This window comes from Leptodactylus fuscus, chromosome 1 (genome assembly GCF_031893055.1).
Source record: "Leptodactylus fuscus isolate aLepFus1 chromosome 1, aLepFus1.hap2, whole genome shotgun sequence".
Classification (NCBI taxonomy): Eukaryota; Metazoa; Chordata; class Amphibia; order Anura; family Leptodactylidae; genus Leptodactylus; species Leptodactylus fuscus.
Window position 1 is genome coordinate 34456412 of NC_134265.1, and position 72089 is coordinate 34528500.

A 72089-nucleotide genomic window follows, 5' to 3' on the forward strand; every position below is an offset into this window, starting at 1 on the left:
ACTGGCACTATGATGGGGCACTGTGGCTGGCACTATGATGGGGCACTGTGACTGGCACTATGATGGGGCACTGTGGCTGGCACTATGATGGGGCACTGTGACTGGCACTATGATGGGGCACTGTGGCTGGTACTATGATGGGGCACTGTGGCTGGTACTATGATGGGGCACTGTGACTGGCACTATGATGGGGCACTGTGGCTGGTACTATGATGGGGTACTGTGGCTGGCACTATGATGGGGCACTGTGGCTGGTGCTATGATGGGGCACTGTGGCTGGTACTATGATGGGGCACTGTGGCTGGTACTATGATGGGGTACTGTGGCTGGTACTATGATGGGGCACTGTGACTGGCACTATGATGGGGCACTGTGGCTGGTGCTATGATGGGGCACTGTGGCTGGTACTATGATGGGGCACTGTGGCTGGTACTATGATGGGGCACTGTGGCTGGTACTATGATGGGGCACTGTGGCTGGTACTATGATGGGGCACTGTGACTGGCACTATGATGGTACCATCTATACCATCTGTGTTTGTCACGACCCTCCGGTACGGCCTGTTCTCTCCCGGCTCTCCGGTGTATTACACGGCGGAGCCGCCTGTGATGAAGCCGGGGCGGATATTCCAGGACATCCAGGGCCGGGATGGAGCAGGGGAGGAGGGGATGACAGGAGCGCGGGAGGCCGGGCCGGAGAGGAGGGATATGACAGGGAGGAGAGGCCGGCCCGGGGGAGGAGTCAGGCCGCAGGCTCCTGCTTCGTTTCCTCCGGTCACATCTCAGTGTCCAGGCTCCAGCAGCCGCTCCACGTCCCGGGTGTCCCCGCCGCCGCTTCTCCTCCCAGCCGGCGACCATGGCGCTCAAAGCCCGAGCTCTGTACGACTTCCGAGCCGAGAACCCGGGCGAGGTGTCCCTGCGGGAGTCGGAGGTGCTGAGCCTGTGCAGCGAGCAGGACATCGAGGGCTGGCTGGAGGGAGTCAACAGCCGCGGGGAGCGGGGGCTCTTCCCTGCCTCCTATGTGGAGGTGGTCCGGGCAGAAACTGCCGGTCCTCCTCCTCCTCCGCCGCCGCCTCCACCTCCATCAGACACCCGCTACGCTAACCTGCCCCCCGGAGGGTACGAGCCGGCACCGGCGCCCCCTAGCTACCCGAGCTTCAACTACTCCGGAGTGTCCGCCCGGCCCGCCGCCCTCCCGTACCAGCACAGCCAGCCTAGCGACGACGACTGGGATGACGAGTGGGACGACAGCAGCTCCACAGCCGCGGATGAGGCCCCGACCCCCGGGTACTACGGAGGCAGTTTCCATGACTATGACAACAGCAGGTACCGGATGTCTACCCCTGGCTCCTACTCCACTACCACCTCGACCACCACCACCTCATCCCAGGCGGCCAAGGGCACCGCCACCGTCAGCCGTAACCTCAACCGCTTCTCCGCCTTCGTGAAGAGCGGCGGCGAGGCGTTCGTGCTCGGGGAGGCGGCAGGTTTTGTGCGGGATGGCGACAAGCTGTGTGTGGTGCAAGGTCCGCATGGGCCGGAGTGGCAAGAGAACCCGTACCCCTTCCGCTGCACCATAGACGAGCCCACCAAACAAACCAAGTTCAAGGGCATGAAGAGCTACATCTCCTACCGCCTGATGCCGAGCCACACCGGCCAACATGTCCACCGCCGCTACAAGCACTTTGACTGGCTCTACGCCCGACTGTTGGAGAAGTTTCCGGTCATCTCCGTTCCTCGCATCCCTGAGAAACAAGCCACCGGCCGCTTCGAGGAGGACTTCATTTCCAAACGGCGGAAAGGTCTGGTGTGGTGGATGGACCACATGTGTAGCCACCCGGTGCTATCCCGCTGTGACGCTTTCCAGCACTTCTTGACCTGCTCGGACGAGAAAGCCTGGAAACAAGGCAAGAGAAAGTGTGAAAAAGATGAGATGGTTGGGGCCAACTTCTTCTTAACCCTCAGCACCATGCCTGGGGCCACCATTTTGGAACCACAAGAAGTGGACGCCAAGCTGGACGCCTTCAAGTCATTTGCCAAAAGGATGGATGAAGGAGTCCTCTTGCTCAACCAGACAGCTGGAGAGTTTGCCCGCAAGCAAGCCTCGGGTTTCAAAAAGGAGTACCAGAAGGTTGGAATGGCCTTCAAGGGATTGGGTCAGGCCTTTGAGATTGACCAGCAGGCCTTTTCCGCTGGCCTGAATCGGGCAATGTCTTTTACAGCAGATGCCTATGACACCATCGGGGAAATGTTTGCAGAACAACCTCGCCAGGACCTGGACCCCATCATGGACTTGCTAGCCGTGTATCAGGGGCACCTGGCCAACTTCCCTGACATCATCCACGTCCAGAGAGGTAAACCCCCGACTGTAACGTTACACCACTTGTCTCTTACAGGTCTAGTACTTCAGGTGGCATGAGAAGACAATGGTGTCATCTGAGACGTGCAACTTTCCACTGTGAAAGCCAGTGGAGATGTTGTGCAAGGTTTCTGTGTGAGTGTGATGGTTTTGTAAGTGTCCGATTGCACAGAGGTTGAGGTTTGCTCCAGTTTCTCTCCGTAGTCTTCTCTGTTCTAGTCTAGGGGCGGTTCTGCACGCTGGTCCTTACCACATGTTACATGATGTAGCTGTGAGAGCTGCACCCAACTTCACATAAAGTCACACAGCAGGCGTTGACTGGAGTCCTCGCGGGGACCTGCACACAACAGTCTCACTCCATGACCTATACAGGCAAAAAAAGGTCTTAACTAGTAGCAGGGTCTTAAGAGGGGTCCTCTGTAAACAATACTTATCCCACAGGTACATAAGTGTCTGAGGGGGGTCTGGACATGGGGAGTCTCTGGGGATAAGTGTACAGTGGTCCTTCCGTACCGATCTCATGATCCCTGGGTGTCCAAACGCTGGAGATAGTGGAGTACTGATCACTGGTGGGATGCATGGAGATAGCCAAGTATGGGGCACCTTCACTACTGATGTCATGATAGCGGGGGAGATTATGCTGCTCAATCAGTGATTTTTGGGGGGGTTCGAACACTGGGTAGTCCAGGGAGTTCCTCTGTGGAACTAATGGAGATGACAGAGGTCACAAGTGCAATGCTCCGTCATTACCAATCTTGTGCTTGCTGGGGGTCCAAATATTGGGATAGCCAGTGTTTTGTTGGGTTTAGTGATAGTGGTGCCTAGTGGTCATCTCCCCACTGATCAGACACTTGTCCCTCGCTCTATGCCATATTAGCTGCATGTCCTATAGTATTCTGGTTGGAGTCACATCGAGTAGGTCTTGGCTGTCCGACCCCTATCTTAACATATCTGATATTTCTATATGATATTCCACACGTTTGTGGTGGGAATACCCCAATATGGTTGGCATCACATGACCATGTTGCAGTGTGGTGTAGGCTTTGTTTTAGATGACTTCTACCTCCTCTTACCTGACTTCATGTCCAGTCTGGTGGTTTGTAGGACACTTCTTTGACTTTCTGTTCCTTGTTGCATAGGTCCTCAGTATGAAGTCTCTGATATATCCTTCTGTATCATGCTGCTAAGTTTCCATGTTCCTAGATCTAATCCTGTTTCTTGGAAACCATCTTTCTCAGATACCTGACTGAAGTTGTCTGGCTATATGTCTTCTCCTTCTGCACCAGTATGTTTCAGTTTGCTGGGTGATGACCTCTGTGGGATCTGGGATGGTGGATGTGATTGATGGTGTAGTTTGTAGATCCTGGTTGGGTGCTGTCATGGCTCTTCCACGTGTGTTGTCTTGTCATATGCTTGTCTTGGCTTAGCTCTGTCTTGTCTGTGACCATGGTGGGCTGGTTGGTTTTACACCTGGCACTTATGTGGTAGAGCTGGCACCAAACTTGTTAGGTGCTTCCATTCACACCCTGTAGTAGATGGTGTCCTAGTCTATATCCTCATGATGTTTGTGGCACATACAAAAATATGCACCTTAGGAATAAATCAGTGGGACACCCTGGCAGCTTTTTTAGTTATTGGCGTGCCACCAAAGGAGGCCATTGCCATGGCTGGTTATGTGGCAGGGTGACCATATGATACTTTACAAGAGAGGGAGCAGGCCGTATAAAGGAGTTGTATGGCATGCTTCACCTTTCATCACCTGTTCTCGTGATTTGTGGGGTGTCCGCCTGCCCTGACCCCCACCTGATGATAGGGGATAAGTTATCATACAGAATTGTCCCCGATCCAGCGCCATTTTTCCTGTTCTTACCAGAATGAATGTCCCACTTGTTTTCAGGTGTTCGTTGTGGCCAGTCATTGGGTTCAGTAGTCACATGCAATTTATGGAAATCACAGTGGTCGCGAACTAAGAAACAGGACTTCATTACTTCTGGTGTAGTGGAGGATTTAACCCCTTCCCGCCGATGGCATTTTTTGATTTTCGTTTTTGACTCCCCTCCTTCTAAACCCCATAACTTTTTTATTTCTCCGCTCCCAGAGTCATATGAGGTCTTAATTTTTGCGGGACAATGTTTTCTTCATGATGCCACCATTAATTATTCTATATAATGTACTGGGAAGCAGGAAAAAAATTCAGAATGGGGTGGATTTGAAGAAAAAATGCATTTCTGCGACTTTCTTACGGGCTTTGGTTTTACGGCGTTCACTGTGCAGCCAAAATGACATGTCCCCTATATTCTGTGTTTCGGTACGGTTCCAGGGATACCAAATTTATATGGTTTTATTTACATTTTGACCCCTAAAAAAAATTCCAAAACGGTGTTAAAAAAATTTTTTTCTAAAAGTCGCCATATTCCGACGGCCGTAACTTTTTTATACATAGGTGTACGGGGATGTATAGGGCGTCTTTTTTTGCGGGGCCGGGTGTACTTTTTAGTTCTACCATTTTCGGGAAATGTTATTGCTTTGATCACTTTTTATTCAAATTTTTATCAGAATTAAAACAGTGAAAAAACGGCGGTTTGGCACTTTTGACTATTTTTCCTGCTACGGCGTTTAGCGAACAGGAAAAATATTTGTATAGATTTGTAGAGCGGGCGATTTCGGACGCGGGGATACCTAACATGTATATGTTTCACAGTTTTTAACTACTTTTATATCTGTTCTAGGGAAAGGGGGGTGATTTGAACTTTTAATACTTTTTATATTTTTTTATATTTTTACTTTTTTTTTTATTTTTTTTTTGCATTTATTAGACCCCTTAGGGGTGTTGAACCCCAGGGGGTCTGATCACTAATGCAATGCATTACAATGTTAATGCATTGCAATGCATTGCAAAAAAGCATCATCTCTTTTGCAGGCTGTATACACCAGCCTGCAAAAGAGAGAATTTGCAGACCGGCTGGGAGCCTTTAACAAGGCTCCCGGCTGTCATGGCAACGGGGGGTCGGCCCTGGAGCATGCTCCAGGAGCCGGCGATCCCTGCCAAAATGGCGGCGCCCATGCGCCGCCGGGAAAATGGCGCCTCCGGCGCCTTTGACAGCAGCGCCGGAGGGGTTAATGCCTCCGATCGGTCCGGGGACCGATCGGAGGCATTAGAGCCGGTTGTCTACTGCTTAAAGCAGTAGACACCCGGCGGCTATGGCGGCCGCCCGGCTCCCGGGCGGTCGCCATAGTTACAGACCCGACACGCGCCGTACTATTACGGCGCATGTCGGGAAGGGGTTAAGGAACCTGCTGGAATGGGGCCGTTCTACTGTGTGTTGTTTTTTTTTAACGCAATTTTGTCTGTGACAACCCCTTTAAGTCTCGCTCAGGATTAGCAGTAAAATGGTGGCGTTACCGCCAATCCCTTGTAAGAATTTAGACCTTCAGGAAACCTTCTGACACCAACGTGGCGCTATGTAACCCCAACTTTATTGGGTGTAAATTGTGACCAATTTGTCAGCACACCACGTACTGTACGCCATTTTTACAACACCCATCCCGGCGCTTTTTATGCGTTGTGTTTCCTAAGCCGCTGGCTTCCTCTTCATCTGTGGTATTTTTGTGGTGAATTTTTCCTGTAGAAATAAAAAAATACATCTTGTGTGTTACATGTGGAGGCTTATCCTACTGCAATAGAAAACATATGGCGCCCCCGCTGCCCTCCTCATCCCCCTGTGTCAGTGGAAGCGTCTCCAGTGTTTCCACATGTGCTTGGGCTGATGGTCGTGGTGTGAGTGTCAGGCCTGAGACGTCTTGCCAGTCCTACGTTGATTTTCCCTGTCTGTAAGATCTGACTACGAGATTTGGTACACGACTTAAAGGAGAGCCTTGTTAACAAGCCAAAAATATTGCCCTGGGATGGTATATTAAGGATGGCTTAAAGGGGCATTCTGGATAGAATTTGCCGATCAGAGGTAGATTTCATAGACGTGGATGGAGCGGCTGCGTATGCGTGACCAGTCAAATCAAATCAAACAAGCTTTATTGGCACGTCCGAATACATATTTGGCATTGCCAAAGCTAGTAAAGTGTGTGTGTTGGGGGGGGGGGGGGGGAGTCAGTCTATCCATTCATTGGAGGTCTCAAAATTCGGACACTCATCGTTGAGTAAAGTTTACCACAGTCACTTGGACATTGTTGTCTGTAGATGACTCTTTGGCGTCCATAAGCGAGTGTTGTGGGCATGCTCTGTGACCTGTGTGGCTGTTGTGCAGGTGACCACCATCTATGGTGAAAGATGGAACCTGTATTATCTATATAAAACGTTATAACATTGGAGTCACTGCCACCCATAGAGTTTGCTATTTGAGCAACAGAAAATTTTGGAAAGAACTTTTAGTTTTTTTGTTTTTACCAGGGAATAGCGGGGAGGGGGGGGGGGGGGTGTAAAATGTGGTCCTGTAAGGGTTAAACAACTGCAGCAGCAATAAGCTGTATGGTTACTAGACCACGAAACCAGTGTGTATTCCTCGAATGTAAACTTACAGCATTTTTCTAGGCCCATACGGCTCTATGTGGCTTTGTACCAGGAGTCTGCCCCGAGCCCTCAGTGTGTGACGTAATAATACAATTTATATCTATTTTCTGTATAGGACTAGAAGTTGGCCGATAATCTACATAAGGGCCATGTTTATGTAACGTGGACATCTGTGATCCCATCAAAAATTGCCAAAAATTCAATCTGCTTAAAGGGAGTCTGTCACCAAAACCAACTCGTATCATCCCGGCCCTGCAGATTGATAGGCTAGGATCACCCAAATTAGACAGTGTTTTCCCTGTGTGATTCGGCGCCTCTGTTGCCAAGATATCGCCGTTTTTATCAGTATGCAAATGAGCTCTTGAAGCAATGGCGGTGCGCTTGTTGCTCGAAAGCACTCGTTTGGATTGAGAAAAACAGCGATATCTCGGCAACGGAGGAACCGATTCCTACAGGAAAAACGTCGTCTGATTCAGTTTACCCTAACCTGTCTACCTGCGGGGCTGGGAGGATATGTTGGGTTTTGGTGACAGACTCCCTTTTAAGGGGGTTGTCTGATAAAAATGTAAGAACAGGTAGATAATGGGCTATTGACAGCAGAATCAACTGCTTAGCCAATCAGCAGTGAGGTCACTGCCGCGGCCAACAACTGGGCGGTCACTTCTTGTGTGTGAGAGGGACCAGAAAGCCGAGACCTGTGGGGGGACCCAGGAAGTGAGGGGACAGTGTTGCCTTTTTTTGTTTGTTGTTGTTGTGTGACCTTTTGTCAAAAAATTTTCAACCCCTTTAAAGGCAATGCAGTTTCCTCCTCTTTGTATGATACAAGGTACAGTTGCCCCCCTATAACTTTTTGCAAGAGCTTGTATTTTTGGCCTTCCATGTGTAGCCGCACACTGCAGAGCCTGTTACTTCTCTAAGCACAGAGGCATGTGGATATTGGCAGGCCGCGGAGCTCGCAGCGGTCAGTGAAATTCCTCCGATGACTTCACACCGCGCTGCTGTTATCTGTGCAAATATCCTCCCCGTGTCCTAATGTGATTGGGGAGTGACATCTTGCCACCATGTAGCCGATCGCCCACTCAGGAGAACTTGTTTACCTGTTTTTCCTTCAAAATGTGTTTGGGTTATTAGAAAGCTGGGTGGTAATACTGGATATGCAGTACTGACTATGTATGTAATATGTACAGTGTATTACCAGGGGACGATGCTGTGGTAATGTAGTATTTAGGGCCACTTCATACATTCAGGAATTCTTAATATTTTGACGCAGATTCCAAAATCTTCATCAAATGTGTTGGGTAATGTGACTGGGGTTATGTAGCCCTTTTCACTTGCTTTGGTAAATACAACATTGGTACACAGGGCCCTAAGGATTAGTTCACAAGGAGTAAAAGGGTCCTGATTTTGACGCGGGAAGCCACGTCAGAATCCGGACCAAAATGCAGCTAGCCACAACTGTCGCGGCTTTCCTCTCCGGATTAAGCCCAAATGAATGGGCCTAGTCAGGAGTGTGGTGCCGCGAGGTGGATGTCCGCAGCTGAATCGGCCGCGGAATCCGCCTGAAGAAAGGGCAGCTTGATTTCAGTGGGAGGCAGGTTTTTTTTAACAGAATTTTGATGTGGATTCCGCATCCTGAAATTTTGCCCCTTGCGAATTAGCCCTAAGTGGTCCCATAGTCTAGCACTCTTGTTAGATGTTGATTGTTGTGTTTTATTTATTTATTTATTTTTTTTTATACATATGTGTATGTGTATATATATATATATATTCTGTTTTCTGTACATGTTTATGGGGGCGGCCATCTTTCCTGAGCTTCTCCTCTGCTCTATGAACAGCATTTAGGGATACGCTTTACAGCACAGTCATGTCCATAGGCAGCAATAGTCTGGAGCTGATTATTTGAGGTCTATGGGAGGGGGAGCAGATAAGCTGTGACATCATCTATTGCCACTAGTGAATGTAATGATGGGTCACTATAGGAGTTATCTGTAGAGGTTTGATCTTCTATTGTGATGCTGTCTGTTTCGTAAATAGGGTGACCTCTACAATGACAGTCTCTACAAAATAAGCCTATTAGGATTTGGTGGTCAGAGTAAAACATGCTGGCTATAGCTGTGGTTATTAGTAGGTACTACTTCTGGTATGGGTCCGGTAGGTGGCGTCTCGGCTTCAAGCATCTTACCTGTTCAGTTTGGTTCTGCATGCAACATGGAACCCCAAACCAAATGGTTTGACATGGACACGGGGTAGTACCTAACATACCTGGAGCCGAGGCAGCACTGTTTACTTGTATCACTATTGTGAAGTTGTACCAGGTGACCCCCCTTTCCAGTAGTGACCCCAATAACCTACTACTTCCCAGTGGTCATGTGACAGGCTCTCCCCAGTCTGCCTGTCCTCCTCTCTTGCACCCTGGGCTACATACAGACAATGTATTGCATTAAGCCATGTTATCAGAGGCTTAATGCAATATCCTAGCCAGGCAGGGGCAGTCCGTGACCCCTGCCTCATGGTACTAATGACAGTAGCCAGCTCTGGTTAGTGGGTGTAGTTTTCTGGGTGTCGGTCCTATAGATTAGCCTAGGAATGTTCTGAGACAGGAAGATTTAATATAAACCTATAGGGCAAAAGAGGTAATGCCTTTCATTAGAGAGAGACTGGTACAGTAAATTAACAGACCATACAAGTCCTGCTAAGACTTCTGGGTAAGGAATACAAATAGCACTAGGTTCACGCTAGTGTTTGGGTTTCCATCCTTTGGGTCTGCTTGGGACCCGGAAAGCGCAAACCCTATCCACTTAAAAATTGGTTACCCACGGAAACAGCATAGACTATAATGGGTTTGCTGGGTTTCCACCAATTTGCAGGACTTTTCTCTCCACCTATTTAAGCGGAATGGGTGACCAACGCTAGTGTGAACCTAGCAGAAGATCTCATTGGTGAAAAAAAGGAATTTGCACCTAGTGCCACCTTTTGGAAGGTAACGCCCCATAAAATAATACCTGGCATTTAAAGACACCTAAGGGCATAATCTGGGAATAATAGCCAAGCCAGTATGACTCCAAGGAGAACTGTCTTGCATATTCCTTACCCAGAATTCTTGGCAGGGCATGCACGGTCTAATAATTTCTTGTATACTTGATGGCAACGTCTCCGTGATGAGAGACATGGCTCCATCTGACCACATCTTAGACCTCTCTAGAGGGCCTGTGCATGGTGGGGCGAAGATGATGAACTCTGTTTTCACCATGTTGAGTTTGAGAAAGCGGGAGGAGAGAAAAGAGGCTACGACCACTTGGGACTCTGGCCAGCAGGGAGGTAATGTCTGGTCCAGAGAGGTATATTTGGGTGTCATCGGCATAGTAATGGTATCGAAAACCATGAGATTCTATGAGTTGGCCAAGGCCAAAGGTGTAGATGGAGAACAGGAGGGGCCCTAGAACAGAGCCTTGGGGACACCTACAGAGAGAGGGCGTGGTGAGGAGGTGGTGTGCGAGTGGGAGACACTGAATGTGCGGTTGGTGAGGTATGAGGAGATCCAGGAATGGGCCAGGTCTGAGATACCAAGGGATGAGAGAATTTCTAACAGGAGGGAGTGGTCAACTGTGGCAGAGGAGAGGTCAAGGAGGAGGAGGACAGAGTAATGGCGCTTGGCTTTGGCAGTTAGAACGTCGTTGATGACTTAGGGCAGTTTCTGTGGAGTGACGGGGTCTGAAGCCTGACTAAAGTCTTTCAAAGAGTAGTTGGACGAGAGATAGGAGGATGGTTCAGAGTCAACGTGTTTTTTGCACAATTTAGAGGCATACGGGAGCAGTGAGATGGGCCGATAGTTGGCTGGAGAGGACGGGGTTGAGGGACGTTTTTTTTAAGTATAGGTGTGACGGTAGCATGTTTGAAGGTAGAAGGAAAGGATCTTCTGGTTAGGGATAGGTTCTACTATGTAATGTTATTAGACGTGACCACTAAGTGTAGGAGGAAGTTACCGTGTATGTGGCGCCCTAATATACAAGACCAGGTTATATAATTATATGTGTGGCGCTTACTCTGCTGGTAATTGGAGGAGAACTGGATGTGTGGTCAGAGTAATGTGTGGTGTGAATTAACATCTAAGTGTGAGGTGGAGGCTTCAGTATGAGGAATGCTCCGGGTCTGTAGGAAGTCATACACACCTCACCACGTTCTTCTGAGACACCTGGCTATAAGATACTCTCTACAGATGTCTTATTTATTCTTACTTTGCTGGCTGCTCTTTCCTCTCTATGGTAGGCCCCTCTCTTTTATTTTTTTGGGTTTTCATCTGCTCTGTCTTGTAGCTGTATGAGCTTTCTAGAGGTCCTCATACATGTTCATCCATGTTTTAGTGAATTTATAAACCCGTCGATTCTAGTTTTCACTGGTGTTGGACTCGGAGGTTCCGGCGATATCATGATCCCCGCGTCATGTGATGTAAGGTCGCGTTAGGCCCCCTGGGTCTCTCAGCATGCCCTTCATTGATCTCTTAAGTACTTAATTACTAGTGATATGGAGGCTGACTATAATAGAGATGGGGGAGGGTGGGGACGAGTGAGGCAAAATGCATGGGTTGTGCATGAGGCAAAGATTCTCATCTGATCAGCTCCCTCCTGCTGAGCCGGGCGCTCTGCAGGTGACATTACCGAGTAATTAAACCTAATATGATTGAACTTCTTATACTAATGACTTTAGGTGCTGGACACTACATCTCTGGATATAGAAGCGTCTTCTCTTCTTAGGATGAGGCTATGGAGAAACTGATTGGTATATTTGTGTGTGATCTGCGGCCTGACGTGTGGGTTCAGCCAAAGTCTTTCATCTGCAGGTTTTTTTAACATTGTATATAACGCCAGCCATACATTTTAGATAACTATCAGACCATGGCTATGATGTCCGACCCCTCTATATATACAACGCTGTGCAAAAATTTTAGGTAGGTGTAGGTTGGAGGGTGGGGTGGGGGATGCTGAAGAGGAAGAATGCTTTCAAAAACTGAAGTCTTAAAGGGAGTTTCCAGCTCCAAATAGATTTTATTCCCATACTGATGATTTGTGGTGGGTTCGACACCCGGGCCCTGTACAGATCAGCTGTGTCTGCAGCCTTCAGGTGCCGGAAGCTGCTATTGGATGAGAAGCATGTGCAGCACTGCTCCTATTCAAGTAATAGGAGTAGTTCCCTGGAATCCCTGCTATATTGTGCATGAGGCTCCTGCACCGCTGCTATTATTTATGTCCACTAGCAGCTTCTGGCATCCAGAGGCTGCTGCAACAGCTAGTCTGTGTGGGGTCCGGGTGTCTAGGACCTACACCTGAGAAAGAAGGGTCCACACCACTGAGGCCCCTTCACTGTAGGTCCCTGTGCAGCCTGGTGGCGGGGAGCAGTTCTGTGCTTTACACTGCAGCATGGCTTTATCTGTGAAAGGAGCATTCACTATGAAGTCGATTCCAGAGCTGAAATCTCCCAGCATTCCTTGCTAGTTCTGTACACAGATCTTCATCAGGAGCCATGTCCTACTGCATCATGGGAGCTCACCTTCTCATGTAAGTGACATGTCCATCTACAGCTATAGGAGCCATGATTGCAGCTCTGGAGTATAATACAGACTGTAATTCCCAAATACTACAAGATCTAGTAATGCAATGGATTTAAAAAGTTGCCCAACTATTTCTGTATGGGCTCCAGCTATTTTCCATTGCCCCTTGTGAAGGCTGCGGCGTCCTGAGCTGCCCTGATCTGGGAACAGTTTGTAGAGCCGGCATGAAGTCATCGCCTCTCCCATGATCTGACCTCAGCAGTGAAATACTACACGCCGATCCCTTGTGTGGAGGGCGTGCGTTACGTTTCCTTGTTCTCTCTGCTCGGACCACATCCCTGCTAGGTGGACGGTATTTATCCTGCTCCATCTGATAATAGGTCTACAACGGGCTCAAAAATTTACAAGCCCTGGGGGGTCGGCAGATCTGTCCGTCACAAATCCAAAGTACGCAGCCCTGTCTGCTCAGTGACGTGTGCGGAGGATAACTGTCAATAGAGATGGTGGAATTTTTGGAAATAAAGTGAAGATTTGGTTGGGTACAGATAGGGAATATAAATACTTAAGTGACCCTTTCACCAGGCCCCCAGCCCTAACAGGCCGCTCCTTATACTCCCTCCATGTAACTGAAAAATGTTGCAAAAATTCTCCGGTAGTCCAGGCACAAAAATGTCTATGCAGATAAGTTCGGTGAGCCTTAATATGCCCTACCCCCTGCCAGAGTAACCGTACACACATCCTCATCAAAAGCCTTCTATTCCTGTCTATGCTCGGGGTGAAGAGCGGGCTTTACCTCTGATCCTCACCCTACTAATAATGTATGAGATTCAATAGACCAGATCCTTCATGAGATCCCATAGCAATTGGGTGGGCTCCTTTATAAGGCAAATTCCGTTTTCTATGTCTGTTAATTGCATAAGGAACCCAGGAAAGTTGGGTGATTCATAGAGAATCTTGATCAATGCTACAAGGAAAAAGAAATCTACAATTTTTCCCCTTAATTGCAAATTGCAGCGCTGACACACTGCGATTTCCATAACCGTTGCGGTTTTGAAAATCGCAGCATGTCACTTATATCTACGGAAACACCGGCAGCTTTCCCATAGATATAATTGTAACAGAAAGTCCGCGGAGGAAAACTCAGTGAACTTTCTGTTCAAAACGCTGTGGGAAGAACTGCGATGCGTTCACGCCGCGGTTGTTCCCTCAGCGCTTTAGCACGGCAGTTCTTGCCCATGGGGCCTTAGCCTCAACCAAGCAAAACAGTGAGTTTTTGTCTGCGGGTTTTGATGCTTTTCAGCTGCATTTCTGTGGAGTTTCCGCAACACATTTATCATGCTGCGTTTTTGCTGCGGTTTTCACACTTTCCATAGAAATCTATGGAGGGAAAAACTCAGCGTTTCCGCAACTAGAATTGACATGCTGTGTTTTTCAAAAACGCAAGTGATTTTGAAAAACGCTGCTTTTTTGCAGCGTTTTTTTCCGCAGTGTGGGGCTAGGATTAGACAAAATAGCATTCACTATGCTGGTGCTTTAAAACGCAGAGTTTTTTCCGTGGCATTTTTGCAATGCCCCAAAACGCTTCGTTTCCGCCCAGTGGGGCCTTAGCCTTAAAGGGGTTTTCCGGCCCCAAATCAATCAATTTTATATACTGGTGACCTACCCAGAAGATTGGTCATCACTGTGATCTTTTGGGATCCGACACCTGGTTCCTGCACTGATCAGCATCTGGGTGCTGGAAGCTGCTAGTGGATGCTTAGAACGTGCTGCCCTGCTGCTATACAAGTAATTGGAACAGCTCAGCAGCCCTGTCCGTTGCGTAGTGGTGGTTTCAGAGAGTTGCAGCGCTGCACATGCTGCCAGTCCAGAGGCTGCTGCAACAGCTGATCTGTGTGGGTTCCAGTTGTTGGATCTCAACAGATCACAGCCTAACCGGTGGATAGGTTATCAGACCAGAAAATCTATTTGGGGCCAGAAAACCCCCTTAGGCTAAGGCCCCACGGGTCGTAATCGCAGTGCCAAAGCGCTACGGAAAGAACCGCTGCGTGATCGCATTGCGGTTCTTTCTGCAGCGTTTTTAAGAGAATGTTCACAAAGTTTTCTTCCGCGGACTTTCTTTTAACATTATATCTACGGGAAAGCCGCAGGCATTTCCGTAGATATAATTGACTTGCTGCGATTTGCAAAGCCGCAGATCAGCTGGTTGAAGCGCTCCATCATTCAGTTGCACACCGCAGCCTCTTTACTGAATGCCAAGCATAGGGCTGGACATGGTGCAGGGGCTGTGCTTGGTACCCGGCTGAATGGGACTGAGCTGCTCCTGTATCATGTGACTGATGAGTGTGATGATCGGGCCACATTGGCAGGGCATCCAAGGTGTCTGACTCCCACTGATCGCATATTGATGACCTGAGTCCAGGAAAACCCCTTTAGCCTGAGGCTCCACGGGACGACCTGAAAACCGTGGCAGGAACGTGGCGTTTCCAACCCGAGAGGCCCCCGGCCTTAATAGTCTTTTCTGGTTTCTACTTCCTGATCCCGAGCAATGCTCTTTGGGAGGGAATTACTATTGCTCCAGTGAGGTAAGCGCCTACGTCCTTATTACAGCAATGAGCTTGCTTATTGAGAAAATTGTGATGTTTTGGCCACAGAGGTGGCAATTCACACCCTTCTGATGACCCTAACCTGTCTGTCTGTGGGGCTAGGCTTACATGGCGAGTTCTTTTTACGTGAAGCCTCCACTAGGGGGAGCTTTAGAGCCTGCTGAATACTAATATCCCGGCATAGAATATTTATCTGGGTGTCACAGAGGAGAACTTTTATTTCCTGGAGATTGGTGTCTTACATGGAGGTGCCCTTTAAATGCTGGTGCCTATGTTTAGCCTCCATGGATTACAGGGCTTGTATCGGTGTGAAGTGTTTGCAGAGTATCAGGTGGCGACTTGGTGGTAAAGTCATCGCTGCCAGCACTTTCCTCCTGTAAATTCGCAGTCGTTGCTTCTGGTCGATGTCCTCGCTGTGACATTCATGTCTTTTGTGCTACGGACAAGCGCTCCTCCCTGTGTAATAATAGCTCTGCAACTAGAAATATCCAGCATGACTAACCCAATGTGTAAACTGCTGCGTCCTGCTCCCTGCCGTGCCGGCCCTGACAGCGAGTCCAGCAGAAATGATCACTCTCTTCTACCAAAAATTAACTTCTTTTTAGGATGTTGCCAAAAAAGTAGAATCTGCCGGAAATAATTAGTACCTTTTACTTTGTCTTAAAGGGGCCGTCCAACCACCTTTTTTAAAGGGTTATCTCAGAATCTAGAAACATGGCTGCTTGCTTTCGGAGCAGCGCCACACCTGTTCACAGTCTGTGTGTGGTATTGCACCTCTGTGCTATTCACTGAAACTAACAGCATTGACTGCTCAGGAATAGTGAGGACTAGAGTAAAAACTCCAACCGTGCTGGGAATGGTTGGAGCGGCAGCTATTAAATGGTGTAAAGATCTGGACTTGTTGGAGGTGGTGAAGAAATGTATGGAATTCAGGGTACCTTTAAGGGTGTTTTCCGGCCCAAAATCAATCTTTCGATCATCAGTATGGTCTGGGGGATTCGACACCCAGACCCCACACAGATCAGCTGTTGCATCAGTCTTCGGGTGCCAGAAACTGCGAGTGAGCAGGGATTGTGTGCAGCACCGCTCCTATACAAGTAATATAAGGCACAGCAGCCCTGTCCAGTTTCGGAGACTGCAGCGTTGCTCCTATTACTTGGGCTGCACCTGCTCCCCATCCACTAGCTGCTGCAACAGCTGATCTGTGCAGGGTTCGTGTGTCGGCTTCCCCCCTGTGAGTAGGCCATGACTATGAAAAATTGGTTTAGGGGCCAGAACACTCCTTTAAGAATGTGAATCTTGTCTATGCTACACTTGCTCATTCGAGACTGCAGGCCTAAAGCCTGAGGCTGCTCTGTTGAGAGATTGTAGTGACAATATATCCTCTTCTGGTTCCTTCCCGGTTCAGCATTGTCATGGAGAAAGTGCGGAATAAAATCCTCAACTAATTCTATAGTTGCTGCACATCTCCCCTGGGATGCTGGGACCCCCTGTGATCCAAAAAGAGGAGTCTGCAAGTGTGAATGGAGCAGTAGGACATATGCTTGGCCTGACGCTGCCCTCCCCCGCTTAACGTTCTGGTCCAGCCATAATGTCTTCATGTCTCCAAACTGGTTGTGCTGGCCATTGTGGGCCAAGAAATACTACATCAAAGAAAAACTTTTACCATTTTGACCAAGTGTGTGTGGCAGGGCTGGGATCCAGGCGGGACAGGGAGGTCTTGGCCAAAAGATTTACAGTAACTCTCACAGTGGGTGCGATACGTGAAACTACCTCCTGTGGTGCGCCAGGTTTTGTCAAGAGGCCAGAGACTTGATAAAAAGTAAATTGCCCCTGAGCTAGCCGTGTTTTTTAGAGCTAGCATATTGACCCTAATAATAATGTGTATGGGACTGTGATCCCGGGCAAAGCTCAGGACAGGTTTTGTAGCTGTCCATTTTGGGGCCTGGATTGACTGCAAAAAATTAATGGGTCCATGGAGATATCGGGGGCATATGGATGCCGTTCAACCACGGACCCAGCAGGTGCAAACCTTTGTCAGCTTGTAGCCTTCTGGGCATCTACAGAAGCTCTCACAACTTTAAGACAATGAGTCGGATATATATAAAAATAAAACCCTCCCCCAATTGGAACCAATATCATGTCCTTAACCTGGATGGGTTCCCAATGATTTATGTGTCTCATGTGATCCTATAACTACTTCTTTTATGGTTTCTTGGCTGGCAATGACATGTCTGTCTTGTTTCGGCCAAGACTACTTGGACTTTATCCTTCCCTGAGTCACATGACTTGATCTTCTTGTAAGAAATGTCAAGACCAGTGGGATTTTTTTTCTCTATTGTTTTATATCTTTGATTATTCTCTGGGTAAAATAAAGGCCTGCTTTTCAGAAAATGGCCCAATGGCGTCTGATCAGTGGATGTTCAACTTTCTTTCTTACAGTGCCCATACACCTTCATCAGCAGTCTACTCATCTTCATTATATACATGCATGCTCAGCTTGGAAGAGTATGCTTGTTTTGTCGTAGCTACTGCTGGATTGAGAACAAGGGATCACGCATGTTGAAATCCAGCACACCCGATCCTTCTTTTCCCTGGATGGCGAAAGGGGTTCAGGACCAATTACTGAGAGACGAATGAGCATTTGGCCAACATATATGGAAACCATAGAAGCAGGTGGTATCTTGGTCGACTGTAGTGCAGTGTGTTGTATGTATTATGATTAGGTGACAGGCAGAGTGCTGGAGTCCCTATATATCAACCTCGGTTTCTGAGCTACGTGTGGTCCAGGGCGGGTCTTGAGTAGGTCCCATCCCAGGTATCGGTCCTGGGCTCATTACTGGCCCATAAAAGGCTGCAGAGCCTACTCTTCAGGGCAGATCCTGGGATCGAGAGGAAGTACCTGGGTCTGTCCTGACATACTGAGAGTCTGGTGAGACTGTATTGTGCTATTTTTGTTTACTCATGTAGATGTTACTAAGCTACACATACAGTTAGTGCTTTGTTTAGTTAGTGCTCGGACGAGCAGGGTTTTGTTTGACATTCTTTTGCCTGAAGTTAAGGCTATATTTTATTTTGCTCATTTTGTGCCTGAAGTAAAGGTTTATTCATTTTTATTTATTTTGCGTCGTTTTTTTTTTTTTTTTTTTTTCAAAATTAACCTGTTTTGCTACAGATTTTGTGTCCCTGTCTAACTGGTTGGGTCCGCACCATTGCTGCTTCTGAGCTACCTTCCCCACAGTATGTCCTCGTATTTGCAGGTGATTCCACAAGGGTTGCTGTTTATTGCATTGTCACCCTAGTTGCTAATTCACAACCTTGCACACATTTAGCCAAGTTTTCACTAGTGAACCCTCATGAGCTGTACGAGGTGGAGGGTGACCAAACCTCATAGATCTTGTTTGACCAGTCAGTAATGCCGGGCTTTGGAAGTCATCTGCCGTATCTGTCTGCTTAGTGAATGTGTAGGAGGATGTGGCATTTTTTGCAGAGTTGTCAAGATGGTTGTTTTTTTTTTTTTTTTTTTTGTGGGGTTTTTTTCAGTGGTTTTTCAGGTGGACTTCAGGGCGTCTTCTGATGGCTGGAAGGAAATGGAATCTGCAATTTTTTATGTGCCATAAATTTCTCTGATGGTTCTACCCCTTGAAGTTTTATTGTATCCCTTCAAAATGGTTTGATCCCAAAGTGTGTCCCTCAAACCAAAAAAACATAGCCCCATGCAGCCACCATTTGTGGGACTATCCTATATAGAACAGATTCCTGTAGGGTTATCTCACAGCCTTGTCGCTCCACATTTTCTTATCTCATTCTTTAGTTATTGTGTTTGGTCTACAAACTTTATTATCTTTACCAATAGATGTTAACACCTGTGAACTGTGGCTATAAAATGTAATATGTCAGCTGGGGAGGATTTGGAGTTTGCCCTTTGAGTAACATTACAGTAGGTGTGCAGCCCTATAAGCGGTTCATATTAAAGGAGACCCCCAACATATGCTCCATTACTGAATTAATACTTATTGTAAGGCACGGACTGTGGTTTTACAGCTAAGGCGGGACATGGATGATATGGGGTATGTCAGCTAATGAGTTATGAGTGGTCATGTGGGTGTACCGTTTTGGTGAGTGTTCATGTGGGTGGACCGTTTCAGTGAGTGTTCATGTGGACGGACCGTTTCGGTGAGTGTTCATGTGGGCGGACCGTTTCGGTGAGTGGTCATGTGGGCGGACCGTTTCGGTGAGTGGTCATGATGGGCGGACCGTTTCGGTGAGTGGTCATGTGGGCGGACCGTTTTGGTGAGTGGTCATGTGGGCGGACCGTTTTGGTGAGTGGTCATGTGGGCGGACCGTTTCGGTGAGTGTTCATGTGGGCGGACCGTTTTGGTGAGTGTTCATGTGGGCGGACCGTTTTAGTGAGCATGTGGGCGGACCGTTTTGGTGAGTGTTCATGTGAGCGGACCATTTTGGTGTGTGTGCATGTGGGCGGACCGTTTTGGTGAGTGTTCACGTGGGCAGACCATTTTGGTGAGTGTCATGTGGGTGAACCGTTTCGGTGAGTGGTCATGTGGGTGGACCCTTTCGGTATGTGGTCATGTGCGTTGACCGTTCTTCTGGGCAGTCGTGAGCAGACCATTCCTATGGGCAGTCGTGTGGGCGTACTGTTCCCTTGAGTAGTCATGTTGTTGGGTAAATGGCCGCACATGTAGGGCGAGGATTGCTCAAGGTCTTCAGAATAGGAGTAAAGGACCTTTTTCTAAAAATTACCCCCAAAACATTTTTTTTTTTTTACTAACTCACTGACTTGCCCTATTTTAGGTCCTCTTTTGAGACATTCTGGTACCCGGACCGTAACCCTCCTCTCTGTTCTTTCACAGGGGCACTAGCCAAAGTCCGCGAAAGCAAGAAGCACATCGAAGAGGGCAAGATGGAGCTACAAAAAGCTACCGAAATCCAAGAACGTTGTAACATTATATCCTATGCCACTTTGGCAGAAATCCAACATTTTCACAAAATCCGAGTGCGGGACTTCAAGTCACAAATGCAACATTTCTTACAGCAACAGATAACTTTCTTCCAAAGAGTGACGCTAAAGTTGGAAGAGGCTCTACAGAAATATGACACGGCCTAGTCGTCCCATCCGACGGCCCGGGACTTTTTTCCCTCTTTTTGGAGAGGTTTAAAACTTCGGAGGTTTTAGTCGTTCCCTCCCAAGAAAGTAACAACCTGTTGCCAATAATTGGCGGTGGTACACGAATGGTCGTACATTTATTTTTTAGTATACTGTGATTAAAAAAAGAAAGAAAAAAAAAAAAATGGACTCGTAATCCGCATAGATCCAGCATAGCCCATTTATATTTAAGTCTATTATCTATGCTTACACTACCATTGTCCCGGGGGGTGGAGTATGCCGTTTGCCTTACTGTTGAACTATACAATAGCGCATACTCCGAGTGGACTTCGTAACCTATGAGTTGATGTCATCAGTTGCCTTTTTTTTTTTTTTTTTTCAAAAACATTCTGGATTTTACAAAAATCCTCTGTTTACAGAACTTTTACTTGAGCAATTATTCAATCCTTGTGCCTTCCCAACTTTTTTTTTTGTTTTGTTTTGTTTTTTTTAATAGTAATAAATTCATATTTTATCACAGGAGAGGCATGCATCTAATGTAACGTTTCAGGTTGTATTATGTTCCTGGTCTTTTGCGGTTTCATATAACTCCTGCACGTACCCTATTTTTTTTATTTTTTTTTTTAACACATTTAGAGCCTGTTCACACAACCCACTTCTTTGGCTGTCCACGACCTGTGGGGAAAAATTGATTATTCTCTACTTTTTATTGGATCAGAATACTGAAATTCTGATCATGAATTCACCCCCTTTAGGCTGAGGCCTCTTGTTTCGAAAGGAAAAAGCTGTGTTTTTTTTGTTTAAAGGGGTTGTCCCATCACAAGGATCCTATCTATACTGCTAGTTTATGTGGATTTAAGACTTTTCCTATATACATTGCTTTATCAAAACTGCTTTGTTTGGCTGCTATCTCAATTTATTCACTTCATTGGTTACACTCCGTTTCTATGGCCCTTGGGATTATCTGCTCATTTGTCAAGTGATGTAGCTGCCTGCTCTCAGAGGGGGAGGGAGGGGCTGGGAGCAGCTCTGAGCTGTTTGTGTCTGATAAGTAGCGGAGCTTTTCAGATAGGGGAGGTTTCTGAGATTTCTGAGCTCTTATCAGTCGGTTTAATTGAATTTGGCTGATAAGGGCTGAGATAGGGAGTCCGTTACCTCTGTATGTAATGCAAACTGATTCAAATCCAGCTCTGCTACATCAGCTTCACACTGTGGTAATTCATTTACAACCAACCCCGTGCAAGTGAAACCCCGCCCACCAATGTGCTGAGAAAAGCAGGAAGTGAATAGAGCACAACAGCCTGCAGGTTAGTGAACAAGCGTCATGGGAATACCCCTTTAAATATTGCCGTTTTTGAGCCAAACCCAGGAGTGGCTACACGAGAACTGGGAAATAATAAAGGATGTTTTTATACGTCTCCCTTCTGCTCAATCCACTCCTGACTTTGGGTTAAAAAAACGCAGCAAAATCTGCAACAAAAACCCCCCAGTTTTTCCGCAACGTGGGTCAAAGTGAATGGGCTCAAGAAAAAAAAAAAATCCTGCAAATAATCTGTTACACAGATGGTTGAGACTCTTCTCAATCATGTGAATAGAATATTAGGATTATTTATATTGAAGGCTCTGTACTGGGAAAGTGAGATAGGTGGTCAAGGATTTGTCAAAAGAGGTGTAGTCCTGTTCAAAAAATTTGGCATTTGAGGGATAGTCCAGTGCGAAATAAAAAATAGAAAAAAAACACCTAAAAATAGTAGTACCTTCCTTGCCAATCCCCCACTGCTTCCGTTCTGATTCTTAATAATCCCTGCTGGTCTCCACTTCCTGGTCCTGACACACAGGAAATGCTGGTTCTGCCGATTAAAGAGATTTAGAGACCAGCGGGGACTTGATAAGTGTTAGAATTGGTGAGATGACTTTTTTTCTATGAATTTTTTTTAACTCATTCTAACCCTTAAATTAAATACAATAAATTTTTTTTTTTTTTTTTTTTAAAGAATAAGCTGCAAATAGGCCAGATTTGTGTCAGCACATAGCAGGTTCCCATATATCGTAGAAACCGTGAAGTGGTGCTAGATCCAATGGTGCCTGACAGACCTCATTGACTTATAATAGAGGCCCAGCAGGTTTTTTTTTTTTTTTTGGGGGGGGACGATTCTTCAGATAAAGGGATTGTAAAAAGAGAAGGGCATCCCCTTAAAGGTGCAAGTGCATATTAGATCGGGACAATGGTGAATTGTCTAACGTGTTTGGGAACGTCCTGACTCATGCCCGATCCTTTGTACTCACCAAAGGCCATCTAACCCCCCACCACACATCTCTATGTTCATTCCTATAAGACACCGATTTCACCGAAGTTTTGCTGGTTGCTCTTGGAACCAGACTACTGTTTATCTACTGTCAGACATGTGACCTACCCGCTTGGCTCTAAGCACATGAATGTGACTGTCGTAACTCCCACAATGCATTGCTGTCGGGTAACCGGAAACCTCTAGGCCTCTGGATATAGCCATAGGGGACCTGAACGACGGAGAGCCGGTCCGCTGAAACAGTGGACGCGCATGGACCCTATAGACTATATTTGGGTCTGTCAGGTTGCCGCCGTTTTTATACCGATACTGGTGGAAAGAAATGTCCTCCGTGCAGGACTTTTCTTACTGACGATTTTCAGCAAAATCTCCCTCCCCAATGCAGTAGACCTGGCCTTAGTTTGAGCCTTTTGAGAGTTTTGCGCATTTTAGGCGCAGCCCATTTCTGCATGCCCCCCCCCCCCCCAAGAAAAAGTATATAAAATGTACAACAAATGTGTTTTTCAGCTTCAAAATAAGCCTCCAATATTGTTTAACTTTTTCCAACCAATTGCAGCATGGTAACCCCAGCCATATTGCTAAACAATTCAAAATTAAGTAAATTTTTATTTTTTTTCCATAAATCTATAGTGTCGGTGAAGGGGAAAAAAACTTTAAAAAAGCTTGTGTCTTTTAATTATTACTCCCGTCTTTACTCTTTATCTGAATGATTTTGGTCCCTACTCCGTACACAAGCAGTGTCAGATTACAATGAAGTCTATGGAGAGATGAGAAGGAGAGATATGAGGCATCTACAATGTTAAAAGATATTTCTGCCAGGAGAAGACTGGACAGGTCTGCTTTGAGAAGCGTTCCTCTTCCTCCACCCTCCCCTCTCCATAGACTTTTATTGTACAGATTTGATCAGTGACAAAAGAAGGCAAATGAGTTAAGAAAGTAGATTAAAAAGTTTGTTCTCTTCGCCTGCTCTATGGAATTATGTATAAAATCTAAAAGTTTAGTTACACCTCAAAGAATACACGATCCTTCTGTTGCATGTTAAAGGAAGTTGTGCCTCCAGGATGAGTATACAATACTGTGTCTTTAAGAGTGCAGGATACTCGAGAAGCGTTGCATGAATTTTTCTATGTTGTTGACTATGCACTGACTACTATGCAGCCACATCCGTTCCTTACAGCTGGTTATGATGATTTATGTATTTTCTGTGCAGTGTTAGATTTTTTTCTTTCTATATTCCACATGTCGGGACGTCTTTTAGTCTCATAATTTTATATTCAGGTCCACCCCAGTGATTGGATCTGTAATCCTTTTTCTAGAAGATTTAGTACCTACAGTTTCTAGTATTTTCTACCATTTCCTTCCTCCTCTCGACGTTGACCAGACATCGCTATATCTGAATGTTGCGTTTTGTGGTGTTTTTAGAACCATGTGACGAGTTACCATGTGAGGAAGTGTTTGAGTCACTGAAATTCCACATGTCTGTCTTCTGGGGTTCAGCCAAAACAGATCCAGTTCCCTTTTACGTCTTTTTATGGGATTAGATGCCGCCTATTATTCATCAAATCGTCAGACTGCTCTGGAGGATTAAGGAGAGACTGGAACAGTCTGAGGCTTGTGGGAGCCAAAGATGAAATGTAGTGTTACTGAAAGAGTTATTGTGTATCCTAAGGGCGCAGAGTATGGGGTGGGAAAGGGAGAGGGGACGAAACTAAACACTATCCGACTATGGGGTCAGCCATACGTAAGGCCTCCAATATCTTCTGGGTTAGGCTTCATGCATATGACTGTGCATTGTCAGTGGGCCCCATACACACGCCTCATATCACTGGGGCAACCCTCAGATCCTATAACTTTCCGTTTTGCAGCCTGGACTCTCTGAAAGCAGGGAATAGGGCCATGGAGGCACGGGCGACACACTGATGTCCTCCATGTGTTGTTGGTGCCATTCAACCACGGATGGTTGTGTGCATGTAGCCTCACATTGATCAGTAAATGCAACTTGCAAAGTGAAAAGCCAAGAAAGAACATGGAGATATTCCAAAATGTTTTTTTTTTCTGGTCATATTCTGGAAAACATGCCAGTTTTTGAGGTTCGTGGAGATAATTGAAAGCCATGTGCCTATAATGTATTGTCCTCATAGGTCTTCAGGGCTTGTTTTAGGAATGTTTACCTCTGTCTACACCAAAACTTTTGTTTCTTCATTCTCCTTGGATCTAATCTAATTTTTTAAAAAAAAATAATGTTGGAATACTTAAAGGAGCTCTATCACTGGATTTTCGCTATTTTAGATAAAGATATGCCTGAATAGCCTTTAAAAAAGCTATTCAAGTCCTGCTAATCGTTTGTTAAAAGACCCCCCCCCCCGTTTAATGAATTAACTTTTTAATGTATATGTAAATGAGCTCTTCCATGCACCGTGGGAGTTCCCGTGCACCCCTCTGTTCACGCCCACCTCTGTGCACAGTAGATCTATGCTATGATAGACACAGGGAGCTGCAGCCCCTACAGTGTATGGCTCACTACTTAGACGATGATGGACCTTGTAGTGACGTCATCACAGGTCCTTTTCCAGAAGCAGGAAAGACACAATTAGAAGCGGTGAATCAAAAGCAGGAGGAGGGACTTACATACAAGAACCAAGAGAGGAGGACGTGAACAGAGTATGACGTGAGGGGTGCACGGGAACGCCCACGGTGCACGGAGGGCTCATTTACATATACATTTAAAAGGTAATTAATTATAACGGGGGGGGGGGGGGGTCTTTTAACAAACGATTAGCAGTAACTGAATAGCCTTTTTAAAGGCTATTCAGGCATATGTTTATCTAAAATAGCAAAAATCCAGTGATAAAGCCCCTTTAAGAAATCACCGTGGTGGGGAAGCTCTAGTTGTATGTGGGCATTTGGGAAAAAAACTTGTTTTCCTTTATATTTTGAGCATCTACCTGGACTGATATGGTCCTCTCAAGCCTTTTAATCCCTGGAATCTGCCCAGATTTGTCTTGGCTAAGCTACCTGCTAGAAGATGACCAAAATTTTCACATTGCGAACAAGTGTAGAGGATGATATAGACTTTTCATGGTACAGTCGGTCCTCATTCTACCTGGGTCCACCAACTGAGCCACCACCATAGTGTTTCTACAGAAGGGCCTTTTCATAAGGATTGGGAGCCTCCAAAGATTTGTCTCAGATTTGGAAGACTCACGTCCCTGATTTGTTTTGGGTCAAACAAATTTGGTACAAACTGTAAGTAAAATTATTATACTCTGGGGGTCTCTTCAGACAGAACGACTTGGTTCACCCATCTCTAAGACTGAGTTTTCCAACTCTTCTCTGGAAAGATGTGAAGCACTAAATAAGACACAAGGAACGTGAAGTCCTAAACTCCTGAGAAATACCATTCAGCTAAAAATGTTCAAATTCCACAATTAGGGAGTGTGACCCAATAATTTTATTTAGGTTTCCAAGTCCAGTATTAAATACTAAGCCAAAGTTGCTTAAAGGAAAGTTCCAGTCGAACCTGAGCCATAATCCCATTGTGTATACACGTTCTTGCTTTTGTCATGCTGTTGCTACATATTCTCTATGTTGTATCATTAAAGGGCTTTTCTGGGACTTTTAAATTGATAAGTACCATAGGATAGGTCATCAAATAAAGCTCTGTGGGGGTCTCAACAGCCAGAACCCCTGTGGATCAGCTGTTTGGTAACAGCAGTGGTGCTCCTTGAGTGGTGCTTCCACTTCACGGTCACTGTGATGTCATGTTCATTGATCACTTGACTTGATCGCATCCCAGTTATATTCAGGTGAATTGTCTGAGCTGCGTTTCGAAACATAAAGAGGCTACAGCACTCACATAAATGCTGCAACCTCTTAAAGCAGCTCATCGGCCAGGGACCAATCTTTAATTGGAAAACATCTTTAGGCTAAGGCCCCATGTTGCAGATTTTTCTGTGGTTTTTTTGAGTCAAAGCCAGGAGTGGATTGAGCAGAAGGGTGAAGTATAAGAACTTCCTAGATATTTCCCGTTCCTCTAGTAGCCACTCCTGGCTTTGGCTCAAAAAACTACAGCAAAATCTGCAACAACAAAAAAGCTGCTTTTCCATAACGTGGGGCCTCTCCCTTAGAGTTCTGAAAACTGGAAAGCTGCTAAGGCCTCGCGTTGCGGAAACGCATCTTTTTTGTTGCAGATTTTGTTGCGTTTTTTTGAGACAAAGCCAAGAATGACTACAAGAACAGTGGGAGATATATAAAAGGTTCTTATACTTCTCCCTTCTGCTCAATCCGGTCCTGTTTTTGGCTCAAAAAAATGCAACAAAAAAGCTGCGTTTCCGCAACGTGAGGCCTTAGCCTAAAGTAATTTCCATGACACAGGATGTACCAGGCCAGCAATTGTGTTAGTCACTTGCTAATTATCTCATTGTACAAAATCTCATGGGGTAGGTGACCACAATGAAGCTCCTCCCAGGAAGGCAACAAAAATTCCACAAAAATATTTGGAAACAATGGGGTGGATTTACTAAGCTAAACATTCTGGCTCCGTTTTGCACCAGATATTTATCTTAGACACTTTTTCATTTTTTTTAGGGATTGGCTTAAAGTGAAGCTTACCAATGCGCCAAATTTATCAAATAGCAAGAGCCGATGTGATAAATCTCAGCTAGTCTACTTGTAAGATGACTCAATATAAGACAGTATTAATACATTTGCCAAAAATTGGCAAAAATTTTGGTGCACGGCATTTACGACAGATCTATGAGCAGAGAAAAATATGACAACCTCAAGACTTTCGAAAAATGTGCCCCAAAATGGGCGAGGTTTATAAGTCTAACTTTACAATACCTTTATGAAACCGAAAAGAACAAATTTGGCGTAGATTTTCTTACGAAAAGTAAACTGAGCTTAAAATGGTGTAAACTTAGTTTAAGATTCAATTGAGACAGATTTTTTGATTTTATTGGTACAACGGAATTTTTTTATTTTTTTTGACACCTTTGAAAAATGAGCCAGAATCTTCATGCATGGGAAAGGGAATTTTGGCGTCTTGCAAAACGAGACAAATTTCTGAAGGTTTTTACGAAAGAAACGCCGCGATTTACCCGCAGTGGAAAAGCCTTGGGAAAAATCTCGGAGTTTTACAGTAACTGCAAAGTGGATGGGATTCATACAAATCCCATTCCCACTTTACATTTAATACCACAGCGCAGACACGCTGCGATTTCCAAAACCGGCACGGTTATGGAAAACGCAGCATGTCAATTATATCTACGGAGATTTCCCGTAGATATAATGGTAACAGAAATTCCGCGGAGGAAAACTCTGAGAACTTTCTGTTTAAAGCGCCGCGGGAAGAACCGCAATGCGATGCATCCTGTGGGGCCTTAGCCTAAAATTACAAACAATGCAAAGTTTGACAGTATTGATAGTCGCCATGTATGCATAGACTTTTTGAACCTTTTCTTTATTGGTGTCCTTTTAGTGTAAAACAAGGGGGAGGGGGGCATCATTACAGAACTATATGATGACTGGAACGTTCCTTTAACCAAATATAGCAGGTCCTATGTTGTAACCAGTATTTGGCATAGTCATGCCGTAACCTGTATCAACCAGATGAGATCAGGGGATCAGTGGTCTATGTGGCTGACCCTATATTGTCCTTAGTTTACTGAAAGGTGAATTCCATGGATGTCATATATGCATGTGTCTCTGTCCACTGTTTGATCTGTCTTCTCTCAATGCTCTTTGTTATATATTCATGTAATAACGTTGCTCTTGAAAATTAAAAAAAAGTCAAAAATGTATTTTATCTAGGACCTTCATGTATGTCTTGTTAACAAATGTGTTCCAATTTTTCCCCCTCTTCCTGACGTGGGGTTGACTGCCTGCTCCTGTGTGACACCACCGCCCTTCTAACTGAGTCTAAATAGCATATCAGGATCCAAATCTAACAGCATTGATTGCTCAGGAATGGTGGGGGCTAGAGAAAAAATTCCAACTTTGCTGGAATCAGTGGAGCACCATGTATTAAAAGAACTGGTCTTGGTGGTGAAAGATCCTCTTTAAAGAGTGCTAGACCAGAATTTGGCACCAATGCAATCATTGCAGGAGCATGGAGGTGTCTGTACTTATCTAATGCTTTGTCTTCTTTGGCTCACCTGAGGATTCGTGGGTGGATCAGTGTGGCCTCAAATAGAAGAGCTTCCAAAAAAAATTCTCTAAAGGGTTTGTCCAGGATTTGGAGAAACTCGTAATGCAGTTACAAGAAAAATAAAGGCATGCTCATTTGTCCCTGTGCTCTGTTGTCCGCAGTCAGTCCCCTTTCCACCACATGCCACGAAGGCAGCCATGGAAGCCCTGAGGCTCATATGTCTTCTGAGATGTTGGTATGGAAGCAGTGATGTTTGTAAGTGATGTCACTGGTCCCTCTGCAGGGACTGAGGCTTAAGGCTACTGGTGAACAATGGACCACCTGGAACTTTTTGGGGGGGTTTTTACACACCCACTCCCAGCTATGCCACTGGTTTCTCCAAATTCTGAGCAATCTCTTTAATGATGGTGGGCCTGGACAAGTAAATTCTATTCACTCAAATGTGCAGGAACACACATTGTAGGGGGGGAAGAAGTAGAAAGGACATTCTTCGCGTTGAAGAAGTTTCTAGGTTAGGCTCAATAAGTGTTCGGAACTTATATAATGCAACTTCATACAATAGAGCTAAGTACAATGATGGTTAGAAGTGCCGAGCTTCTGGGAAGATATTAAATTATAACTCGATGCCTAAGAATAAAATCTGAAAAAAATCTGTGTCTATAAATGTACAGGAATGAATTTATTACAGAAATAACAAACACTAAAGAAGGGAATGTTCTTTCATCTATTTTTAACAGTTTTCCTCATGTAGACATGATCGTTTCTTATCCCTTTGTTTGGCGGTTAATGTTTCTTACTCATGAGTCTGAACACTCAATGTCTACATTTAGGTAAGATAATAAAAATACTCCTGGTAAAAAAAGTAAGAACATTACATAATGGGGCGTGGGGCAGAAACCAAAGACAAGACAGAAACCAGACACAGAAGAACCTGGTCTTAGAAGGCCAAGGGACAGAGACGAGGCTACAGAAGTTTGTTAGTAAGATCCCATCTTCGTCTTAGGATCAAGATAAAGGGTCTCCAGGGTATAAAAACAGAGTAATGCAAGGTTTCTTCTCATGTTGTTCAAATGTAGGGTCACTGATTCTATGAGTGGTGACAACCTAAGAATGGACAGAGGACGACAATCCGAATGGAGGTCCCAAAGAACAATTGTACTTTTCTTGTATAACAAAGGTTGACCTAAAGAGACATCTTCTTATCTTGTTACTTCCTGCCCTTATCATAAGACACTGGAAGGAAATGGTTACAGTATTTCAACGGGGCAAATTCCCGTAAACTCATAACCCAGGAACTTCTTGTTTTACATATCGAGAACGTCAGCAAAACTATTTTTGAGGAACAATTGACAGATTGTCCAAAAATAGTGTGGAATGAAAGTAATCGTCTCACTTGTAACAATGTGGTGTCATAGAGAAAGATATATCATGGTGGAATTGTGTAACTAAGACATGATCTTCTCGTAACTGGCACGGCAGATCTTTTAAAGAAATACGTCATAGGGTATGTCCATAAAACACTGAAGAGTTAAAATAATCCTTTAATAATCCCACATTGGGGAAATTTCAGTATGTTACAGCAGCATAGTAATACAGGTACAGGATAATACACAGTAATATATTACAGTCATAGACACACATATGCTGAGAAGAGAAGATATACTAGGAGTCCATAGCAGCTAAGGAACGGAAGAGAAAGAGGAAGACTTCATGGTCATCGTCATAATCATTAGTTCTCTGCGCGGAGTGATCTTCGCTTGGTCTGATGTAGATTATACAGCCTGGTCGCGGTTGGAAGGAAGGACTTGCGATAGCTCCTTCTCACACTTGGGGTGGAGCAGACGGTCACTGACAGTGCTGCCGAGTCCCATCAGGGTCCCATACATGGGGTGGGATTTATTCTCCTGCATGGAGGTCACCACAGACAGTATCCTTCTGTCACCCACCACCTGTACTGGGTCCAAGGGGGCTCCCCAGGACAGAGCTGGCCCTCCTGATCAGCCTGTCAAGTCTATTTCTTTCCCTGGTTGATATACTGCTCCCCCAGCAGGCTACACCGAAAAAGATGGCTGAGGCAACCACAGAGTTGAAGAAGGCCCTAAGAAGTGGCCCCTGGACTCCGAAGGCCCTCAGACTCCTGAGCAGGTAGAGTTGCATACGATGGTGAAACTGGGAGCCGTCTGCTCCATTACACTGTGTGAGGGCCACTAAGGGGGCATAATTTGTGGAAGTCCGGTATTTCTAAGTGGTGGTGATGGGGGGAACATTGTGAAACCTTTGCCCAGGCCTACCTATGTGTTATAATGGCCCTGTTTGTTACTGGTGTTAATCTCCATTTGGTTCATGGAAGTGCACCTGATTTATGTAGAGGCCAGAGCCGGCCATTGCTTCATCTGACACCAGGTAAATGTGGCCTCTCCTTCAGTGATGTCATTTATAATAATGTTATTCAAGGAATTGTCCGTTTTCTTACCAAACCAACCTAGTTATATAGAGTAGAAGATGTATAATGTACAAATATGGCAGTCAAGAAAAACTAATGGTGACCATGGCACATTTCGATGGTAATTTTTGGTATGTTTGAGGATCAATCTTCAATTCTAACCACAGTTTACAGAAAGATCTCAGAGGTTGGGGCGGCAGCATGCGGGGCGATTGTTTTCCTGAATGTACTTTACCAGCATTTTTGACATTCTTCAGGGTCATCAGTCTTTGTGGAGCAGGGCACAGAGGAACTGGCTGAGGAAACAGAACGAGATGCAGATCGTCCCCGGGACACTTATTACTTCCACCGTATCCTCTTATTCTGAAGGGTAAAAATTTCCCTCTCTGCCACACTTCATTGCGTCACAGTATGCTGCTTCTTGTTACTAATAACACGTCATCTGCAGCACTATCATTTGGGACATTACAAAAAATGGTCCTGTCATTTTTGTCCTAAATTTTTATTTTTTTAAAAAATTCTTTGAGATCTACATTATATATGAAAAATATTCGCACAATTGACTAGCACTTCAGGCTTTGAAGAGAGCACTTTTCAGTCTGTGCTATGGTTGACTCTGCTTGGCTTTCTTTGAAGAAATGGGGTTAATTTAAGAGGCATAACTTGAGGCTCTTGGGCCCACTGCAAAATCTGTAATGGGGCCCCTACCTACTAGGGGGAGGGTCTATGAATTATGGTTCCGCCCCTGCTTAAAACTGTACAAAGACATTATATTTTGATGGAAGATATTCACAATCTGAAACCTAAGCAGTCATCCATTTGCTGCTCTGATGGTCTGTGCCAGGCCTTTACCCTATTACTTGTGTCTGGAAACTGATGAATCAGATGGGTTTGCTATGTAGTCTTGGGGTCATAAGATAAGCTGCACCATTATTTGCCAGCTTATCATCCATTAGCCTGTCCATGGACCAGCCTTGACTTTGCTTAGGACCAGATTATTGTGCCCATTCACTGCCCTTTTACCCTTGTCAGGTACAACCCCAATTGTGTTAATAATTCGGTGAAGTCTATGAGGTGAGTCCACCATGGAGTGGGAAACGATGCCAGTCTCCAGGCTGTGACTGAATCACTTTTGCTTGTACAGATCTATTTTAGGATATTACAGGAAACGTGTTTCTTTGGCTTAATATTTCGTTACACACCCTGCGCACAGACTCATAGCTCAGAAATTGTGTTTTCTCCTCTGCCAAATGGTCATAAATCCAAATGGAACCTTGCCGACAATATTGTGTAGACTGAGGATGTATTTCTGAGTCTAACGGCGGACTTATTACCCTGGACTGAAATGGGTTTCAGAGACCCTAGGCCCCAAATCGGTGTTCAGTACTGCGATGGATATAGAAGTGAAGAGTGGAGGAATAAGATTCCTTATTCTAAGCCAACAATCATATAGACTTCAAAATTCGTTTCAAGCCTGATTCGACCCAAATTTTCTAAGAGTTTTGGGCCGCTCCCAAACTGAAATTTTTAGGAATCGTCACCCACGACACACTATTATACTTTGGGGTGCACGCAGACCCCAGGGTATAATAAGTGGAGGCCCAGGGAAACTTTGTTTCCTTTAGGGTAAGTTCACACGCCGTATCCGCCTCAAAATCCTGACCAAAAAGACGGCTCCCATTGAAATCAATGGGAGTCGGTCAGTTCTTTTTTCCGGGAGCCGGTTTGTTCCAGCTCCCAGAAAAAGAAGCGAGGTGCTCATTCTTCAGGCCGTTTCGCCTCGCGATTCGGCCTGAAGACACTCCCGACTAGGCCCGTTCTTTGGGCCTAATCTGGAGCAGAGTGCGTGACTGGATGCTGGTGCACTGCACCAGCATTCAGTTGCGGCTACCCAATTTTTGGTCGGGAACCTGAGGTGGCCTCCATGTATGACGTGGCTACAACACAGCTGCTAAATAGCAAAGATGGTACAGTTAGGGCCAGAAATATTTGGACAGTGACACAAGTTTTGTTATTTTAGCTGTTTACTAAAACATGTTCAGAAATACAATTATATATATATATATATATAATATGGGCTGAAAGCGCACACTCCCAGCTGCAATATGAGAGTTTCCACATCCAAATCGGAGAAAGGGTTTAGGAATCATAGCTCTGTAATGCATAGCCTCCTCTTTTTCAAGGGACCAAAAGTAATTGGACAATGGACTCTAAGGGCTGCAATTAACTCTGAAGGCGTCTCCCTCGTAAACCTGTAATCAATGAAGTAGTTAAAAGGTCTGGGGTTGATTCCAGGTGTGTGGTTTTTCATTTGGAAGCTGTTGCTGTGACCAGACAACATGCGGTCAAAGGAACTCTCAATTGAGGTGAAGCAGAACATCCTGAGGCTGAAAAAAAAATAAAAAATCCATCAGAGAGATAGCAGACATGCTTGGAGTAGGAAAATCAACAGTCGGGTACATTCTAAGAAAAAAGGAATTGACTGGTGACCTTGGGAACTCAAAAAGGCCTGGGCGTCCATGGATGACAACAGTGGTGGATGATCGCCGCATACTTTCTTTGGTCAAGAAGAACCCGTTCACAACATCAACTGAAGTCCAGAACACTCTCAGTGAAGTAGGTGTATCTGTCTCTAAGTCAACAGTAAAGAGAAGACTCCATGAAAGTAAATACAAAGGGTTCACATCTAGATGCAAACCATTCATCAATTCCAAAAATAGACAGGCCAGTTAAATTTGCTGAAAAACACCTCAAGAAGCCAGCTCAGTTCTGGAAAAGTATTCTATGGACGGATGAGACAAAGATCAACCTGTACCAGAATGATGGGAAGAAAAAAGTTTGGAGAAGAAAGGGAACGGCACATGATCCAAGGCACACCACATCCTCTGTAAAACATGGTGGAGGCAACGTGATGGCATGGGCATGCATGGCTTTCAATGGCACTGGGTCACTTGTGTTTATTGATGACATAACAGCAGACAAGAGTAGCCGGATGAATTCTGAAGTGTACCGGGATATACTTTCAGCCCAGATTCAGCCAAATGCTGCCAAGTTGATCGAACGGCGCTTCATAGTACAGATGGACAATGACCCCAAGCATACAGCCAAAGCTACCCAGGAGTTCATGAGTGCAAAAAAGTGGAACATTCTGCAATGGCCAAGTCAATCACCAGATCTTAACCCAATTGAGCATGCATTTCACTTGCTCAAATCCAGACTTAAGGCGGAAAGACCCACAAACAAGCAAGACCTGAAGGCTGCGGCTGTAAAGGCCTGGCAAAGCATTAAGAAGGAGGAAACCCAGCGTTTGGTGATGTCCATGGGTTCCAGACTTAAGGCAGTGATTGCCTCCAAAGGATTCGCAACAAAATATTGAAAAAAAAATATATTTTGTTTGGGTTATGTTTATTTGTCCAATTACTTTTGAGCTCCTAAAATGTGGAGTGTTTGTAAAGAAATGTGTACGATTCCTACATTTTCTATCAGATATTTTTGTTCAACCCTTCAAATTAAACGTTACAATCTGCACTTGAATTCTGTTGTAGAGGTTTCATTTCAAAACCAATGTGGTGGCATGCAGAGCCCAACTCGCGAAAATTGTGTCACTGTCCAAATATTTCTGGCCCTAACTGTACCTAAAGTAATATGACAAGGATAGAGGGGTCTCTCTGTCACCACAATGGTACCCTCTCGAATGTTGGGTTTTTCAGTGAGTTGCCATAGTAGCTGGGGGTCTACTATACCCATATCCGTGTTCACAAACTGTATTATATGGACCTCAATTCTATGGGGCCCATCATGTATCCTCCGTCTGATGTCACATGCCCAGGATTCACCCAAATCATAGGCCTCAGTGGTAACGTACACACCTCACGAGGCTGTAGAGGACACTTGAGGAAAAAAGGATGCACAGGAGAGGTGAGTATACCTGTTTGTGGTTTTTACTCACCTCCGCTGGTACCACACAAGTTTGGCTTCTACCTGTTGGTTTATTCCAGCAGGTAGCAGACAATATTTTACTCACCATTCTTTGCTTCTGTCGTGTCTGACCTCTGCTTCTGCCTCGAGATTGTGGTGCCCTCTGGAGGAAGAAATGGATGCCAGACTGGACAGGAGAAGTGATTGTTCAGTAAAATATCGGCTGCTACCTGTTGGAATAGTCCAATAGGTAGCAGCCTGCTCTCAGTTTATGTCTGGAGGGGCCATTTGAGGCGTCACCTCAAGTCACCCCATGGCAGGTGCGACTCCGTATATGACCCCACACAAATTCCCTGTGTGATCCTACTTGCAATGATACACCCAAGCCCTGAGTTCCATCCTCCACTGCAGTCTATTGAAGACCAGTTCTAATATGTGAGCACAGGGCACGAGACTTGAGAATCTACAGCTAGAAATATTTGGCAGCTGGCAGAGGTTCTTCATTTCCTTTGGAAGTAAAGAGGGTGAATGCCGCCAGACAATTCCTGAGGTGTAGATATTCTGACATGTTAACGCTTAGGGTGCCAGTTGCTACAAATACATTATTTAGGCATATTTTTCATGTGAAAAAGTAGAACTAAAGTTAAGGGCAACATCAGCATATTGGATAAAGGGGCTAATAAAGTGCGGACACTGATAGCAGAGGGCCCTAATGCAATAATATACAGGAAGATTCACTCAGTCCCGGATATTCTATCATAACTCTCGCTAGGACAAAACATTCTGAACAATGCAATGTGGTCTTCAATAGATGGAGCTTGGAACAAGATTGAGCTCCTGAACTGTGGTGACATAATACACGTGTAAGTTTTCCAGCCCTTTGGCCTGTTCAATAAGATCTCCCAGTCTCCGGTGCTAGTTGTCTCAGACGTTTTGCAGGCGACTGCTCCAGACAAAGTTGGAAGAGATTGATTGTGCCCATCAACATATTCAGACAACCTCTGCCATGAGAAGGGATCAATGATTGTTTCTGTATCATCTTCTGAATAATACTCTTTGGAGGTACGTCGCCATCTATACACCATCAGTCTGCTGCAACAACATCACGGACACTCCAGTGACCATTTGGCTCAGGAGGGCTGAAGACCATTAGGATGTGACCTGGAAGAATACTACGCCACCATCAGGAACATTGCAGAACTTCTCAGCTCTGTACCAGCCTAGGAGAAAGGTGGAGGATTTAGTTGAGTCATCTGTTCTAGCCAACGTGACAAGTGCAAGTTCTACTACTACTACTACCACCACCACCACCACCACCACTACTACTACTACTACTACTACCACCACCACCACCACCACTACTACTACTACTACTACTACTACTACTACCACCACTACCACTACTACCACTACTACTACTTCTACTACTACTACTACTACTACTACCACTACTACTACCACTACTACTACCACTACTACTACTACCACTACCACTAATACCACTACTACCACTCCCATACAGTGGGTTCCCTCCAACAGGTTACTGCTCTTAAACATCTAAGGCCCTATAATCATAGTCAACGTAACATAGAGAATTCATTGATCCTATTTATGAATTGGCAATTCTCAAGTCATCCGTATAAATTGAATTTACTTGTTGCACTCTATTAATGCCAGACGGGGTGTCCTTGAGCCCACAGTCTTAGATGCTACACAATAGGCCCCCAAACACAGTCTTATATGCTCCACAATAGCCCCCCATGCACACACAGTATTATATACTCCACAGTAGGCCCCCTACAAAGTAGTATAAGCTACTCTGGGGCTTTACATGGACTTTTAAGATAAGATAATCCTTTAATAGTCCCACATTGGGGAAATTTCAGCATGTTACAGCAGCATAGTAATACAGGTACAGGATAATACAGAGTAATATATTACAGACGTAGACACACATAAGCTGAGAAGAGAAGATATACTAGGAGTCCATAGCAGCTAAGGAAAAACGGAAGAGAAAGAGGAAGACCTCATGGTCATCGTCATAATCATTAGATCTCTGTGCGGAGTGATCTACGCTTGGTCTGATGTAGATTATACAGCCTGGTTGCGGTTGGAAAGAAGGACTTGCGATAGCTCCTTCTCACACTTGGGGTGGAGCAGACGGTCGCTTACAGTACTGCCAAGTCCCATCAAGGTCCCATACATGGGGTGGGATTTGTTCTCCCTCATGGAGGCCACCACAGACAGTATCCTTCTGTCACCCACCACCTGTACTGGGTCCAAGGGGCTCCCCAGGACAGAGCTGGCCCTCCTGATCAGCCTGTCAAGTCTATTTCTGTCCCTGGATGATATACTGCTCCACCAGCAGGCCACACCGAAAAAGATGGCTGAGGCAACCACAGAGTTGAAGAAGGCCCTAAGAAGTGTCCCCTGGACTCCGAAGGCCCTCAGCCTCCTGAGCAGGTAGAGTCTGCTGTGGCCCTTTCTGTGCAGCGCCTCCAGGTGGTCAGCCCAGTCTAGTTTATTATTGAGGAGCCCACCCAGATACTTATAGGTCCTGACTATCTCAATGCATGTCCCTTGGATCTCCACCAGGGTCGGAGCACCTCTCCGTTTACTAGAGTCCACCACCATCTCCTTAGTCTTCCCAGCATTAATCCTGAGGTGGTTCTGCTGGCACCATTCAACAAAATCCCGGTTTAAGTCTCTGTATTCCCTATCATCGCCATCAGTGATAAGGCCGACTATAGCAGAGTAGTGCTTATAATGGGAAAGTCCAGGTATGTCCTGGGAAATATCAGTACACACGTGTGTCCAGAAGCATCTGGTGGCGGCACTTCTTTGTTATGGTTTGTGCTATATGACTTTAGTATAGGGGTCCTCAGCCTTACAATTATTGCTACGCACTGCAAGTACCTCATCTGTGAGTTTTTAATTTAAACTTTCACACCATATAAAAAAGTTTGCCTACGTCTGCCTTATAGCTACACCCATGGTCCATAGCTACACCCCTGGGATTGTTCTATATTGCAGTAATGATGTCATTGCTGCATTTTCACTACAGTATTAGAGGAAGCAGAGTCATTGTCACGCAGAGTTATTATCATACAGAGTCATTGTCATGTCAACAGACAATTGGTTTCACTGTATACATGCAGTAAGAATAGGATATATACTCGTACATGGTCTACCAGAGGAATCATAAAGAAAAGGTAATATGCATTAGTGATAATTCCACTAGGCAACCTGTGCAAACAGTCCTGATGTTTAGGTCTGAAGGTCAGACCCTGAGCAAACATCAGATTACTTGAGTGAGAATACAGTATGTAGTCAGCATGGAACCAAATGGTATAGAGGCTATGTGAAGTGCTGTAACACCTCAACATCCATTGTGGTAGAGCCAAGGCTGGTGTCAGCACCCAGGGAACCCGGGCAAGTGCATTACAATGGGCACTTCCATCAATACAAAGGTAAGCACTTATTGCATTGGCAAGGGCCCAGGAAGAGAGAGGTGAGTACATACCTCATTACTACTCACCGTCCTTAGCTCCCTGACTCCCCGACCCTTCTATGCCCTGCATTGGCACAGGTTATGTATGCTGGCACCTGGAGCAGAGAATGGAGTGATGAGTCTGGAGGACTGAGTGGTAAGTAATGATGGAATATATAGTGAGCATCCGTTCCCTGAGATCCCACCATTTCTTATATTGTGTGGGATCATAATAAAACCATTATATCGTGCGGGTCCATAAGGGGCACAATGAGGCTTTGTTGACCAAGGGCTCACACAAACCTGGACCCCAACATGGGCAGAGCACACATTCTGACCATGTGGGAGGACGCCATTCCAAACCATTCCTTTTGACAGAAAGTCTCTATACCAATTGTCTCCATATCTATAGCCAATGTTAGATAAAGATCTGACCACGAGACCGAAACATCATGACTGTCTAAACGGATCACAGTTATCACAAGTAACTTCCTATACAGAATATGGGCACACCCACCTGTAATGGCATGATAGGGTTTGTTGTTATCCCTGTACACACAGGACAGGTCATTAATAGGGTTTATAAGGTTATTTTTATAACCCCGTATGGGTGCGGCCGTAGGCTTCAGTGTCATATTGCTAGTAGGTTGGAGTTTGATAGCATGCTAGATTGTGTTATCTTATTGCCTAAAGTTGTTATATGACATGTATTTTATAGGCTGATACCCCAGAAAATGGAGATGAGTCAGTAGGATGCTTACTAGCCGGGGACTGGAGGGAGAGATACTGGTTGTACTGGAGTTACTGGTTGTACTGCAAATAAGTTACTAAAGAGTCGCGTGTCCATTGTCTTTCTTTCACATTACATCTAAGTGGTCGTAAATCTTGACCATCAAGATCTAACTAGAGGTCAAGAAGGAGAGTGCCAAGAGGCTGGAGTGCTATAGGGCTGATAAAGTCTGGCACTGAACATAGGAAAAGGTGGCAAAGTCCGAGGTGCACAGAAATTTAATAAGTGGTTCTTAGAGAAGGGTGTGGGCTACCCAATGGAGGAACAAATCAAGGACAAAATGTTCAGAACCTCTGGCATAATAGTGAGGTTTTACACCCATAAGTGACTTGGAACTGTGGAGGAGAACGGGACAACGGAACATCAGAGATCAGGAATGGTGGAGGATATAGCCTTTTGTGAGGAATGAATCCTGATCAAAGAGTTAAATTTGAAAGCAGGAGAGATGTGAAGAACATCTGGATGCGGGGTACCCAAAGCTGGTGGGTATCTGGTGTGCAACAAATTCTGGATGAATGGGCGACCAATAATTGCCTGGAACATCTGCATTTCTTGAGTTGTATGAACAAGTAGAGGCGGTGACATCAAAAGAACCTGGATCTGCTATAGTGGGTCCTACAGCTGCTAGAGACATCACCCCAGAGATAAGTGAAGGACATGGGGATGTGGTCTCCCTCCCCACCTTAGCCAACCCTAGCAGAACCTATGCAGGTAATCACTGCTGGGGGCCTACTGGAGCACTCCACTTGAAGCAAATTAGTTAGGGGGTCTGACCTTTTGAAATGGGAATCATTTTGGAGTAGAAGACTCAAGCAGGGAATAATGGCAGGGTATAGTGAATGGACTGTGGTTAATCTGCATCATGACCTCTACTTTTCAGTCATTGTGCAAACCCAGACTAACGTGTACCCACCAGCCATGGTGCGGATAGGATCTGGGCCTAACTTCAAGGAGTGAACTCAAGTGACCATTGTCCCGTTGGCCTTATCTGCATGGGTTAAACTTTTTATTAAGCTTATCTCATTTATGCTGTATATGTAGATCCAGCTGTTTTCAGTTCCTGGGGATGGGAACCATTAAAGGGGCTATCGGTGTAAAGGTGTAGCACAAACAGTGGCCACCTTCTCTAATCTCTAAAATGAACCATCCAAGTTCCTTGGTCACTATGTTGTGGGTTCGATCTCTGGGTCTCCCAGTAAACAGGAAAATGGGCCTGAAAGTCCATAAAACTGTCAGAACCCAGCAATGGATAGAGGATGTGTCTTTAATGGAGCATCCTCTTAAAGGACAGATTGGACCCCAGGATCAGAGAGGTTGCAGTGAGGTAGTGCTGGGCGACACAACCTGGGGGGGGGGGGTTCATTTTAGAGGGGGTACAGTGGTGGAGCGCATATCCTTTCATGGTAAAATCTCATTAAGCAAAGATCAGACAAAAGTAAGCACTCTGTCTTGTAAGTAGTAAGTGCCACATTCCAGGCATACCTCCTTTTGTTCCTCCTCCGTCTCCTCCCGACTACCTCATAGGGAAACAGGTTCAACATTATTACATTAAAAGACTGAACCTAAACCTGATTCGCTTAAGTTGTGTTCACTGGACCTTTACACTTAAAGGCGATGTGCCATCAAAGACACTTGACAGATTGCTGTACGCAAAAGTACCCCTGAAGCCTTCTTATGAATGGAGCACCTGCGCGCTTGTGTGACCGGCGCTCCATTTACTTCTATGGGACTTCGACCACTGCCGGAGTTTTTAGTCTCGGAATCCCCATAGCAGTGTTTGGAGCACGGACACTTATTACACTGGCGGTCTATTTATAAGAAGGCCCTAGGGGGACTTTTGGTTGCCCCATTCTTCTGATCACTGGTGGACCCAGCAGTCAAACCCGTAGAAATCTGGGGATATGTGTCCTTATAGGCACAACCCCTTTAAGATATTTGCTGAGTCACTTAGCAAATAAATGTTACCCCTCGGAATACCAAACGCAATTGCAAGCGGTGTACAATAAAAGCACACGGACCCCATAGACTATAATGGGGTCCGTGTGCTTGCCGCACGCTGCTGCACAAATCATGGGAACTGGAAAGTAGGTTGTGAACTACTTTCCTGTCCGCATGATCCCTGCGGAGATCTGGCGGCAAGCACACGGACCCCATTATAGTCTAACGGGTCCATGTGCTCTCATTGCACACCGCTTGCAGTTGCGTTCAGTATTCCGTTCAGGGGATCCACATGCGGACTCCCCTGGACGGAATACAAACGCAGATGTGAATGAGGCCTTACCGGTCGTACTGCAGATAAGTTACGAAAGTGTTAACCAGCTTGTCCCATGTCCAGTGTCTTTCCCCTGCCATAATTATGTTGCAGTGTAACTTTATTGAGTATATTCCGCGCCACCCATCCACATGGTCCACAACTCTTAATTAGGCTCCATTCCCACGGAATAACGCGCCGCGCATTCAGACACGTATACACATGTCAGAGTGTGAGAGCGCAGAACACATCCCATTCACTTCAATGTGTGCCGGCTTACGGGCGCTACACATTGAAATCAATGGGAGGCGTTTTAACCCATTGATTTCAATGTGTAGCGCCTGTGAGCCGGTACACATTGAAGTGAATGGGATCTGTTTTGAGCGCTCACACTCTGACACGTGTATACGTGTCTGAATGCGCGGCGCGTTACTCTGTGGGAACGGAGCCTTAAAGTCCCATAAGTATTGGACCCCCGTAACAAGTTCTAATCACTTCCAAATAGGTTTGTCTTTGGCTGGATTGTTGCAAACCAATTTTTTTCAGAACCTGAACCCTTCGAAGGACCCTATAGTAGACTGGTCATCCATGAATAACCGCCTACAATACGTGCCGTTGGAGACTACATTTTGCCAAGTGCTGTTCCCCTTTAATACATTGACCCGGCAGACTCCGTGCAGTGTTTTTCTACTGAAGTGACTATGTGCTTCTACAATACTTCTTTGCCCTTATTCAGCTCTTTTGTTGTAGGAATGACATCAACATCCTGAACTCGAGCAATGGGAGACTTCTGGCTGAGATCTTGGGCGGTTCCCGTAAGGAAGGGGAACCTGCTGACTGATAATGCGCTCTGCTCCAGTTATTCTCATGATGTTATGCAGGACACTCCTGACTTTGTATATAGCTTGTATATTAGGAATTGAAGATCCAAGCCAATGCAAAAATGTGTACAAATAATTTATTTATAGATATAGGAATTCAGGGGTCGGAAAAAATGCAACTAAGGCTGGGTTCATATCTGTGTCTGAGTCTCCATTGGAGACCCCGTCACAAAGACCGCTGAATATCGGCGGAGAAAAAAGTCCTGCATGGAGGACTTTTCTCTCCACCCCTTTCACTCTTGAATTAGCACCCGGTGGACCCTAATATAATCAATGGGGTCCATCAGTGTCCATGTGTAACTGATGTAGTAGCAGTCTGCCTATGGATCTATTGGGGGATGTGATCGATGGGGAGCCTAGTTGCATTAATATTCGTTCACGTGAATGGGACCTATTGCCGTTGGCATTGACCATCAAAAAATTAGGTCATGCTCTATTGTTACCCGTTTTCAGGGATCCCTGTATACTACAATGTTTGTGGGGTCCATGAAAACAGGCAGCCCTCAGTTGCAAAACAGCTGTGAAAAAAGGACAGTTTGCAATGTCATTTGTATGAATGTAGTCTAAGGCTGGATTCCATAAAAGACTCAACAATACAACCTCAATAAGCAAGAATGTGTAAAAAAAAAAATAATCAGAGCCCTCTCTGAAAAATGGATGACACTTGGCCATCAAAAAATGGACAAAGAATGGATCCAACAACGGTCATTGAAAGCAGATCTATTCAGAAGTTTTTCATGGTTGAGAAACAGGAATGCCTATATAGCCCAATACTACTCTCTGCTACCCTACACACATGCTAGTGTGTCTGAGTATACACATGTAGTCAATAGGAAGAGGGGAGTAAAAGGATGCCCTGAAAACAAAGGATTGGACCCCAGCAGCCTGATCCTTCGTTCTGTCAACATCTGAAAATTAGGACACCCTCGTGGACATTATATAGTTGTTTGATAGGGTTGAGCGATCGTGTTCGGAAAAGATCGGATTCTGATCGGCGATCGAGAAAATTTCACGATCGCGATCGGAATTCCCAACACGATCTTTTTAGGATCGAGATTGGTAGTATTTCCCAAAATGCTTTGCTTAGCCTTCACACTGAGTATATAGTGTATACTCAGTGTGAAGGCTCCGCTGCAGTTCCATAAGAATGAATGGAAGCAGCCGGCACACAACTTTAACCCCCTGTGCGCTGGCTGCCTCCATTCATTCTAATGGGAGACTAAAGTAACATCTCTAGTAGCTACTTACCTCCAGAGATGGCTGCTCCGGTACCGGTGTTCTTCTTCGCCTCGCTGCCGCTCCACGCTGCTCTTCTCGCCTCGCTGCCCCGCCTCCCAGGTTAGTGTTTAAAGAGCTAGGAAGGCGGGGCTTGTGGCTTAGGAGAGTGTGGGCGGGTACAGGGTCGGGAGACGTGATGTCTCCCCTCCCAGTACCCGCCCACACTCTCCTAACCCGCCCACACTCTCCTAACCTGGGAGGCAGGGGGCAGCGAGGCGAAGAAGAACACCGGAGCAGCCATCTCTGCAGGTAAGTGGACACCAGGGGGGGCTAAGTAACCAGAGAATTAATAACAAATCCTCTGGCTACTTAGAGATTCACTACACAACGTGGATTCTAACAATTAAAGCATTCACTTGTTAGATTCCATGCTTTTAAAATCCGATCTCCGATTAATAAAAAAATCCCATTGACTTACATTGGGATCGGAATTGGGATCGAGATCGGGTTCGAATGAAAAATGATCTGAAATCGGATTTTAAAATCGATCCTGAAAAGTCAAGATCGGCTCAACCCTATTGGTTGATCAACTGCTATTTTTGCTGAAAAAGGGTTCATCTTCTCCTTTCTGAAAGTGGATGGCTGTGTATCTTACATCTCTTCATTCCAGCTCACCAGAGGGCAGGGGGAATAAATTTACAATACACGGACTGTCGTACGGAAGATCGTCCAATACGAGTGGGTTGAGGATTATTGGTGGGCCCTCTTGGGGTCACATTTATACAACTGTATAGGCACGTGTATCGATGGAGTGTATCAAAAGTAGTGTCATCCTAAACAAAGACACATGGATGGTGGATACTGTATTTTATCAGATACAGATATTTAGATCTTGTCGGACATCTTCTAAGCCAATGGCAACAGAAAATCCAATCCATATAGATGCCTAATGTCTAATGGTAGAAATACTAAAGGTTATACAACCTAAGAAAACAAGGGGTTAACTCAGTCATTGTATAGGATTAATATAATGGTGCAAACCATATTCTGGGGAGAAATACAAGATAATCTAATTTGAGATAAACTTTCATTATTTTTCTAATATCTGGAGAATTTCTGAGCTCGGATTTCTTAAAAGCTTCCTGACTTCAGCCATCGATATTAACCCGGCTAATCCCCAACCTTTGCTCTAAATACAGATTAAAAAAATACATTTTACGCAATTTTCTATTCTTGACACTACAATGTGATTCTTAGGTCTTAGTCGAGCTGCGATAAGAGTCCATGAAATCCCGGCTGATGTTCCTGAGTGCACTCTACTGAAATATGATGGAGAATAATGCCATTACTAAACCTCCGATGCGCAATAATTGACCCTTAACTACATCTATTCCTAATTATCGGGAGTGAGGACAACAAATGGTCGTGTAATTCATCGGATACATTTCACATGAGACGCAGCTTCTGTATTATAGGACAGTAATATGATTTTGAGTCACAGCTAAAATCACATCAAATGCTTCCGCCAATAGACAATCCTCATAACGTGTTCTGGGAACGCGGCCAAGGAGCGCGAGTGTCACTCACTACATGGCAGCCGCTATAATGGAGGACTAAGCCGCTTCATAAAATATGTAGACCAGAACATGGATTGAACCATAAACTGTGCAGCTAAAATGTAGCTACTCTAGATATATACCGTATGGTGCGGAGATGAAGTCAATATAAGAACATCGATTAATGACCAAAAAGAGTCTACTGGAGGATTGAGAACTCCTTTCAGTAATATGCATAAACATGGTTGGAGGGTTTGGTGGGGCATGTACCACTAGGGCTGGGTGCAGGGGCGTAACTACCACCATAGCAGCAGAGGCCGTTACGAGCCCTAATTACTTGCCGATCCTGGCTGGGCCGGGATCGGCAAGTGACACCGCGGGCCCCACAAATACTATCATTATACTCAGGGGTCTTTGCAGACCCCCGAGTATAATGATTGGCAGACCGGGAGAGGTAAGGGAACGTAACAAACACAGTTACTTACCTCTCCACGATCCTGCCAGGCCTCCTTCATACTTGTCTGACATCTCTGACGTCACATGAACTCGGCCTGCTTCCCGGGTAATGTGATGTCTGACGTCAAAGAAGAAGGACAGCAGCGGAGAAGACAGCGTAGGAGCCGGGGCCAGGTAAGAAACAGTAATTTTTTATGTTTTTATTCCCCCGGATCTCCGATTATTATACTCTGGGGTCTGAAAAGTGTAATAATTGTTTATGGGTGTCCACTATGGGGTATAATACTGTGTGCAGGGGCCACTATGGGGGATAATACTGTGTGCAGGGGCCACTATGGGTTATAATACTGTGTGCAGGGGCCACTATGGGGGATAATACTGTGTGCAGGGGCCACTATGGGGTATAATACTGTGTGCAGGGGCCACTATGGGGGATAATACTGTGTGCAGGGGCCACTATTGGGGATAATACTGTGTGCAGGGGCCACTATGGGGGATAATACTGTGTGCAGGGGCCACTATTGGGGATAATACTGTGTGCAGGGGCCACTATGGGGTATAATACTGTGTGCAGGGGCCACTATGGGGGATAATACTGTGTGCAGGGGCCACTATGGGGGATAATACTGTGTGCAGGGGCCACTATTGGGGATAATACTGTGTGCAGGGGCCACTATTGGGGATAATACTGTGTGCAGGGGCCACTATGGGGTATAATACTGTGTGCAGGGGCCACTATGGGGGATAATACTGTGTGCAGGGGCCACTATTGGGGATAATACTGTGTGCAGGGGCCACTATGGGGATAATACTGTGTGCAGGGGCCACTATTGGGGATAATACTGTGTGCAGGGGCCACTATGGGGATAATACTGTGTGCAGGGGCCACTATGGGGGATAATACTGTGTGCAGGGGCCACTATGGGGTATAATACTGTGTGCAGGGGCCACTATGGGGGATAATACTGTGTGCATAGCTTACTAAGGGACATAATAGAGTGTGGAGCAGGGGGTCGGTTGAGGTCTTCGGCGTTGGTGTCGGTTGGGGGGGGGCATGTCAAAATTTCGCCACGGGGCCCCGCCATTCCTAGTTACGCCACTGGCTGGGTGCCATGGGGTGAAGGTGCATGAACAAACCTCTATGCCTTGTCTAGGATAATGGGACCGGACCCCAGAATATCAACTCAGCCCTGTAGACAGATAAGTCAGGGTCACCTGAATCAAGTGGAGTTTACCCCTTGCGAATCACTGCCTCCATTTCCGAAATATCACTGTTTTTGTCAACATGCAAATGAGATCTTTGAAGCAACACGGGTGTTGTCGCTTACCACTTTGGAGCAATGAGAGCGCCACTATTGCACCAAGAGGCTAATTTGTGTGTTGACAAAAGCAGCAATATTTCTGCAATGTAGGCAGCAGTTCATACTATATGATTCAGGCGACCCTAACCTAGCTATCTGCGGAGATGGGATTTGTGCTGGATTTTGGTGACTCTTTTTAAGACCCGCCTGAATTTTTGCTCCAGGAGAAGTGGTTACCATCGGAGTTATATGACGTCCTCTGTATCTCCCAATGGTCACTGCAAAATATAACCTTTCTCTGCACATTATTTCTTCTTCCAAGGAATCCTAAGAGCCTGCAGTTTACACAATAATGTCTGATAGGACGGCAGGTTGTTCCAGGAACACGTCCCCAGTAGGTTACCAGGTGATCTCAGTGATACAGACTTTCCGCTCACCGAATGTCACCAATCCATGACTCACAGACGGACCTTATCATTACCAGAGTCATATGATGTGGATACAACTGTAAACATCTCAGGTCACTGAAGTGCATCGTCTGATGTCAGGTTATCTCTTAGACGGAAAGTCTACTCATAGATTCCAGTTATATAGGCTGCCGTGTGAAACCATTCACCATTTCCATTCATTACTGACAAATGATCATAAAATGCAAAAATAGATCAGCTGGTTCTTCTACTCTTTTCTAAGTCGGTCATGGATGGGCTCATAGTGGATGTAACTGGCTCAACCAAGACTCCAGTGGTGCTGTGAAGAGGGGCCTGCAGTGTAGAAGATGCCCCAGGGGAACTTCTACGTAATAAACCTCCATGACCCTAATGGTGGTTGGAGTGACCTTGATGGTGAATGCAGCGTTGAGGGCTCTGAGGACAAGTTGAATGATGTAATAACTCTACCACTGAATGGGTGACTATTTTTAGGAATATCACAAGGTGCCAGGAGCCTGAGTGATGTTGCTCAATGTCTCTGTTGCTGAGTCAGTCTTCTCTTCAAAAATTTACATCAGGTCTCTCAAAAACTACAGAACGCCTACAATGCCAAGTTCTGTGTTGCAATTTATAAAAAGGTGTCCAATATGGTCTTTGGCTCCTAAATTAGATCATAGCTTTGAAGTCCATTCATACTTACCATCACATGGGAAGAATATGCAAATCTGACTTCCATGATGTAATTAGGATGTTAGTGTGGACACCAATAGAGGGCGCTGACTGAGAAGTGCACGTCTATCTTCCATGATGTCATTAGGAAGACAGAGTCTCAGTCAAACAACCCTATAGAGGGCGCTCCCTTTAACATCATGCCGACCTTCTCAAAGGCCTTTGTTTGCAATGATGTTGGGATTATACCAGATACAGTCTTCTCAGCCAAGGACAGCTGTTTCAATGTATTTGCATCTCATCAGCTTGGCGTAGAAAGGACTGCTCTGGCAGAGGTGAGAGGCTTAGACAGGGTTGAGGGGATATCGTCACTCCATAAGGAGAGAACCAACATTAAGGTGTGTGGAGTCTTATTAAGCCATGAGCAAAGGAACATGGGAAGAATATGCAAATCTGACTTCCATGATGTAATTAGGATGTCAGCGCCAGTGCCAACTTACCATCACAGTCATTGCTGTAAACACACAGTCCATAATATTAGCATGGTGATGGCCCACGTCATGAGTCACATGGGTTGACATAGCTAACAGGTTCTCGGCCTAACTAAGCTCCATTTCTATAACTGGGAAGGTAAAGAGAACTGTCACCTCCCCGCACTAGGACGTCCTAACTCTAGGGCTGCACCACATCCTCGGCTCAGCCAAGTGGTTTGTCCATATCAAGTTACAAGCTTCCACTTTAGACCATGAAAACTATATTTTGTACTGGAAAATATCTTTTTGTGTATGCCCCGATGAGCAGTCGGATTTACATTGGAGCCAAATCTTTACGTCTGTGCTCTGCTTAATAGAGAACAAGAATTTATCATGGAAAAAGTTGCCTTGTAAAAACAGACCGGAGATGGACAGTACAGATGAAATACCGTAACACAGGCTCCGCACAGCAGCTAGTGTGTCCTCTATGGGGAATCCTAACGTTTGGTCTGTCCTACACAGAGGTTCTTCACCTCAAATGACATTGATATAAATCCAGATTGTTTTTCATCATGAACACTTCGTCTTGTAGATAAAGGCTGGGTGTGAATGAAGACATATTGGACCAATGCCCACAATTACAAATAATAACCTAGAGTAACGCAGAGAGGTCGTGTGTCTCTTGGCTCACTCTACGAGGAATCACGTGTATAGTTAATTCCATGCTCAGTATGTCTGCAAAATGCTAGATGACTCAGACACAGCAGATGCGGCCCAGGTCATAGGTCTAGTCAGGTGGTCAAAGAAGGGTCATCCTAAAGTAAAGCATAAGGCCCATTTTGGACGGTGGCACGGTCAGCCTGCTGCACAAAGTCAACACATCTTACAACTAAACCATTTTGGGACCTACAGACCAGAAGATTTGTTTTATCTTTCTGCTTCCCTCTATTCCAGTGCTTATTACATTTATAAGGCTTGTGCACCAGAACTTATTTTTGTTGTACTTTCTACACTAATGGACAGTTGTGTCAATTTTTTTAACAGACCTTGGGCTGTCTCTATAAACCTTTCGACCCTGACAACTATAGTAAACCTCTACAGAATGACCACCCAACGTTGAGGCCCCTACCAAACACTCACCAATTCATCTGTCATTAGGTAGGGTTTGCTGAAGATTTCACCTAGTGGGGAGAGCTGATCCCGACTGAGTGGGCACAGACCCAGTTTGTTGCATTTTCAGTATGTTCCCTACAGTTCTAAGAAGGATCTCAGAGGTTAAATGCTTTCCTGGGACTTCAGTAATGATGTTCTATCCTTAAAAAAGGTTGTTAATATCAGATTGGTGGAGATCTAACTCCTGGCACCCTCAACAGAGGCTGCAGATCCTATAATCAGCTAATCAGCTCAGGCCTTACTATGACTCCTAGGCACCAGGCCCGCTGCCTCGGGGTCATATTTGACGCAGACCTTTCCTTCACCCCTCATATTGAATCACTCGCACGTTCATGTCACCTCCACCTCAAAAACATCTCCAGAATACATCCTTTCCTTACCAGAGATACACTAAAGACACTTATTGTCTCTCTGATTCATTCTCTCCTTGACTACTGTAACTCCTTACTAATCGGTCTTCCCCTCACTAAACTCTCTCCTCTACAATCTATTCTGAATGCAGCGGCCAGGCTCATCTATCAGGCTAGACGCTACAGCGATGCCTCTGGTCTGTGCCGGTCACTACATTGGCTGCCTATTCATTATAGAATAAAATATAAAGTTATCACTCTCATCCACAAGGCTCTCCATAATGCCGCACCTCCATACATTTCCTCCCTCATCTCTGTCTACCGCCCAACCTGTGCTCTCTGCTCACTCAATGACCTAACACTTACATCCTCTATTATCAGAACCTCCCACGCTCGTATACAAGACTTCTCCCGAGCTGCACCACTTCTCTGGAATGCTCTACCCTGGACAATAAGATTAACTCCCAACTTCAACAGTTTCAAACGCAAACTAAAGACACATCTTTTCAGACAAGCCTATCACAATTCCTAATGCTAACCCTTCCGTTCTTGATGCCTTTTCAGCCTAACACAGTTGTCCAAGCTCTATCCACTTGTTAAAGGACACGACTGGTGATGGCTCACAAAGTTTTGTTTGTGTAATGACTGTAACCTCTATTACAAAATTGTCTGAACACTGTATAAGCAATGCCGTCCCTGCTACCTCTTGTGTCACCCCCTCTACCTCATAGATTGTAAGCTCTTGTGAGCAGGGCCCTCAGTCCCATTGTGTGAAATGACGTTCTCTGTTATGTATGTCTGTATCTGAACCCTATAAATTGTACAGTGCTGCGGAATATGTTGGCGCTATATAAATAAAATGTATTATTATTATTATTATTATTATTAATTAGCGGAGGTGCTAGGAGTCTTTGCCCCAATTTCATGTCCTATCCTAAGAGTTGGTTATCCAAATTCAAGTCTTTGAAAACCCTTTAGGTACCCACAAAGGGCATGGCCAGAGTGAGAGCAAAGCTCTCAATTTATGTGAAACTGTGGGAACCCTAATTATAAATAGATATACCAAAAATATGCAGTCTAGATGGACAGTAAGGTATGGTACATGTCTTTGGTATGTGGATTGGTGTCAGTGGAACCACCTTAGGATTAATGCTGAAAAGACCAAGGAGATGGTGGTGGACCTTCACAAGTGGAGATGTGCTCCAAAACCAGTGGACATCCAGGGAACGGACATTGAGATAGTCAACACCTATAAGTACCCGGGTGTGCTCCTCAATAATAAATTGGATTGGTCCGATCACCTGGATGCGCTGCACAGAAAGCTTCCCCCAACCGCAGTCAAGCTGTATAATCAACATCAGGCTAAGCGAAGATCACTCCACACAGAGAACTAAATGATCCTTAAAGGGATTCTACCATTAAAAATCTTTTTTCTGTGGCTAACACGTCAGAATAGCCTTTAGAAAGGCTATTCGTCTCCTACCTTTAGATGAGATATCTGCCGCGCCGTTCCTTAGTAATACCGGTTTTTACCGGTATGTAAATTAGTTCTCTGGCAGCGATGGGGGCGGGCCCCAGCGCTGAAAATGCAATGAGGGCGTCCCCACCACTGCCCGAGAACAGGATCCTGCGCCGCCTCTATCTTCTGCTGGATCCTCCCCTTCTTTCTTCGGCAGCTTCACCTCTGTCGGCTCTGACACTAGTAGAGCCGAATGCGCATGCGCGCAATTGCTGTCTCGGAACTATGGCCGCGCATGCGCATTCGGCTCTACTAGTGTCAGAGCCGACAGAGGTGAAGCCGCCGAAGAAAGAAGGGGAGGATCCAGCAGAAGATAGAGGCTGCGCAGGATCCTGTTCTCGGGCAGCGGTGGGGACGCCCTCATCGCATTTTCAGCGCTGGGGCCCGCCCCCATCGCTGCCAGAGAACTAATTTACATACCGGTAAAAACCGGTATTACTAAGGAACGGCGCGGCGGAGATCCCATCTAAAGGTAAGAGACGAATAGCCTTTCTAAAGGCTATTCCAACGTGTTAGCCACAGAAAAAAGATTTTTAATGGTAGAATCCCTTTAAATCATGATATCCCTCTTACTATTTTTTACCTTCATCTTTTTATATGTACCTACAGTCACTGTAATGCCTCTACCATGGAAAAATGTATCTGAATGGAACCTTAATTTGGACTGTGGGTCTTATTTTCATCCCTTCTGATGCCACAATGTTTGTATGGTGACAGATGCCAATCACTAGTAATAGAATCGTTGGATAATCTTGTGCGACACATTTCAGTAGAGTTCTTAGCGCTCATGGTGTCACGTTTTATATACACTCTTATCTGACTTTGTAGGACTGAGCATTACCATGAACCTAACTATAGGCCTAATTGAAAGCAGGCGCGGCATCAGAGCCAGAAAGAGTCAGAGAGGGTGATGACGTCATCGGCCGGGCTGAGAGAAGGGAATTACTGACACAAGACACTGAGCAGGCTAGACATAGTTACTTCGGGTAACAGAGCGTGATTCTTGGTGGGAAGAGAAGTTTTAGGTTCCTTTTCTCAGTTTCTAGCTCACCGCTTTGTACGACATGTTGCTTCATGCTATTAACCATCTACACTGCAAGTAATATTAAGCCCTGCAAAAAAAAATAGTCATATATGAGGTGATGACTTCAGAGACGTCAATCTTTACAGTATAATACCCTCTCAGTGGCCCCCACAAAGTCTAAGATCCTATGGTCAGGATATTGTCCCCAGCCCCCACATAGTATAATTCCTGGGATCCCACATAGGACAGGAGCGAGTGATGAGTATGTTACTCACTACTTACCATTCTTAGGACGCCCTCTGTGTTCTTGGTGCCAACACACACTATGTCAGTGCAATACTGGGACACTGAAGGAGCAGGGAGTCCTAAGAGAGGTGAGTACTGAGAATTGAACTCACTGTTCTTTCCCTGGACCCCGTAACCTATAAAGTCACATGGACAGAGGTTGTCTTAATGAGACCAACCTTTGATTCTCTTGTGCCAATAAGACTCTGCAGTTCCAATAACAATTGTAATCCAGCTTTTCCAGACTCCAGAATGGCAGATTTGACTACAAATACACTAATATATCAGTGACGTGCATTGTGAAATATCTAAGCAAATTAGTTACTTGGAAATGCTGTAAAGCCAAATGACAACCACAACGTCTCAAGAAAGAATAAGACGTAGATTGTTTCCATGGAGGAGTCACAATTGTAATGTCCGTAAGGATCCAGAAACTTCTGCTCAGACCTGGTATTGATAAAACTTCTCTTTCATCATGGTGACGTTGTAAATGACATCTGGAAAGGAGCACATTGTGTTAAAGGCGTCTCATGATAGAAGCGTCTCAGATGTGGGATCTTTCCATCCCAAGGAAAGTCCCTACTAGTTCTCTGTGTACTGAATCACTATCTTAGATACCGATGAGTAATGGAAGGAGGAAGAATCGTCTTCTATGTGCTGGGAATTAGGGGAAGGAAATTAGAAGGAGGATGAGACAACCAGAAATGTAGACAATGGTTGAAAGGACTGTGGCCCTCTAGTCAGAATGTGCCCCACCACCCCAGTCTCTGAAATTTCATATAAATTTTGGCAAAATTTTTTAGTTACTTTCATCCTGCTCATAAAACATATATATATCCCTCAACTATGAATGGACTAGAACAGGAAAAAAATCTAGGACAGGCAGCAAATTTAGATATAGACATCGTAAGCGACATCTCCAGTCCTGCTCATTTCCACTTTGGCTCAACTCATCCTCAACCATGTCCAGTTGTGCCTCCACACAGAGCAGTGACCCTTTAGATCATTCTCCTTGTGGTCCTCCTCAATGTGGCTTCCACAGTATACTGGATTTCCCTCGATGTGGCTCCCAAGGTATAATGTCTAGAGATGAGCGAACAGTAAAATGTTCGAGGTTCTATATTTGTTTCGAGCAGCCCCTCAATATTCAACTACTCTAATCGAATATCAAACCCTATTATAGTCTATGAGGGAAAAATGCTCGTTTCAGGGGTAGGCGACGTTCGATCAAATTATACTTACCAAGTCCACGAGTGAGGGTCGGGCTGGATCCTCCGAGCAGTCTTCTCCTTGCAACGTCCCCGCGGCGTCTTCCGGCTCTTCATTCACTCTGCCCTACGGTATTATGTCTTCCTCAATGTGGCCCCCACAGTATAATGTTTCCCTTAATGTGGTCCCTATGGTATTATGTCTTCCTCAATGTGGCCCCCACAGTATAATGTTTCCCTTAATGTGGTCCCTATGGTATAATGTCTTCCTCAATGTGGCCCCCACAGTATAATGTTTCCCTTAATGTGGTCCCTATGGTATAATGTCTTCCTCAATGTGGCCCCCACAGTATAATGTCCCTCTTAATGTGGTCCCACAATAAAATGTTCCCTTGAGTGTGACCTCTAAAGTAAAATGGCCACGCCAATGTGGCGCCCACAGTAAAATGTCCCCACCTGCTAGCAGGCGCAGTGTAGTGACGTCACTATATCGCCTCTGTCTGCTTCCAAGCTGAGTAGACAGAGTTGACATAGGAAGTAGATGACCTTGGGAGTTAAATTGTCGGGAACATTATTAGTGTAGTCAACTCATCTGCGGCGTCCAGAGAGCTTAGAAGAGTTGAAAATGGGACAATTCTCCTGCTGCTTAGGACATTGGGACAGCACCCAGAATTCAGAACTACCCCTATGAATTTAGGACTGTTGGGAGTTATGGTTACAATCTTTTTTTTTCTTAAGATTTTCCCCCCTTGTTTGCTTGTTCTAGAAGTAAAAGGCCTATCTATTCCTATTCTTCATGAAGTATGAGAGGAAGGAAATTAAGAAGCCATATAGGAAGAGGGAACCTAAAACACCATTGGCCTCCATGGCTAGCAGATATCTGGTGCATGAAACACTGTATGAACTCTTACTTTAGACTAGGCATGATTTTGCAAGTCTACAAAAGATATTTGTGGTTGATCGAACTTTACAGTCTTGTTTCTTACATAACATTGGTGGTTATTAGAGATGAGCGAACAGTGTTCTATCGAACACATGTTCGATCGGATATCAGGCTGTTCGATGTGTTCGATTCGAATCGAACATCACGTGGCAAACTCCAAAAAAATTCGATTCCCCTTCCACCTTCCCTGGCGCTTTTTTTGCACCAATAACAGCGCAGGGGAGGTGGGACAGGAACTACGACACTGGAGGCATCGAAAAAAATCGGAAAAAGTCATTGGCTGCCGAAATCAGGTGACCTCCATTTTAGACGAATAGTGGATTTCAAATCCGGGTCATATGAGAATGTGAACTTTGTGACTAAGAGATAGGGATAGCTGTACAGGCAGGGATAGCTAGGGATAACCTTTATTTAGGGGGGAATGTTATTAAAAATAACTTTTTGGGGCTCTATCGGGTGTGTAATTGTGATTTTTGTGACATAAACTTTTTCCCATAGGAATGCATTGGACAGCGCTGATTGGCCAGAGTATGGAATTCAACCAATCAGCACTGGCTCTGCTGGAGGAGGCGGAGTCTAAGATCGCTCCACACCAGCCGAAGGCTGGCCAATGCATTTCTATGGGTATGCAGAGACTTAGCAGTGCTGAGCCAGTTCTGCTCAACTACACCGTGTGCCGGTCAGCCCATCTGATATAGCAGAGCCGAGTGTGCACACTCGGCTCTGCTACATCAGATGTAGCAGAGCCGAGGGTGCACTGGAACCCTTATGCACACTCGGCTCTGCTACATCAGATGAAGCAGAGCCGAGGGTGCACTGGAACCCTTATGCACACTCGGCTCTGCTACATCAGATGTAGCAGAGCCGAGGGTGCACTAGAACCCTTATGCACACTCGGCTCTGCTACATCAGATGTAGCAGAGCCGAGGGTGCACTAGAACCCTTATGCAAACTCGGCTCTGCTACATCTGATGGGCTGACCGGCGCATGGTGTAGTTGAGCAGAACTGGCTCAGCACTGCTAAGTCTCTGCATTCCCATAGGAATGCATTGGCCAGCCTTCGGCCAATCAGCGCTGGCTCTGCCGGAGGAGGCGGAGTCTAAGGTCGGACCTGAATGAACACTGGTGTGGAGCGATCTTAGACTCCGCCTCCTCCAGCAGAGCCAGCGCTGATTGGTCGAATTCCGTACTCTGGCCAATCAGCGCTGTCCAATGCATTCCTATGGGGAAAAGTTAGCTTGCAAAAATCGCAAGCTGACAGGGATTTCCATGAAATAAAGTGACTTTTATGCCCCCAGACATGCTTCCCCTGCTGTCCCAGTGTCATTCCAGGGTGTTGGTATCATTTCCTGTGGTGTCATAGTGGACTTGGTGACCTTCCTGAGATGGATTTGGGTTTCCCCCTTAACAAGTATATGTTCCCCATAGACTATAATGGGGTTCGAAACCCGTTCGAACACTCTCACAGTGAGCGGCTGTTCAAATCGAATTTCGAACCTCGAACATTTTAGTGTTCGCTCATCTCTAGTGGTTATATGTATATTTCAAGGGTAGGTGAAGGGGGTTGTATAAGAAAGGCAAAAAGGTATGACTCTTGTCTTTATAGAAGTTGGAGATCCATGTCTCTGATACTCCAAACCCCTTGCCGGGACATCAACGTAAAAGATAACATGGGCCTACCTGCAGCTGCCACTGGACGGATCTTAGGAAATTTCGGCATACTGTATTTTTGACACTCCTCCAAAAGCCATAACTTTGATATTTTTCTGTTCACAGAGGCCTATAAATAGGTTCTTAATTTTTGGTGGGACAAATTGTACTTTGTAATGGTATCATTTATATTCTGTACGATGTACTGGGAAGATGAAAAAAAAATTCAGAATGGGATGGAATTTTAGAAAAATTGCATTTGCACAACTTTCTTACAGAATTCGTTATTACAGAGTTCAAATAACATGTCACCTGTATTCTATGGGTTGGTACGATTAGAGGGATACCAAATTTATATAGGTTTTTTTTTATCTTTCAACCCCTTTACAAAAATCCAAAATTTGGGCAAAAAAAAAAATTGGCATTGCCTTTTTTTAACACCCATAACTTTTTTTTTATATTTTTGTGTCTATGGGTCTGTATAAGGTGTCTTTTTTTTTTTGCGAGGCCAGATGTACTATTTATTTATACCATTTTGGGGAATATCTGATGTTTTGATTGCATTTTACTCAAATTTTTTGAGCCAAAATAGCAAAAAAAACACCTTGGTTTGGCTTTTTTTTTTCACCGTAGGGGAAAATATATTTGTAGACTGGATGTTTTTGGATGCCTAATGTGTAGTTGTGTTACACGATTTATTTTTAGATGTGATCTAAGAAAAGTTGGATTATACAAACTTTTAATATTTCTTTATACTTTTACTTTCAGACCTCCTAGGGGTCTTGAACCCCAGGCGGTTTGATCAATAGTATAATACATTGTACAATCCATAGACTTCTATTATGGGCAGCCTGTAATAGAAGGCTAAGGCCAAGTCTTTGTTCTTCCACATTCAACTCCTCCACCCATAGCTTTATGGATCTTGCAGTGTGCACTGGGGCACAGACATCCTAAGACATTAAGATTCCCTTTTACTGTGACTAAGAGGCCTCAGCCAACCCCTAAAAAGCCCCTATGGCATCACCCCTCTTCCACGAAACTTTATGGATGGCACAATGTAGTCAGGCAGGTAACTCTCCTGGCATTCTCCATACCCAGCTAGAGAAGTATGTTTGGTCACTCCACAGAATACGCTTCCACTGAGTCCAGTGTGTATTGTGCTTTACACCACTCCATAAGGCTTGCTGCTCAGCCATAGACACCCATGTCATGAGGTTTCTGGGGCAGAGTTTTGGGCCTGTGTTAATGCCAAAGGAGGCCTTGACTCCAGTTATAGAGTCACTAGATCATTGGCAACTTTTATGTACTATGTGCACCCCAGTGCAAAATCTGTAACAGGGCCCCCACCATGGGCTATGTATAACACTGTCTTATGTTGTAAATTCTGTACTGTGTGTGGCTAAACTGAGCTCCAACCACTTTAAGGCCCCTTGCACACTTTGTCCGGCCATGATTGAAGGGCACTGGTGGCCCATGGATATTATCGTGCACTGGATATTCTTCTTCATTCAATTAATATGGGCCGCGAAACCACGGCCGCAAAACTGGACAGGAATAAGACCTAACCTAAGTTATGGGGCCCGGACTGTCGGCCCGCACACTGATCCATTTAATACACGGTCATGTGCACGGCCCACAGAAATGAGCGGACGCTGACCATATTGCAACTGGAAGATATTCGTGAAAATGACCACCATTTTATTTCTGGGGGGAACATATCATCAGCAGATTTCATCAAACAATAGAGTACAAAGATATTCTTACAATTTCATCTTTCACATTTTAATTCCACATGGAAATCCAATACAACCGGGTGCAATGACACATTCATTATTCCTCCGTGCCCATGCTTGCTTAGCTGAGAAATTCCGTTCCAAGTTCTTTCTGTTCAAGTTTCAGTTAAGTTCTTCACTGCTCTATAGAAACGATTCCAAAAAAAAAGAGGTCAGTGGACTATGACGGGAGGAGAGGAGGACACATAAAGGGATTCTCAGGAATCTGCGCAAGGGTTGCTAAAATAACAGGCACTAGACAGGACACTAGATATGTTCTAATCTCACAATATAAACATCTTGAGACTGCCAGAAAACCAAGGACACCTTCATGTACAAATCAATATTCTGCACAATTCATATTATTCATATAAAAGATCCACGTGGGGCATTTGGAGACCCCCTTTGGTGACACTGACTACAAAAAAATGGAACAAAAAGTGATAAAAAAATCAATGGAACCAATTAAAATTACAGCTCATTCGACAAAAAAACAAGCCCTGTGAACAAGAAAATAATTGAAAAAAAACTGATCGATAAAAAAATATAATGACAAGAAACTTCATTATTTTTTAAATGCTCTAGAAATTTGGCATGGCTGTAATCGTCCTGACCAGAAGAATAAAGGTCATAGGTTATTTAAGTCACAAAGTTTCAGAAATGTATAAAGTGTCATAAATTTATAGCGCAAAAAAAGTTCAATTACTATTACTTTTTCAATAGGTTCAATATCATGTTTCCCAAAATGTTGTCATTTGAAGATACAACTCATCACGGAAAAAACAAACCCTCATATGTCAATAACATTTAAAAAAAAAAGAAAAAAGTATTGCTTTAAGGATGCAATAATGGAAAACGGGGGAAAAGCGCCACAACCTTAAAGGGATTCTACCATTAAAAAACTGTTTTTCTAGGTAACACGTCGGAATAGCCTTTAGAAAGGCTATTCGTCTCCTACCTTTGGAAGTGATCTCCGCCGCGCCGTTCGTTCGAAATACTGGTTTGTACTGGTATGCTAATTAGTTCTCTCACAGCAATGGGGGCGTCCCCCAGCGCAGAAAATGTGATGGGGCGTCCCCATTGCTGCTCGAAAACCGACTCCAGCGCTGCCTCTATCTTCTTCTGCATCCTCCCCTTCCTTCTTTGGCTTGATGTCGGACGCCTGCGCAGTACGCTCTGTTCGGCGAACTTCGCCGAACGTACTGCGCATGCCCACGGCCATAGTGCCGACACTGCAAGTTCGCCGAACAGAGCATACTGCGCAGGCGTCCGACGTCATGCTGAAGAAGGAAGGGGAGGATGCAGAAGAAGACAGAGGTGGCACTGGAGTCGGTTTTCGAGCAGCAATGGGGATGCCCCCATCGCTGCGAGAGAACTAATTAGCATACCGGTACAAACCGGTATTTTGAACGAACGGCGCTGCGGAGAGCATTTCCAAATGTAGGAGATGAATAGCCTTTCTAAAGGCTATTCCGACATGTTACCTAGAAAAAAAAGTTTTTTAATGGTAGAATCCCTTTAAGGCTAAGGCCCTATGTTGTGGAAAAGCTGCTCTTTTTGTTGCAGATTTTACTGTGGTTTTTTTTGAGCCACAGACAGGAGTGGATTGAGCAGAAGGGAGACGTAGAAGAACTTTCTAGATATTTCCCATTCCTTCTGTAGCCACTACTCGGTTTGGCTCTAAAAAATGGACACTAATGGCATTTGTCACCTATCCTCAGGATAGGGAATACAATGTCTGACTGCTGGGGGTCCAAAAGTCACAAGAACGGGAGACTGTCAGTGGAGCCGACAGAGTATGTACTACACATAGGGCGTGCTGGGCCACTTGCCCCACATGTTCTAATGATCACTGTAGTCAGAGCCCGGGAATCAGACACTATCCTGTGAATTGGGGTTAAGTCTATATAATGGGAACACCCGGGAGTCTATCACCTGAACCAAGTATAGCAATCCTCTCAGATAGATAGGTTAGGATCACCTGAACCAAATGGTGTTTTCCTCCGGTGAATGAGCTCTTTGGCACAACGAGGGTGTTGTCACTTACAGTCCTATGAAAAAGTTTGGGCACCCCTATTAATCTTAATCATTTTTAGTTCTAAATATTTTGGTGTTTGCAGCAGCCATTTCAGTTTGATATATCTAATAACTGATGGACACAGTAATATTTCAGGATTGAAATGAGGTTTATTGTACTAACAGAAAATGTGCAATATGCATTAAACCAAAATTTGACTGGTGCAAAAGTATGGGCACCTCAACAGAAAAGTGACATTAATATTTAGTAGATCCTCCTTTTGCAAAGATAACAGCCTCTAGTCGCTTCCTGTAGCTTTTAATCAGTTCCTGGATCCTGGATAAAGGTATTTTGGACAAACAATTCAAGTTCAGTTAAGTTAGATGGTCGCCGAGCATGGGCAGCCCGCTTCAAATCATCCCACAGATGTTCAATGATATTCAGGTCTGGGGACTGGGATGGCCATTCCAGAACATTGTAATTGTTCCTCTGCATGAATGCCTGAGGATTTGGAGCAGTGTTTTGGATCATTGTCTTGCTGAAATATCCATCCCCGGCGTAACTTCAACTTCGTCACTGATTCTTGAACATTATTCTCAAGAATCTGCTGATACTGAGTGGAATCCATGCGACTCTCAACTATAACAAGATTCCCGATGCCGGCATTGGCCACACAGCCCCAAAGCATGATGGAACCTCCACCAAATTTTACAGTGGGTAGCAAGTGTTTTTCTTGGAATGCTGTTTCTTTTTGGACGCCATGCATAACGCCTTTTTTTATAACCAAACAACTCAATTTTTGTTTCCAAAATGAAGCTGCCTTGTCCAAATGTGCTTTTTCATACCTCAGGCAACTCTATTTGTGGCGTACGTGCAGAAACGGCTTCTTTCTCATCACTCTCCCATACAGCTTCTCCTTGTGCAAAGTGCGCTGTATAGTTGACCGATGCACAGTGACACCATCTGCAGCAAGATGATGCTGCAGCTCTTTGGAGGTGGTCTGTGGATTGTCCTTGACTGTTCTCACCATTCTTCTTCTCTGCCTTTCTGATATTTTTCTTGGCCTGCCACTTCTGGGCTTAACAAGAACTGTCCCTGTGGTCTTCCATTTCCTTACTATGTTCCTCACAGTGGAAACTGACAGGTTAAATCTCTGAGACAACGTTTTGTATCCTTCCCCTGAACAACTATGTTGAACAATCTTTGTTTTCAGATCATTTGAGAGCGGGCTGTCCATGTTCGGCGACCATCAAACTTACCTGAACTTGAATTGTTTTGTAGAAAGAAATGGTCCAAAATACCTTCATCCAGGATCCAGGAACGGATTAAAAGCTACAGGAAGCGACTAGAGGCTGTTATCTTTGCAAAAAGAGGATGTACTAAATATTAATGTCACTTTTCTGTTGAGGTGCCCATATTTTTGCACCGGTCAAATTTTGGTTTAATGCATATTGCACATTTTCTGTTAGTACAATAAACCTCATTTCAATCCTGAAATATTACTGTGTCCATCAGTTATTAGATATATCAAACTGAAATGGCTGCTGCAAACACCAAAATATTTATAACTAAAAATGATTAAGATTAATAGGGGTGCCCAAACTTTTTCATAGGACTGTATCTCTTTGGAGCAATGGCAATGCTTTCGTTGCTCCAAAGTACTCATTTGGTAACAGAGGCATCAATTCACAAGGGGTAAAGATCATTCGATTCAGGTGAGCATAACCTATCTATCTTTGGGGCTGGGGTGACATGTTTGAGACCCCTTGAAATCTGTGGTAATGGCCACAAGGGCTTTCATCCAACTTTGGCCGAGACAGATATGAGTAAGACAAGACAATCATCTCAAGAAGTTCCGTCTACTGATGTTTATAGTATTTGGGGAGATGCTCTCAGGATTCTTTCCCTAATACTTTACATAAGTCTTACAAAACGTTACGAACACGAGTCTTTTTTTTTTTCACTTGTTTTAGAGCTGCAACCGGTTTCCTTTTTTCCTCTTAAAGCTGTGGAAGTTGAGCCAAGATTTACAACACAATGGAACTCGCACAAAAGTTGGAATGCAGCGAATGTGCTGATACTGTAGGCGATATTGTCCGGAGGACCAAGGCCCTGAGTCTAAATAGTTTCAGGAAGGAAGAAAATCACACATCGGAACAAAGCGAGATCTGCCACAAAACATCTCATTAACTGTGTCATATTCTGAGCTCGGAGGGCTGGAAATATTATTCATCACACGTTGTATCACCCTGTCATGTATGAGAGAGGAGGGTCGTTGTGTCTCATCTGCGTGTCAAAGCTATGCTGTGGTGAAGATGAAGAAACAGGTCAGAGAAAGCAAAAATAACCAGCTCGCCTCGGTGCAAACAGTGAGAGGTGTCAAGTCCTTAGGTGTGAGATCTTAATGTACAAATAACACCCAATCAGTTAAAGGGGTTGTCTTGTTATGGACACTTGTTCTCTATCCACAGGACTGAGGCCCAGGGCCAGTGATCAGGAGGATGGGGAACCGACAGTCTCCTTAAAGCCTCCTTGTTGGTGGACCAGTGTGCTTGTATTACCAACACTACATTCAATTCTATAGGACTGCCCAGGACTGTTATCTCCGTAGCCCCATAGAAGTGAATGGAGCACCAGTGTGCTTGTGTAACCAACTCTCCATTCACTTCTATAGGACGGCCCAGAACTGTTATCTCCGTAGCCCTATAGAAGTGAATGGAGCACCAGTGTGCTTGTGTAACCAACTCTCCATTCACTTCTATAGGACTGCCCAGGACTGTTATCTCTGTAGCCCCATAGGTATCAATGGAGCGCTGCATATATAAGGGTACTGTTGATCCATTGAGAAAGACGGTTACACTGACAAAAGAATAGAAAGTTAAGGAGTTTGATATATAAAATGGGAAAAATGCAAACAAAAATCTAGAAGAGGCTACTAAAGGGGTAAAGCCACTGTTTGGTTTTATTATTGTAGGACAAGGACCTTGTGGCAGGTGTCGTCCCAGCTTTGGACTTCTGTAAAAATTCTTCTTACATAAATGAGTAAACCACAGACACTGCTCCTGTTTCAGCTTCTCTATTTTTCTGCACACTGTGTCTTTAAAGTATTCTCAGTTTTTAGAGAGTAAAGTTCACACTTTCCAGAGTAGAGAGGATTTCCTTGAAGGAGTCACTGATATCACTGGGCACTAATTCATGAACCTTTCACCACCTCCACCCGTTCCAGTTCCTTGATTTTGGACATTAATTTGCCCCCATCATTCCTGTACAATTAGAGCATTTATTTTTGCCTGATATGCTAATTAGGCTTTGAACTGCAAAGTTAGTGATCTCAGGCAGGGCCAGTGTCAGCACCTGGCATACCTGGGCAAGTGCTGGGGCTAAGGGGGCCACCATGGAGCTTATAATACTGTGTGAGAGCCACTGCGAAGCATATAATGCAGTGTGGAGGCCACTGCGAAGCATATAATGCTGTGTAGGGGCCACTGCGGAGCATATAATACTGTGTGAGAGCCACTGCGAAGCATATAATGCAGTGTGGGGGCCACTGCGAAGCATATAATGCAGTGTGGGGGCCACTGCGGAGCATATAATTCAGTGTTGGGGCCACTGCGGAGCATATAATGCAGTGTGGGGGCCACTGCGGAGAATATAATACTGTGTGGGAGCCACTGCGGAGCATATATTGCAGTGTGGGGGCCACTGCGGAGAATATAATACTGTGTGGAGGCCACTGTGGAGCACATAATGCTGTGTGGGGGCTGCTGTGGATCATATAATACTGTGTGTGGGCTACTGTGAGCATATAATACTGTGTGGGGGCCACTGTGGATCATATAATACTGTGTGGGGGCCACTGTGAGCATATTATACTGTGTGGGAGCCACTGTGGAGCATATAATGCTGTGTGTGGGGGGGGGTAACTGTGGAGCATATAATGCTGGGGGGGCATTGCGAAGCATATAATGCTGTGTGGGGGCCACTGTGTAGTGGCACTATTAATAATATCAGGCCTTGTTCACACGGTGGAATCTGGCACTGATTTTGTCTCCTATTGAAACTAACTGGAGCAGGATGCTGAAAAAAAACGTCCTACTGGATCTTGCCACAGATTCCGCAGCTGATTTGGAGGCTGCGGCTTGAAACTCCCCACTGGTTAGGATCCTTTAATAAAAAATTAAAAAAAAGTTGATTCTGAGACTCCTTGCTGGTGGAGCATTCACAGGCCAGATGGACCCATGATAGCCTGTGGTGTGAATAAAGAGATCGTTCTTTTAAAGAGACAGTATGTAGAAAAATAGACAAACTGAAAAAAAGAGCAGTTTCTGTGGTTTTTCTCTTTTATGTAAGAAGATTTTTTGCTTACTATTTAAAAGAGAACTATGGGAAATAGGATAGGCCATAAATATCTGATCAGTAGTGGGCTCACATGTAGCCTATGCACAGATCAGCTATTTCAAACCTTGTACACCTATACAAACTATGTAAGGGTGCATTCACACTACGTTTCCTGAAGCTTATTCTGAACGTAAAACACGTTCAGAATAAGCGGCGTATAAAGCAGCTCCATTCATTTCTATGGGAGCCAGCATGCGAGCACTCCCCATAGAAATGAATGGGCTGCTTCTTTCACTGCGAGCAGTCCCATTGAAGTGAATGGGAAGTGCCGGCGTATACGGCAAGCTCTGCTCATGCCGGAGCGTACACACCGGCACCTCCCATTCACTTCAATGGGAGTGCTCGCAGTGAAAGAAGCAGCCCATTCATTTCTATGGGGAGTGCTCGCATGCTGGCTCCCATAGAAATGAATGGAGCTGCTTTATACGCCGCTTATTCTGAACGTGTTTTACGTTCAGAATAAGCTTCAGGAAACGTAGTGTGAATGCACCCTAACTATGTAACCAGTACTATACAGTGTACAGAGCGGGAAGCAGTTGGTCCTGGTCCCTGTGTAGTGGCTGAGCCCTGGTACTGCAGCTCAACTCTCATTGACTTCAACTGGAGCCATCTACTTCCTGCTCCGTGCCCTTGTCAACCCTCCACCAGATATGTATGGTCTATCCTAATGTTATATTGCATGTACACTTAAAGGGGTTGGCCATCAGGTTGCAATTTTTTATTTATGGCCTATCCTTGGCCACCTGTTCTAAACAGTGTACAGAGAGTGAAGAAGGAAGTGCTAGCTCATAGATTGTTCATAGATTGTAAGCCTTTACCCTCTATCTCACTGTGCCCGTCTGTCATTGTTAGTATTGTATTTGTATATTTTATGGTATGTTAACCCTCAAATGTAAAGCACCATGGAATTAATAGTGCTATATAATATGGAAACATATAGTGAATTTAAAGTCAAATGAATGTTTCCATCATCCAAAAATAAGTGTTTTCTGGGGTATGAGTAGATCCCATCATTGTACCCTATTTCTAAAAACAAAAACAGCAGTAAAAGTAACATTTTCTAAAGAAAATAGACCACTCAGATATCAATGCCTTCCTGATCTCTGCCATTTTGGATCTCAAACAGTAAAGAGGATAGGGCTTTGGTAAAGGGGGTAAACCTAGCATGCCTATTCTCCTATAGCGGAGCACTGCGGGGGGGGGGGGGAGGCTCCTGCTGCAGTCATTTGGAAGAGTAAAGGAAGGAAATAGCTGATACCTTGGAACATATATAGATTAGAAGATTTCTTTTGATATTTTTGATATCAAACAAGATACTATCTTAGTAGAAGAAGAAGTTAACATCAGAAGAGTGGGGATTTTGGGGTATTTTCTTCACTTGGTGTTATTGGTTCAACCATCTGTTTCTCTATAACATGTCATTGCCATGAGCTGTCACTCCTTAAATTTCCTTTGCTTAGCTTCACCACTTTTTGTATTCCATGTCTTGTTTTAGTCAGAGCTCCTGTATCTAACATGAAATTTGACATAGTCTAAAAAATATTTAAAATTTCCTAAAAAATGTTAATTTTTTTTTAAAAAAAATCCTTTCTATGATCCATATGTGAAACATTGATAAATAATAAAATATTTTAGTGCAAAAATAATAAATTAAATGATTCTGAAATTTTTTTAAATCTTTTTGGGGAGAAATTCCAATGTTAAAAACAATTTCCTTCTCTTAAAGAATATGAGATCTGGGAATGATTGTCCAATGAACTGGGTAATATACTAAACAGTGTAAGCCGATGGCTGGTCAGGTAATGGAGCGGGTGTACATCTTACGCAGACTACTAAGGTGGGTGAGATGAGAAAACTCCAGAAGGAATGTTTCTCAGCAGATAATTCTTTCTGCTGAGTGTTAGTTCAAAGTTCCCGTTACTGGGCTGGATTTTTAGGAATGGCAGGTAGGCTGGTAGTGGGACCTGTCATTCCACCCCCCTCCAGTCCACACTTTGGGGATGTTCCGGCAGCGACTCAGCTGCAGAGAGTCTCCTCGTCAAGGAGGCTTAAGAATCCAGCTCCAGCAGCAACACTTGGGCAGAGTTTGGCTGGAGAGCCAACAGAGAGGACATATTTTTGGAGCTGTGTCCTGAGTGATTCTACTGGCTTTTGGATTTTTGTTATTCTAGGTGAGGTAACCTATTCTATGTTTAGTTAGAGCCTAGCCGGGCGGGTATTTATTTTTGTATTGTTTCCTTTTGTTGCTGCACTACCTTTTTGAGTGAAAATAAAACTCTATCTTTGTTATGGACTAAAGAATCTGGACTTGTGTGTCTATGCCACCCCACCTAGCAGCCCCAGACCCTGACAACAGGTTCAATGAAGGCAGAGTTAAAATCCTGGAAAAAAAGCGATTTTGTCCAGGAAATTGATGGCCCTATAACAGAAACCAGATGGAAGCCATTATGCTTTATGGGATCTGTCAGGCTCCTTTGGTAATTGTCAAGTAACAGTTCCTTCCCCGGCTTCCATTCCTTTCTTCTTTTCCTATGACGATATAGAAAAATGGAATGGACACTGAATAAACATAACCTTACATGTACTAGAATGCTCAGTGGCGCCATCTTCCTAAGGGTTCGCTGGAAAAAATTGAGATGTTACCTTTATTCTGTGCCTCAATAAAATCAAGACGATATCAAATTTATGTTTTTACATGTTTATTTTACCTTTACAAAATTGAAAATTTTGACTTGTGTGGACTTCTGGTAACAGCTGACTACCGAGTAATGCTCGGGGTCTTTGTAATGGGGCAAAATCTAGATTTTATTGATATCATTTTGTAGAATGTAGGACAAGGTATGATTAGGAATTTTTGGGGGATAGTGAAGTGATGAAAAAAAATATTGATTCACTATATGGCAAAAGTATTTTTATTAGAGATGAGTGAGTAGTATTCGATCGAGTAGGTATTCGATCAAATACTACGGTATTCGATATACTCGTACTTGATCGAGTACCACTCGCTATTCGAATGGAAAAGTTCGATGCAGAACCAGCATTGATTGGCCGAATGCTATACAGTCGGCCAATCAATGCTGGTTCTTCTCCTACCTTTAGAAGTCTTCTCCGTGTAGCGTCCCCGCGGCATCTTCCGGCTCTTCATTCACTCTGCCAGGCATCGGGCCTGGGCAGAGCCGACTGTGCATGTCCGCTTGTAGTGTGGGCATGCGCAGTCGGCTCTGCCCAGGCCCGATGCCTGGCAGAGTGAATGAAGAGCCGGAAGATGCCGCGGGGACGCTGCACGGAGAAGACTTCTCGGAGGATCCAGCCCGACCCTCACTCGTGGACTTGGTCAGTATAATTTGATCGAATGTTGCCTACCCCTGAAACAAGCATTTCCCCCCATAGACTATAATAGGGGTCGATATTCGATTCGAGTAGTCGAATATTGAGGGGCTACTCAAAACGAATATCGAACCTCGAACATTTTACTGTTCGCTCATCTCTAATTTTTATAGTTTAACAGTCCGGGTATTTTCAGATACAAATATCTATTTTTTTTAGTGAAAGGGCAAAGGTTTGAATTTTTTTTTTACAATTTTATTGCAGTATATTGTTAGACTACTGCTGTCCTACTATATGCCGCCTGTAACATACGAGGACTAACATCTGGTTGATGCTCCCTCTGATGCTGCGATGGCAGGCGTGTAACTACTTAGATTTCATGGCCAGCATCTAAGTGGTGTATAACATAGCTGGCGCCGCCATGTATGCCCTAGTGCACATCTGCTATACATGGACATCACATGTGGCTAAGGGGTTAATGCTATAGATGTGCCAGTAGATGGAATATACCATAATTGGATTTTTCTAATACATTTCACACTGTCCCACACATGTGATTGATATTTATATATGATAGGAAATAACCGACTATTCAAAACAACATTTTATGCAAAAAATATTCAAAATATTTATCGATAATTTAAAAAAAAATCCATATCGCAATCACAAATTGGATTTTGCTGTCCATTGAGCCTTATAATAAACTGTGTCTTCCTGTTCTGTAGAGATTACTTCTCAGCAGTCATATCATTATCATCACAGACATGATTACCCCGAAAGGTAACACCAACATGTAGATAACAACACTAATAAGATGTGGATAGCCCTCCTGTCTTGGCTCAGCCCTATACCGCCCCATTTACTCTCCACTCTTGTGCGGGTCCTTATCCTCTTTCAGACTCTTCAAGCCTCCTGAACCAAAATAATGGTGACAAGGGACCACCGAGGCCTGTGATTGGGCATATTCTAATCTGTATCACTTAAAGAGGAGAATTTGGGTGTTTTGTTTATCCAATTCCAATCAGCTATTCCAAAGTTATAAGCTCTGTTATTGTTGATGCAGAATAAGGTCTACTAGCCAAGTGGGTGGTAACACTGCATGACCTATAGCACACAGAGAACCTGACCCAGTGTTACCGCCCACTTGGCTACTAGACCCTTCTTTCTATCGACACTAAAAGGGCTTATATCTTTGGAACGGCTGAACAGATTTGGATAAACGAAACACCAAAATGTTCAGGATAACAGTGCTGATCAAATGTGATACGTCATTGGGCTTTTCAGACCTGGTGACAGGTTCTCTTTAAGATATCAGAATTTTGGAGTACTTTTCTGGGAATTCTTTTGATATTAACAATTTTATAGCCAAGCACTTGGTTTACATTTTGGTCTTCCTGACTCTGAAACTCTAATAAGACAGATGTACTTGGTTGACTTCAGGAAAAAAAAACAAAAAAGGAAAAATCCACAAAGCAGCTCCAGACCGAGACTTCATAAACATGAAATACTGTTGTGAAACCTGGCTTCAAAGAGATTCCTCTTACTGGAGGTTGTATCGGAGGAGCAAACTTCTCCTGGTGACCACAGTCAGGATCATAAACAAACCTCAGAAGATACCAACATGAAGGAAGCTTCTGAGACAACACAATGTGCTATTGTGTAATGACAGAGGTTTTTCTAAGGTCAAGGCGGAGACAATTAATCCCAACTTTTTTCAGCTTACTGTGTATATAGACCCCAGATGTCTCAGGTCAACATACCGGCAGCAGCATGATGGATGGACAACATGGTCCCTGAGAAACCGGGAAGTAACACCTAGTTCTGGATTTATAGCTCAAGAACTTAGACTTTATTCAATAAGGTCACACCTTAATCCATAGGATTGGTCATCAGTATCATATCAGTCATGGTCTGACACCCCACGCTGATCAGCTGTTTCTGCCACAGCTCTCCGCTTCTGTTCAGGTGAATGGGAGCAGAGCTGCGGTTCTAGATGCCATCACTACAGTATATGGTGTTCAGTACACTGCAGCTGTATACCTGATATATGGCTTCTCAGAGCTGAAACAGCTGATCAGCACGGGTCTGTGTGCCGGACCCCGACCAATTTAATATCGATGATGACCTATTCTGCTGCCCCACTCCAGTTGTAGTTTTTGGTGGGGCCTCAGTAGTTGGACCCCACTGATTAGTGGTATTATGTAGGCTCTTTATACTACTGTATTAGCGCACTGCATGGTGATATGTGGGTTGTATATAGTAGTATTATGGCGGTATTATGTAGGCTCTTCATACTACAGATTGTGGACACTGTATGATGGTATTATGTGGCCTGTATATGGCAATATTATGTTGGTACTATATAGCAGTAATATGTGGGTGCTTTATATTACAGTATTAGGGACTATAATTGTGTTTTACAGTATTATCTTGGTACTATATGGCGTTATTATGTAGACTATTTATACTACAGTATTTGGCCACTGTATGGTGGCATTATGTGGACTGTATATGGAAGTATTATCTTAGTACTATATGGTGGTATTATGTAGTCTCTTTATACTACAGTATTTGGGCACTGTATAATGGTATTATGTGGCCTATATATGGCAATAATATGTTGGTACTATATAGGAATAATATGTAGGTGCTTTCTAGTACAGTATTAGGCATTGTATAATGGTATTATGTTGCCTGTATATGGCAATAATATTTAGGTACTATAGAGCAGTATTATGTGGGTGCTTTACATTACAGTATTAGGCACTGTATTTATGTTGTATGGGCTGTGTATGGCAGTATTATCTTAATACTGTATGGCGGTATTATTTAGGCTTTTTATTCTACAGTATTTGGGCACTACATGGTGGTATTATGTGGGCTGTATATGGCAATAATATGTAGATCCTATATAGCAGTATTATATGGGTGCTTTACATTACAGTATTAGGCACTGTATTTGTGCTGTGTGGGCTGTGTATGGCAGTATTCTCTTAATACTTTATGGCGGTATTATGTAGGCTCTTTATACTACAGTATTTGGGCACTATATGGTGGTATTATGTGGGCTGTATATGGCAGTATTATCTTTGCATTATATTTCAGTATCATGTGCACTGAAATGATGATAAATGTATTTCTTAGCACTGATATGATAAAGCACTGTACGTAGCATCCGCTTTTCTATGTTGAGGTCTCTTTAGGCTGCTGATGTGAGTGTATGCGTTTCAGAAGTAGATGGAGGATTAATTGACATTAAAAGCAGCTGAATATACCGCAGTCACTGTAATAATAGCCGCACACTAATGTTGCTTCCATCTCGCAGGAGTCATTTCTCTCTCTTAGTCACTGACACTATCAATAATTAAATAAGCCTTTAGGTCTTCACATCATCGGCTCACCAGATAATGCCCCAATAGTCTCCGGAACACTGAATGCAGCCGCCATGGGGATATCGCCAACCTATTGAGGTCTGGATATAGCTGTGTATGTATTATGTGTCTAATTATTACTATGTAGCACTATAGAAAAGTATAGCAAAGCCATCAGTTCTACTTATATCTGACGTGTGTCTGCGGATGTAGCAGATCTGACTATGTCATGTCACTATGTATGTGGACCATTGTCAGAGGCCTCTATAGGGTTGGGGTACAAACCCCAATGCATGTGTCTCAATAATAAACACCGCCTTCCATGAGTCTGTGCCAAAGATGGCGGTACAAACCAGATGCAGTTGCTGGAAACAATCCATATACATCGCTTATGTCCAATGACTCGGGGGTGACGTTTCGTCAGTTTTATAGACTTTTTCATCAGCTTCCCCATTTAGTGCTGACATTGCTGTCAACCCTTCATTCGGCTCCCATACAAACATCATAGGTTCCTCATAACCACCCGCACATTATAATGCCCCCTAGTGGCCTCCTGCTCAGTATAATG

At 44.6% G+C, this 72089-nt stretch overlaps 1 protein-coding gene across 1 annotated transcript; it reads left to right on the plus strand.

Annotated features, from left to right (window-relative positions):
* Positions 1-767: 767 nt before the first annotated feature.
* On the plus strand, positions 768-20341 carry SNX18 (sorting nexin 18). The gene is made up of 2 exons (XM_075269461.1): positions 768-2353; positions 19903-20341. Exons 1-2 carry the CDS (start codon positions 856-858, stop codon positions 20154-20156), a joined length of 1752 nt encoding a protein of 583 aa, XP_075125562.1. The 5' UTR covers positions 768-855; the 3' UTR covers positions 20157-20341.
* Positions 20342-72089: the final 51748 nt, after the last annotated feature.

What these genes read in the sequence shown, in the direction of transcription:
- SNX18 (XM_075269461.1), top strand. Translation starts at nt 856, where the DNA reads ATGGCGCTCAAAGCCCGAGCTCTGTACGACTTCCGAGCCGAGAACCCG. An exon ending in CATCATCCACGTCCAGAGAG is followed by an intron (nt 2,354 to 19,902) that starts GTAAACCCCCGA and finishes GTTCTTTCACAG; the next exon opens with GGGCACTAGCCAAAGTCCGC.